We start from the raw sequence: 61,044 nt of genomic DNA, 5'->3' as shown, positions 1-61,044 counted from the left end.
TGTGCATTATCTTTGCTTTGAAATCATTGTTCTACCATCATTGTGGGTAATTCTGGATAAGTATTGTCTTTGATTACATTTTCTGCCATTGTCACTAATAAAACAGATTTTCTATTTGTCTAATACCTAAGCCTTGTGTCCTTTCCTCTCAGTGTTTATAATTTGAACTGTTCTGAATTTGGATTGCATGAATGGGAAGTTTGTGATCTAATCCTAGAGTGCTAAAATTCCCATTACTTGTCATATTTGTACTTCCCTCTCTAACGAGACAGGGTGATTGTGTTTAGTTCCCACAATTTGGAGGTAGCACCTTTGATTTATAATTGTTTTATACCATTATATTACCTAACATCTGAACACATTTCTAGGTGTGCTTTCTTTGAATAACATTTGGCAGCTGAGTAGAGTCATAAATGTAACAGCTTGAAGCCACAATAACATGGGTTCCAACTAGCCCAGCAGAGTTATGGCTTAAGAAGGAGCAGTGGGAGTTAGCAGAGACCCAGGTTTTATTGGCCCATGCCCAGAATGGGTACAATCATAGCGAGGAATTCTGGCTTTAGTACTGGGAGTCAGAGATTACTTAGTCCGTCTCTCCGATACACTATTTATTACATTTGTACCCCGTGCTTTCCCGCTCATCGCAGGCTCAATGCGGCTTACATAGTAACAAGAGAATACAATCTATAGTAACAGAATCAAAAAAGGAGGTATGTGATAGGATAAATGAACAAGGAGTAAATGGGATAGAAGAGGTCAGAGAAAAAGGATAGGGATATGTATTATGTATTTTGTGCCCTCCTAAGGTGTGAATCCATCTCTAATTTGGTTCACTTGCCACGTAAATATGACTTTTATAATGAATCCCACTTCTAAAGGCAATTTTGAGCAAGAAGCAGACAGGTTTGAGAACCAAGGAGTACCTTCTTCAAGGAGGAAGGAACCAGTCAGGGTGGAGGATGTGACCCTTTCAGACAGACAGAGATAGTCAGTCAGATGTGCTAGGGTGAGACAATTACCGGTAACATGTCAATCAGTGTCTTCAAAAGGATACCAGACAGGCAGAATGAAGTTTCAGCCAAGGACAGGAGTTACAAGAGATCCATCTCCAGAGGTGGAGAGTAAGTAAGGCTGCAGGGAGCCTTTTCCCCTCACCTCCCACTGAATCCAAGCATGTAATTGAACCATTATCACTTCAGTAAGGTAAGCTGTCAATTTGCCTTCCTTGTTTCTTTAGAAGAAAATTATGCCTTCTTCATGGTTAGAACATAACATATGTAACATAGTAGATGACGGCAGAAAAAGACCTGCACGGTCCATCCAGTCTGCCCAACAAGATAAACTCATATGTGCTACTTTTTTGTGTATACCTTACCTTGATTTGTATCTGCCATTTTCAGGGCACAGACCGTAGAAGTCTGCCCAGCACTAGCCCCGCCTCCCAACCACCAGCCCCGCCTCCCACCACCGGCTCTGCCACCCAATCTCAGCTAAGCTTCTGAGGATCCATTCCTTCTGAACATAGTATACTGCATTTTTGGAAATGTAGGCTTCAGTATAAAGTTTCTTATCAATTACCTTGAATAACGTAGATTTGGGGCTAGTAAAGAGGTCTGACCAGTGAAGCATCCCAAATAAGAATGTAATGGAATTAAGTGTTTTTGGAGTTAGGATGATCAAATACTTGGAGCTAACACAAAAGAGAAACATTGGCTCTCTCGCCCATTATCAGACACAGGGCCTTTCACTTGTAAAGTGTTACTACTGTCTCATTACCTCTGTCTATCCCCCTCACCCTGTCACTGAGCTGTAATGACAGCCTGACTTAGAGTACTCTGTACTATAGTGCGCTGTTTCTTCAATGATCTGATGAAGAGACAATAACTCTTGAAAGCATGTCACAAATATATTAAGTCCAATTACAAGATCTCACCTACAAGTTGTACTTTGACCCTTATTTCCACATACCTGAGTGGATTAACAGAGTAACCACAATAATTTGCTGGTGATATCCACAAACCTTCTGTTCCGTGGTTTCTCTGTCCCTAGAATCTGTCAGCTCAGTGCTACCATTAAGTCCATGACCATCCCTTGAAAGTCTATTAGTCAAGACTTCAGAGCTCTCTGTCTAAAAGGGAGTTCATCTTTTTCCTACATTGTCAAAATAATAGATATTTAAAGCTCTGTCTGTGCTTTATAATTTACCCACCCCCCACATTTCATAGCAGAAGAGATTGGAAAGGTCTCTTTAGTGCAGCTGAAACACAAGAAACACATGCAGGAAAAGCTGGTTTATTTTTTTATTTTCAGTGTCTCAGAGGAAGTGACTCAGAAAAACATGAGTCCAGCCTGCAGTGATCTGCAGAGGTGATGAAAAGTAGCCTTTGCCAGCACCATCCCCGGGGCAATGGATTTCAAATGAAAAGTTAGAATCAGTGTCACCCGACTCTGTACCACAGCCACTTGCATACCGCAGGGTCGTGTCTCTAGTAGTCTCCAGTTTTTCTTTTAGTTCTGGCACTAAGCCCAGACTCAAAAAAAGGCATGTTTATTTTTTATTTTATTTTTATTTGATTTGATAACATGCCTCAGCAGATATCACCTAACCACTTACCTCTATTCAGGAAATCTAGACTGCCCCAATTTGACATTTCGTCCTTTAGATTATCAATAGAAATCAAACAAAATATGAACATCATATGAACAATACTGGTGCCAGCAGGGTTCCCACGCCTGTTGGTCAACATTTTACAGGACCAGGACACTGTACCAGTGACTTCACAGTGAGAATCCTGAAAGGTAACTTTAAAACCATACAAGAACGTAAGACCTTTGAAGTCAGAATGATTGAATATTTTAACACCCAACAGAAAGGACTTAACAAGGATCTGGGGTTCCTAGCCCATTATAAACCATAAAGCTGTATGTCTCTGTTGATCACCCTCCCCTCACCTATCCACACCCATCCTGTTAGAATATCAATGATATGCTTTGATGTCCCCATGCATACTTCCTACCCACCCCCCTCCTCCCACCCTGTCAGACTGTCATAGTAATGCTTGAATGTTTTCACTTATATACACTGTCAGCTAGCACATTTGCTTATTTCCGATCTGAGGAAGAAGGGCAACCTTTGAAAGCTAATCAAGAAATGTATTAAGTTATGTCCAATAAAAAAGGTATCATCTTATTTTCTTTTCCATGTTTTATTTTGTTTGATTGCTATTGATAACCTTAAGAGTGGACTAACACGGCTACCACAGTCCTTTAGATTGTAAGCTCCTTTGACATTTCGTCCTTTAGATTGTAGGCTCCTTTGAGCAGGGACTGTCCTTCTTTGTTAAAATGTACAGCGCTGCGTAACCCTAGTAGCTCTCTAGAAATGTCAAGTAGTAGTAGTAGGCGAGTTACAATAAAAGAGATACTTTGGTAGACACTTGTAACCCTCCCTCTTGTCCTTTACCTCCCCCTTCTCTCCTATCAATTATTATTGTAGTTTTCCCTACTGCCCTACACAGTCATGTCTGGTTTGTCTATTTGTTCACCCTTGTAAGGCGCCCTTGAAGGTGCTCCAAAGGGCGGGATAGTAAATTAATAAATAAATTTGATAAAAATGCCCATATTTATGCATATTCCCATCAGGACAAAAATCCCAAGCCAACGTGGACTCAAACAGAATCTTACAAAATGCAACTAGTTTATGGCTTGTTCTATTTTTATTCAAAGGTACTGTCTTCAAGAGGTAATTCCCCTCTTGTTTTTTGCTCTTGACACCTATTACAAAGGAATATTCAAAGCCTATGAATATCTTCAAGCCGTGAGGAATCATTGTTTGGAAAGTGAAAATACTACTACTTATTATTTCTAAAGCGCTACTAGATGTACGCAGCGCTGTACACTTGAACATGAAGAGACAGTCCCTGCTCGACAGAGCTTACAATCTAATTAGGACAAACAAGAGATATGGGAATATTAAAGTGAGGATGATAAAATAAGGGTTCTGAACAAGTGAATAAGGGTTAGGAGTTAAAAGCTGCATCAAAAAGGTGGGCTTTTAGCTTAGATTTGAAGACTGCCAGAGATGGAGCTTGACGTACCAGCTCAGGAAGTCTATTGAAGGCATACGGTGCAGCAAGATAAAATGAACGGAGTCTGGAGTAAGCAGTGGAGGAGAAGGGTGCAGATAAGAGAGATTTACCCAGTGAACGGAGTTCCCGGGGAGGAATGTAGGGAGAGATGAGAGTGGAGAGGTACTGAGGAGCTGCAGAGTGAATGCACTTATAGGTTAATAAGAGGAGTTTGAATTGTATGCGGAAACGGATAGGAAGCCAGTGAAGTGACTTGAGGAGAGGGCTAATATGAGCATAACGACCCTGGCGGAATATTAGTCGTGCAGCAGAATTTTGAACAGATTGAAGAGGAGAGAGATGGTTAAGTGGGAGACCTGTGAGAAGCAAGTTGCAATAGTCTAAGCGAGAGGTGATGAGAGTGTGGATGAGGGTTCTGGTAGTGTGCTCAGAAAGGAAAGGGCGAATTTTGCTGATATTATAGAGAAAGAAACAACAGGTTTTAGCAGTCTGCTGAATATGTGCAGAGAACAAGAGGGAGGCTGGCGGAGTATTTTCTGCACATCTCCTCTTCCCTCCGTGATCTTTAGTTGTTCTAACACTATGCATTGCAAATCAGAAAAAACATGATACCTCTCTAAAAAAATGTACCGATAAAGATTCATGTAGCCTATGCGCATGAATGCAATGTCTGTGCTCTATTAATCGCGTTTTTAAAGATCTTGAAGTTTGTCCTATATAGTACAATTTGCATGGACACATTAACAGATATATCACATTTTCAGAAGAACATGTGGTTTCTGCATGGAGTGGATACACCTTACCAGTATGAATATCTGTAAACTGAGTGGAGTCCCACATTACCAGACAAAGTGAACACGACTCACATGCCCTATGATGATCACTCCCTCCCAATACATCTCTGCCTCGATTCCATATTTCAGCTGTACACATGTCATTCAAATTACCACTTCTCTGATAAGTAAACAAAATTCTCATTTTCTGAAAACAAGGATATACCCTAAGCATTGGAATATGTATCTTAACAACTTTCACAAAACTATTGGTGTGGACGTTATAATTTGTGACAAATGTTAAAACTTCTTCCTCCCCAGTCTGATCTATCTTAGAAGATAACAACTGTTCTCTATGGTTATATAATGCCCCTTTATTGGCACACTTTACCAGCATTTTGGGGTAACCCCTATTTACCAATTTCTTAGACAAAATGGTTGCCTGATGTTTAAATTCAGTAGTAGAGGATCAAATTTTATGGTGTCTCAGAAACTGGGCAAACAGGATATTAGATTTACAATGTTCAGGATGCAAACTAATATACCGCCACAGAGTATTACGGTCAGTAAGTTTTACATACACTGCCATACCTAATTTCCCATTTTCAAAAGTGATCCAAATATCCAAAAAGGAAATCCCTGAGTCACTACTTTGATGGTATTATGACAATTGTTCAAATAAATCACAAAAAACTCCAGTTCTTCCCGAGTGCCCCTCCATGACATAAAATGTTGTCAATATAGCGCCACCAACAAATAACAAGTTGGAACCATACAGATGTAATATGTCCATTTTGTTTCAGAAAATGCCATGAATAAATTGGCTATAGTGGGAGAAAATGCTACACCCATAAACACCCCTACTTTTTGAATGGAATACTGACGATTACAAGTAAAATCATTTTGTGTAAGGGCTACTTGAGTCAGAGCTAAAATAAACACTGTAGGTACCAAATGGGGCCGTACTCTATTTTCAAGAAACCTTTCTAGCACTTCCAAAGCTTCATTTTGAGGGATACAAGTATATATGGAACACACGTCCAATGTCACTAGCAGCACAGGACAGTCAATTTTAACTGTTAAGGATTCCAGCAATCTTAAAAAAATGAGAACTGTCCTGAAGATAAGATTTCACATGTTGTAAACAAGTTTTATTAAGACCAATCATAGAGATTCGACCCGTTTTTGGAAAGCAAAAACATCTCTGTATGCTTCCTTGAGGCCTCTGAGATCTTTTTCGTATGCACATGTATAAAAATGTCTGTAGAAGTACTTGAAATCAATGACATATGTGTACAGGATATTAGATGAATTGGAAGAATAATGATTTTTTGATCAGGTTTAAGGAAGCCACAGCAAGTTCAGGTACAACCAGGGCCGCCGAGAGGGGGAAGGCAGGAGGGGCAAAACTCACCAGGCCCGGGCCTCCAAGGGGAGCCCAGTGATGGGGTCTCTCTGTCTCTTTCCTGGAGAAAGAGAGAAATCCAGCACCGGGCCCCTCTTGGAGGCTGGGGAGCACCTGGAGCTTCCTCCAGTGCTGCTCTGCTGAGTGGCTGCTTTTTCTCTCAGGTGTGCATGCGCAAAACTGAGCATGCACGCCTTAGAGGAAAAGCAGCAGCAGGGGCGGGCAATCAGCGCTGCAGGAAGACGTCTTCTGCTGGTGGGGCCTCAGGAACCCCACCAGCCAAGGTATTTTCTGTTGTGGAAGCGATGGGGGCAGCAGCGGCAGCGATGGGGGGGGGGGGGGCAGCAGCGGATGACGATTGTGGGGGGGGGGGGGGGGGGCCGCAGCAGCAGCCCTGCCCTGGGCCCAGTTCAGTCTCTCGGTGGCCCTGGGTACAACAGACCTGGAAGCCCAGCCCATCAGCCGCCAGCCCAAGAAGCCTTCAGCAGGAGGGGTAAGATCTGAGGGGATTGGGTGAAGGAGAACTTGCAAGGAAAGGAGAGGAGGAACCTAGGCCACACAACCACACCCATACACTGACTTGACCAAGCAGCAGGGACAAGCTTACAGCTACTACTTTAGCAAGCAAAACCTACAGGGTCTGAATAGTGGGTGAAGGACTAAGTCACAGTTCTGAATACTTGAGTCAGAGACTTCTGATACTAGAGCACTCTTAGGTTGAGAGGTTACGTGACAATATTATTGGTGTTTGTTTATATTTGCTTTGAAAAGTGTTCAGACTCTGTGTGATTGTGCAACTGAATATATATATGTAGATTGGTGTATATAGTTAAATACATTTTTTTAAAATTTATTAATCAGCCCTGTTTACTGCAGTTTTCTGTTTTTGGATTTTTCCTGGCGGCGGAGAGGGTAATCCTATCTGCTAACACTTTTCTTCCCCAGATGGAGGCACCGAGTGCCAACCGAGTAAGGGCCTGATGGAGACTGCCTTCAGGAGGCTCCAGCCACGTTGGACCCCAGACCCAGAAATACCCAGATAGTGGGGCGTTACAACCAAATTTAGCAAAACACATAACTTAACAGTCAAATAGATCCACAAACGGTTTGAGGGAACAGGTAGTACAGCGAGCTGTCACAAGGGGCAGGAGCGAGGGGGCTGTGGTCCTACCCTGAACAACCCAGCTGGACCACCAGGGATGTAGGTAGGAATGGGGGGTGGAGGTTTGTGGGCTTACTTTCACTGTTGGGGGACAGCGGGTCTTGATGAGGGCTGGGGAAGGGAAGGAGGGAAAGATGGGAAACTGGCGGGGGGAGTGAGACGAGACTCAGGGGCTTAGAAACACAAAAAACACACTCCTTTTCCATTAGAAAACACATAGAAAATACCTTGCACAGGTGGCAAAGTTGCTTCCTGAGTCTTCAAAACTGTATGCAAGAATTTATTAAATAAATCTCTAACCTGTGTTAGTGCAATCTGGGGAAAATTCAAAAGTCTCAGATTTAAACCCATTTGCATATTCTCCAAGTTCTCAACTTTCCTTATTATCACTGATTTATCTTGCATCAACAAAGCTTGCAAGGGTTTTAAGCAGGCCACCGAGATGGGGGAGCGAACTTCCCCAGGACCCTGCCTCCAAGGGGGTCCCATCCAGTGCTGGCATGGCTCTCCTGCTCCTATACACTGCAGATCAGAGTTATTGTGCTATCACATTAATTCTGCTCTGCCAGCCGCAGGTTCTTCTTCCTGCCACATCCCGCCTCCTGTGAGAAGCACTTCCTGTTTGGACGTGGCAGGAAGAAGGCCCTGTGCAGCAGAGCGAAGCAGGAGAAGAGACAAGTAAGCAGGCCCGGAGGGAGGTGTGCGAGGGCCTGCAGGGGAAAGGGGGGATGTGCAGGCCTAGTGGATGTTTGCTCTAGGCACAGATTTGTCTCTCGGAGGCCCTGATTTTACGTCTAACAGTTTTATCCATTAAATCAGTCTTAACAGTGCAAGCAGACACTTCAGACTCCAAATCCTGCAATTTTGTTGAAGAAGTTATTGAAATTTTCATGATAGAGGAACAAACCTGAAGCAAACTCTCAATGGCCTCCCAGTGTGTGTCCAGAGTCACTGTTGCTGGTTTCACCTGTGGCTTCAGCAGAGGCACATCAGTCGGAAATGCAGGCGAAAACTCTGCCACTGGTAAAACTACTCCAGTTCTCAACTCCACTGAGGCCACTGGGATTCCAGACATCTTCTCCCTCGAAAGCGGCAAAGAAGATCTCATATCTGCCATTACAGATGGACCAAATCCTCTGGAGCCCTCACAACGCCTCTTCCCTTTGTGTCCTCCTCTCCTCGCAGGAAAAAGAACTGGTCTGGACTTCCGTTTATCAGGGGATCGGCAGGTCCTCCTGGGCTCAGTGAAACTTTGATGTCCAAGCTGGGGCTCTTCTCTGCTCCGGTAGCAGATTTGCCCTGTAATGGAGGGGGGACCACGAAAGCTGTAATCGCGGTCTGTCACATAACTGCAGGAACCAAATGAGGTAGAGGGACTCCTCGCTGTTTCCCCCTATGCTTTGGCACTGAATAAAAAAGTAAGCTCTGAAGCAATAATAAAAGCAACTTCCCAACACAGGAGCTCCTGAAGCTGCGTCTTACTACGATGTCATCTTGGATCTCCCTCAAAGACAGTGTATTTAAAGGAACATATTCCATTTGATTTCAGCATTTAAACCTTGCAGTATTACGGACTGCTGTCTAAAGATATACTCCTGTTCCTTCCTTTCCAAGAATTTGGATGAATTTCCCCCATGTGGACAATGGCCATGTTCCATAACAAAAAATATTACATTTATTTACCTTGTATAGTATGTGACTTTGATCTCTAATACATTATTATTATTATTAACATTTGTATAGCGCTACCAGATGCACGCAGCGCTGAACACCTGACACAGAGAGACAGTCCCTGCTCAATAGAGCTTACAATCTAAAAAATCAATGGAGCTCTCTCTCTCCCACATCAAAAAGCTGAAAGGTGTTTCATAATGCATTTCCTTACTAATTTGATGGTCATACACAGTTTAAAGCATGACAAGAATTGCATTTACATATCATCATATTGGTCACATCAAAATATGGGTTCATTGATAACATTTTTTTCCTCTGGCAAAGATCTCGGGAACTTCTGTTTTTGAGTTGGGTTAACCACCAAAATGATCTTTTTTGCATCAACATTTAGCCCTAAGAGGTCAGCATTTTGTTAAACACTGATTACCATTGGCAAAATTAATTAAAAGTGAACTGGATGCCAGAGCTTATGTGGGATCCGGCCGATGACCTGTATAAGTCAGTTATGTGGGCAGAGGTGCCTCAGACTCTCCAATTTTCCCTTCTCTCTCCCAAAGCAACAGCTCAGCCCAGGCAGATCCCCAAACCCCCATCCTTGTAACCCCCCCCCCCCCCCCCGACCTACCTTTGCGCTCTAAATCAGGAGCAACCCATTCACTCTTGCCTGGCACAGCTGCCTCGTCAAAATGGCTGCCATGACCTCTAGTGGCAGCCTTGCAGCTAGAGGTTGCAGCAGCCTTTTTAGTGAGGCAGCTACACCAGGCAAGAGCAAGGGACTCTTTTCTTCACAGCACAGTTGCCTTGTAAAAATGACTTCCACAACCTGTATTATGTACAGCAACTTTGCACTGTTTGTTTAAGCTATGTTGATTGCATACATTGTATTAAAAAATTTGAAACTGAAATAAAATGCTCCCCCTAGCATTTTACCAAAGGGAAATCGTGCCAAACAAATCTCATTGAATTCTTTGACTGGGTGACCGGACAATTGAATCAAGGACATGCTATAGACATAATCTACTTAGATTTCAGCAAAGCTTTTGACACGGTTCCCCACAGGAGGCTCTTAAATAAACTAGACGGGCTGAAGATAGGACCCAAAGTGGTGAACTGGATTAGGAACTGGTTGACGGACAGACGCCAGAGGGTGGTGGTTAATGGAATTCGATCAAATGAGGGAAAGGTGAGTAGTAGAGTGCCTCAGGGATCGGTGCTGGGACCGATTCTGTTCAATATATTTGTGAGTGACATTGCCGAAGGGTTAGAAGGTAAAGTTTGCCTTTTTGCGGATTATACTAAAATTTGTAACAGAGTGGACATCCAGGACGGAGTGGAAAACATGAAAAAGGATCTGCGGAAGCTAGAAGAATGGTCTAAGGTTTGGCAATTAAAATTCAATGCGAAGAAATGCAAAGTGATGCACTTAGGGAGTAGAAATCCACGGGAGACGTATGTGTTAGGTGGTGAGAGTCTGATAGGTACGGACGGAGAGAGGGATCTTAGGGTGATAGTATCTGAGGATCTGAAGGCGACGAAACAGTGTGACAAGGCGGTGGCCGTAGCTAGAAGGTTGCTAGGCTGTATTAAGAGAGGTGTGACCAGCAGAAGAAGTTTTAATGCCCCTGTATAAGTTGTTGGTGAGGCCCCACCTGGAGTATTGTGTTCAGTTTTGGAGGCCATATCTTGCTAAGGATGTAAAAAGAATAGAAGCGGTGCAAAGAAAAGCTACGAAAATGGTATGGGATTTGTGTTACAAGACGTATGAGAGACTTGCTGACCTGAACATGTATACCCTGGAGGAAAGGAGAAACAGGGGTGATATGATACAGACGTTCAAATATTTGAAAGGTATAAATCCGCAAACAAACCTTTTCTGGAGATGGGAAGGAGGTAGAACGAGAGGACATGGAATGAGATTGAAGGGGGGCAGACTCAGGAAAGAGAGAGTGGTGGACAATTGGAATGCCCTCCCGCGGGAGGTGGTGGAGATGAAAACGGTAACGGAATTCAAACATGCATGGGATAAACATAAAGGAATCCTGTTCGGAAGGAAGGAATCCTCAGAAGCCTAGCCGAGATTGAGTGGCAGTGCCGGTAGGGGGAGGCGGGGCTGGTGGTTGGGAGGCAGGGCTAGTGCTGGGCAGACTTATCCGGTCTGTGCCCTGACAATGGCAGATACTAATCAAGGTAAAGTATAAACAAAAAGTAAGACATATGAGTTTATCTTGGGCAGACTGGATGGACCGTGCAGGTCTTTTTCTGCCGTCATCTACTATGTTACTAGCTATTGCCAGAGTCACCAGATGCTTCTACTGTTTATATAACTAAAATCAAAGAGGGCAGGGATTACCTGGACCCCAGCGTAATTGCCTTGACTTGCCCCTGCCTAAGGATAGCTCAATCCCCACAATATTAGAAACGTTCTCCCACCTTGAGAGGTATTTGCTTGCTGTGGAGAGCTGGGCTCTGTCCCTGCCCCAGACCCCATGTTACATACAGGAAAATCTATTGGGAGAGGGCACCAGTGTTGCCACCCAAGTTTTGAGGGAAAAACACAGCCTGCTGCCTCCCCCCTCCCCACCCCCAAAAAAAGCAGTAGACAAAACACAGAAAAATGTAATCTTATAATGTGACAGACTTGTGCGCACAGTGCTCAACACCTGAGGCCCTGAAAAGGTTACAGGTCTTAAATATACAATGCTATGTTTTTGTAATATGTTAAAATGAAATTCTAACAAAAGTAGCACATTTTTAATTTTGTTAACATTTCATTTAACATATAGCCAATTAAGTTATGCACAGTTATAGAACATGCTTCTGTTTCTGCATGTTATTTAAGGCTCCATCATGTGAATTGTGTAATTCTTTGACTTCTCTAGCCAAAATGCCAGTCCATTAAAAAAAAAAAAAAAGATACTCTGTAGGACCCTTCAAGTAAGGGAATAACAACCTGCCAACAATTCTTATCCTTTACAATAACAAATTATCAGCTTCTTACTTAACTTACATAACATGCAAACTATGCTAAAACATTCCCCAAAACAAAAGAAAAACAAGCAGTTGTGGAAAACCAGTAAATTCCCTATCAAAGCAGGCAGGAACATAGGTAAAAAAACAAAACAAAAAAACACTGGAAGTTACTGCTGCCCTCCTTGCATCTCCCAGAACCCCTTATCTTACTCTGTCATTGGGAAAGATTCCGAAAGAGGGCCTTGGAATGGAAAGCAGAAAGGAGGAGGGCACAGGGCAGACTGCCCTGGAGGGAGTCTTCAGATTGCAAAGTGCAAAAACATGTGACAAAGATTCTGTCTCAGAAAGACACTGCCTTATTTTCAAACTCCCTGGCAGTTAGGATATGAAACAGAAAGGAAAATCTCACTCTCATTTCCTGTAAGAATCATGGCTGTTGCAAACCCTGCTGAGAGGCTGAGAGAGGAAGCTTCTTGCTCCATCTGTTTGGATTATTTTACAGACCCGGTGATTGTAGACTGTGGACACAACTTCTGTCGCTCCTGTATTACTCAGAGCTGGGAAGGGAAAGACACAGACTTTCCCTGTCCCCAGTGCAGGGAAACGTCTCAGCAGACGAGCCTCAAGCCAAACAGGCAGCTGGCAAATATCACAGAAATGGTAAAACAGCTTTCTCAGTGCCCAGTGAGACCAACAAAGGAGAATCGATGCGAAAAGCATGAAAAGAAACTGAAGCTGTTCTGTGAAGAGGATCAGAAAATTATCTGCCTCATTTGTAGAGAGTCCAGGAATCACAAATCTCACACTGTGATCCCCATAGAGGAGGCTGTGCAGGAATACAAGGTGTGTGTCAGTATCTTTATTATCAGTCACAGTGTGTTCTAAGGACATGGTTCTCATGCTATGATGGAAGCAGTGCAGGATTGGAAGGTGTGCATATAGTGACTAGTATATGAGTGTGTTACCTCCTTAGAAGGCAGAGTATAAATAGCACATGTATAGCTTTTCAAAGAGATTAGCTGCTTTATTTTGAAAACTGAGTGGCAAAGTTTAACCCCTTTGAAAATTGAGTAGGGCTGGGTACCTAAATTTAGGCATATAGGGCTTGATATTTAAAAACTTTATGCTACTTACTTTGAGAATTATGCTCATAAACTGGCCTAGTTGAAAATTGTCTAGGGTTGAGTGCACAAATTGTACTCAACATTTCACTGAACTCTTAAATTTAGGATAAAAAGTAGGTGGTAAGAGGGGTGGATTTAGGGTGGGGGAAAAAGTTATGAGCTTAACACTGATTTTCAGCACTAGGTTCATAAATCTAGACAAGCAAATGCCAGTCCCTAAATTTATGAGCATAATTTATAAGCTCCTATTTTAGGATGAACTTTTAGCTGAAAAGTTATGCTCCTAAGTCTGGCTGAAAATAGGGAACTAATTTAGGAGACTAACTTAGGAGCTCAGCATTTTCTGAATACCAGGCCAATAGTTTCTGAAGTCCCCTAAATTTAGAAGTATGGAAAGTGGGCAGGAAAGCTGTTTACAGCCTGATGTTGAATGGCAGTAACACAATGACCATCTGGGAAACTGGAACCTCCATGGATTTGGGGCCTTTATACAAATAGTATTGAATCAAAAATCAAACTGAACAGCGCGATAATAACTGTATAAGATGGGGCAGGATTTGGCACAGAGCAAGGGAGACTTAGCAATTATGGGGCCCTCATGGCCAGGCCTTATTCCAATGAATTCTCATTCTAGTGACCTCTGCTCTGCTGATATAACTGTGATTGAGGTTGGCTGGATCCTGGCTGGGAAGGTGAGTGATTGTCTCCTGGGGTCCTGGTTGACTCATGCTTGGAAGAATTTATATTATGCAGGGCCCACTCACATAATGCGTGTGAGAAAGTGAAGCTGAAAAGTCAGTAAAATGGTGCTATCCTTCTGAGCAGTGGCAAACCAAAGGGGGAAGAGGCAGTGGCGTAGCTAGGGTAGTTGACACCCGGGGCCGGTCATTTTTTTAACCCCCCCCCCCAAATCCAGTACTAGGCATACCGAGAATACAAAACACTCAGGACCTATAGAGCAATTCTACCATACCATTAACAGTAATTTGTACGAGTCACACAAGGAAAAGGAAAGCATCTTAAACACTACAGTGAGCACTAGAACATCAATTCTCCTATTGTAAAACGAAAACAGACAGATTAGTACAGATCATCAATCCTGCACAGTCAATGCTAACCGAAAGCCATGTCTTTTTCACAAACACAGATACATCCTAATCAACTATAGAATAAGTAATCATAAACTTTCTATTTAGACAAAAATTAAACTGAACCCCCAAGATGCCAGACTCTGCATACAATGCAACACCACAGAAACAGAAAATGTCCCCTAGTACTGTGCAAAATATAAAGACAGCAGATGTAAATTTGAAAAAACTAACAAATACCAATCACCACTTTACAAATTAACAAATAGAAATAAAACAAATACAGAAAATAAAATAATACCATTTTATTGGACTAATACATTTGGCTTCCAGAGGCCAAAATCTCCTTCCTCAGGTCAATACAGTATAGTACTGTTACAGTATCCTATCCTGACCTGAGGAAGGGGGTTTTCTTCTCTGAAAGTTAAGTCGAAATGTATTAAAATTAGTCCAATAAAAATATTACCTTATTTACACGTTCAATTTATAAATATTTAACACAGCTACAATACTATATCCTAAAGCAAAAAAATAAAAATATATATTTTATTTACAGTTTGTTGTCTCTGGTTTCTGCTTTCCTCATCTTCTTTTCACTGTCTTCCTTCCATCCAGCATCTGTCTTCGCTCTCTGCCATCCAGTGTTTGCCCTCTCTAATGTGCCTTCCATTCACTGTCTGCCCTCTCTCTCTGCCCCTTCCATCCACTGTCTGCCCTCTCTCTCTGCCCCTTCCATCCACCGTCTGCCCCAGTCTGCCATCTCCCTCCCATCCACATCTGCCCTCTATCTCTGCCCCTTCCATCCACCATTTGCCCCAGTCTGCCCTCTTTCTCTCTCCCCCTTCCACCCACCATCTGCCCTTTCTCTCTGCCCCTTCAATCCGTCTGCCCTCCCTCTCCCGTCCATCCAGGGTCTGCCCTCCCTCACACTCCCCACTTCCATCCAGGGTTTGTCCCCTCTCTCTCTGCCCGCTCTTTTCAGCCCCCTTCATCCACCACATGCCTTGCATCCCCCTTTTTCAGCCCCAGACCCATTCTCCCACCTGCCCCAGGCATGGATCCATTTTCCCTCCTGCCCCCTTGTCAGACCCCAGTTACAGCTTCAGAGCCCTTCTCCCCTCTGAGCACTCCCCTCCCCAGTCCCCTTCTCCCCTCTAAGCTCCGCCACCCTCCCCAATCCCCTTCTCCCCTGTGCACCCCTCTAGGCTCACTCACCCTCCCCAATCCCCTGCTCCCCTCTGAGCCTCCCCCGAGCCGGTCCCGTCCTGTGCCCCCTCTGTTGAGAGCCGACAGCTCTCGTCTCCTGCCGCTACCCTGCTTTTTTTTTTTAATCCATTGCACCGACGCAGGCAGCGCTTCCCGTCTGCCCTGCGAAGGAGAAAATCGCATCGCTGGCGTCGGGCCTTCCCTCGTTGTGTCCCGAGGGCGGGACACAATGAGGGAAGACCCAACGCCAGCGACGCGATTTTCTCCTTCACAGGGCAGACGGGAAGCGCTGCCTGCGTCGCTGTAATGGATTAAAAAAAAAGCAAGGTAGCGGCCGACGGAGCACCCCCCCACCCGCCGACACCCGGGGCGGACCGCCCCGCCCTTGCTATGCCACTGGGAAGAGGAGAAAGGAAATATAAGGGTTGACTGCTGGTGCGGTGGGAGGAGTATATAGAGCATTAGTGCTGAGGAGCAGGGTTACCAAGGGGGAGGAGGAGGGAGAAGCAGATGGAGAGGGAAATGGAGATGAAAAGAAAAAAGAAGCTTGAACTTTTGGTCAGCCGCCTGTTGCGAGACTGAAACAGGTGTGTGACCCCTAGGAGCGCGGGCCCTGTGCGGCTGCCCCGTTGTCTCAGCTTAAGGCCTGCCCTGCGGAAAATTGTCTGAATAGTGGTGATATTCAGCTGTTTCTGGATAACTTACATGTTTAGTTTAGACTTGCCAAATAGTAGGCCTGAAGTAATGCATAATGCTGACATGGTGACGACAATATCAGGATATTCTACGCTATCTATACAGATAGTGGGCGCTGAATATCCCGCAGGGGTCTGTGTTAGAACCGCTGCTTTTTAACATATTTATAAATGACCTAGAGATGGGAGTAACTAGTGAGGTAATTAAATTCGTAGATGATACAAAATTATTCAGGGTCGTCAAGTCGCGGGAGGAGTGTGAAAGATTACAGGAGGACCTCGTGAGACTGGGGGATTGGGCGTGCAAGTGGCAGATGAAGTTCAATGTTGACAAGTGCAAAGTGATGCATGTGGGTAAGAGGAACCCGAATTACAGCTATGTCATGCAAGGTTCCGCGTTAGGAGTTACGGACCTAGAAAGGGATCTGGGAGTAATCGTGGATAAGATGTTTAAAAAAACATCTGCCCAGTGTGCTGTGGCGGCTAAGAAAGCGCACAGAATGTTGAGTATTATTAGGAAAGGGATGGAAAACAAAGACAAGGATATAATGCTGTTGTATTGCTCCATGGTGCGACCGCACCTCGAGTATTGTGTCCAATTCTGGTCGCCACATCTCAAAAAAGATATAAAGGAATTAGCAAAGGTGTAGAGAAGGGCGATGAAAATGATAAAGGGAATGGAATGACTTCCCTGTGAGGAAAGGCTGAGAATGTTAGGGCTCTTCAGCTTGGAGACAAGGCGACTGAGGGGTGTTATGGTAGAAGTCTACAAGATAATGAGCGGATTAGAGTGGGCAGATGTGAAGCGTTTGTTTACACTTTCAAACAATAGAACCAGGGGACACAAGATGAAGCTAGAATATGGTAGATTTAAAACAGGAGAAAGTTTTTCTTTACTCAGGGTGTAGTTAGACTCTGGAACTTGTTGCCGGAGAATGTAGTGACAGCAGCTGGCCTTACGGAATTTAAAGGGGGCTTAGACAGATTCCTGAGGGAAAAGTCCATTGAACATTATTAATTTTTTTTTTTTGGGGGGGGGGGGGGGGGTTGCTGGGTTTTTGAAGCCTGGATTGGCCGCTTTCGGAGACATGATGCTGGGCTTGATGGGCCCTTGGTCTTTCTCAGTATGGCGGTGCTTATGCTTACTTATGAGTACATTATGCGTCAGCAGCAGTGTTCAACTTAAGTTGTTCTGTAAAGAAACAAAAAATTTCTCCCCCCCCCCCCCCCCCAATGTTCATCTAGTGGTGGTCAGTGATTCTAAAGGCGCTGAAAGCTGCAAACTGAATGTGACCTAGATATTCAGTACTGGGCCTAATTTGAGCCAGGGCATTGAATATTCTGGCACCCCGCTGCTCCTGGAAGTTATCCAGTGATATTTAGTGCCAGGACTCAGGTCTCTGGGCAAGTTAGTTCAGACCTGCCAAGCTTCCTGCTTTCGTGTGTTATCTCCTGAACTCCCATTGAGGAACGAAGAAACTCCTGCTTAGCAGCCTTCCATTGCAAGATGCATTAATAAGATGTCATCTCTTGCTGCTGTGGGACCAGTCTCATAAGAGCTCCAAAATCTCATGCTCTTATTGTGAGACTGGACCGGCAGCAGCAGGAGATGACATTTTATTAAGGTGTCTCCCAGGGCCGCCGAGAGACTGCCCCCCCCCCCCCCCCCCGAGGTCACCACTCCCCCCCCCCCCCCCCCGCCACTGGGCTGGGTTCCCTGCATTGAAATCACAGCGCCTCTCACCTCCATGTGAAAGCACTGCAGGCAGCAGGGCAGCAGATCACTTCTCTTTGGCCCTCCTTCCCTCCTTGTTTCCCGCCCTCGCGGAAGTTACGTCAGACGAGGGCCGGACACAGGGAGGGAAGGAGGCCCGAAGGGAGGCGATGCTGCCTGCAGCGTTTTCACACAGAGGTGAGAGGCGCTGTGATTTCAATGCAGGGGGCTCGACCCGGTGCAGACAGAGGGCGGGTGGGACTGTGACACCGGGCTTCCCTTGGAGTCCCAGGGGATTTTGTCACCCCTTCCCCCCCTCTCGGTGGCTATGGCATCTCCTACTGCCCAAAGGGAAGGCAGCTTGTTGGTGCCACAGCTGAGGTCTATCAAGGGATTAGGTTGCTTAAATCCACTTTTGGGTATTCCTGGCTCTTGGAAATTGGAACCTCCGTTTTACTATTTCTTGTGATTTTGCCAGGCACTTGGCCACTGTTGGAAGCAGGATACTGGGCTAGATGGACTTTCGGTGCCATTGACTGAATTTGGTCTGAAATTTCTGCTTTTCTTACCAACTTATATCTTATGTATTTATTTGGATTTTGTTCACACCTTTTTCAGTAGTAGCTCAAGGTGAGTTACATTCAAGTATACTGAGTATTTCCCTGTTCCTGGAAGGCTCACAATCTAAGTTTGTACCTGAGGCAATGGAGGGTTAAGTGACTTGCCCAAGATCACAAGGAGCAGCAGTGGGATTTGAATGGGCCACCTCTGGATGTCAAGACTGGTGCCATAGCCCCGTATAAGAGGCTTGGGGAGGCTAAGCCTCCCCAGCCCAGTTGGGACCTTCGCTGCCTGCCTCCCGCCCCCCCCTCCGAAATTTAAAACTTGATATCTGCTCGTGGTTAAGGGAAGGCGGCGTCGGCAGCAACTCAGCACGTCAGCACCAGTGAAACGCGTGCTGGCTCAGCACGCCTTCAGCTTCCCTTCGTTTTGTCTCTCAAGCGCTGGTCCCGCCCTCTAGGGTGGGACCAGCGCTTGAGAGACAGAATGAAGGGAAGCTGAAGGCGCGCCGAGCCAGCGTTTCACTGGTGCTGACGTGCTGTGTCTCTGCCGACGCAGCCTTCCCTTAACCCCGAGCAGGTATCAAGTTTTAAATTTCGGAGGGGGGGCGGGAACTGGATCTGGTGCTCGGTGGGAGGGAGGGAAGGAGGAAGGCCTGATGCGGGGTGGGTGGGAAGGATGAAGGCCTGATGCTGCTGGGTGGGAGGAAGGAAGGCAGGCAGGCAGGCCTGATGCTAGGTGGGGTGCCTGGCGCTTGATGCTGGGTGGGAGGGAGGGGTACCTGCCTGCCTGATGCTAGGTGGGTGGGAGGAAGGGGTGCTTGATGCTGGGTGACAATTATGGGTTTAAGCTCCGCCCCCACCCCCTTTAGCCTCCCCAAATAGTTGGGCCACCGACTGCCTATGACTGGTGCTCTAACTACTAGGCCACTCCTCCACTCTATCTTGAAAGCTTCTCTGGGTTGGTTTTTTTTTTTTTGAGCATTGATGCTTAAAAGTTTTATGCCGTACCACTGTGTGAATCCATATGGTTGTTACATGCCACACTGTTGTGAGAATGAGGATGGAGACAGCTGCTAAGGTCATCCTTTTCTCCAATCAGAATATGTCACTTATATCGATGTTACTTTGAAGAATTCTCATATCTTGTGTGTGTCTCCAGCCTATTTGGGGTAATTTAGTGGCAGTATTGCTGATGCCCTTTGTATGATACAGGATCTAAAATTGATATGGTCATATTTCACAGGAGAAGTATGAAATTGAACTGGAGCCTTTGAGGAAGAAGCTGAAGACGATTCTGGAATTTAAATCCAGTGAAGAGAAGAAAGCTGAGGACCTGGTGGTAGGTGACGTGTCTTCCTCTGAGTTGCTTTCTACTGGGTCATAAATAGTTTGAGTAAGGTTAATCAGTCCAGGAATTCAGGGCTCGTTTTGTTTATGCAGATGTTAGGTTTCATCATTTGCACTACATACATACTTGAAGCAGTGATATAAATCCCACCCAGGCAGCTCCTGCAGTATGTGGTGAGGGAAAGGGCCCAGTCAAGAAGGGGCTAAATGACTGGGAACCATAGGAGCAGAGGCAGAGCGTGGCTGATATTGCACTTCTCTCTAAGTGTTGCTGTGTCGCCTCCCAACCTTCCTCAGTTACTCTATCAGGCTAGCAGTGGAAAAGCATGTGGCTTTCATCAGGAAGTTTGGCCCTGTGATAGCAGGAGATGGTGAGCTTATGATCATCTCCTGCTGCTGAGTCTGACGGGATAACTGAGAAGATTGGGAGATGGTGTGGCAACACCACTGGAGGTAAGTTTAGTGTTCTGTCTGCTCATCTACTGCCAGCCTCAATAGAAGCTTTATCTAGCTTGGGAGAAGGGGAGAAAAAGGAAGGGAAGGAATGAAGAGAGGGAGGGACCAAAAGGAAATAGGAATCCTGTTCCCTGTCTTCTCCCAGATCAGAGAAGAACAACCCCTGGTGCTCTTAGAGGTGGACTTAAGCCACTGCCTTGAAATATCTGTTAAAAGAGAAAACGCCAGTGTCATACAGCAAATTTAAGATTATCCAAATAATACAATGTACAATTAAAGATATGAAAAATTCATACAGATTTTAGAAAGAATGTAGAAATTGGAATTGAGGTTCTACTAGTATTTTAGAACAGGATCTGTTGTCATAGAACTTCTTGTAAAATTCTTGAAGAAAATGGATGCACCAGTTACGTGTGTCAGGAATGTCCATTATAGAACCATTAAGCGTCTAAAATATCAGTGGAATCAGCACAGCAGCATAAACGTTCAGATGCCGTCACATAAATGTGTATTCTGAAATATCAAATACAGATTTATGCGGTGGAAAATAAATTTGCCATGTATTTTTCTAAATTGTCCCAGAGTCCAATATATTTTGCCAATTATCATTTGGTTGAGGGGGGTAAGGGGTTTTTCAGTAGACCTTTCCTAATCCCTCCAGTGGAGTGCAATTTTCTGAAAACCTAGACAGCCCAGGTAGCAGGTGCGAATCCCTAGGTCAATCATTTTAGACACAGACGTGCATTCCCGTTCTGAAATGCAGAACACGTGTTTATTTTTATGCAATATAAACTTCTAAATTCCAGTTTATGCCTCTGTAAAACATGAGTAATGCTTCTAAAATAAGCACCACAGTAGCTGCTACATCAGCAGGAGTAAGAATGATGGATGTGTGGTAGAGTCAGGTTCTTCTGTCATGGGTTAAAAGTATCCTTGAAGAGAAGAGAAATAGTGAGTGATAGACTTAGGATCTCTTTCCCTTCCCTAGACACTGGCAGGAATTAGTACTGCAGATAGGCAGACTGAAAGTAAATAAGTAAATGAATAAATAAACAAGGAGAGTCAAGGGACAACCATCTCCAGTGCACTCAGGTAGGTTCCAATCCCATGTGTAAGGTATGGGCCAGAGTTAAACCTGTACATTGGGAGTTGAGAACAACGACGCAATTCCATGACCTGGAGATCACTGTCCAGCCAGGTCTGTGTTAAGTATAATGTTCTTCTGTGTGTTGATTGGTTGAGCAGGGGGCAGCCCAGATTGGTTGAGGTATTTCTTCCTAATCTCTGGCTGTGCCCCCTGCTATTGTTGCCAGGGTTGCGGTCTTCCCGCAACACTGGGCGGGTTTTCTGCGAGCAGCTGCGGAAAATTTTCGGCGAGGTGCGGGTTTGGCCTTTTTTCCGGGGCTTCTATTGGTCCAATTTGGTCCAATACAAGCTTTTCCAGGGCTTCTATTGGTCCAATTTGGTCCAATAGAAGCTTTCCCAGGGCTTCTATTGGTCCGATGTGGTCCAATAGAAGCTTTTCAGGGGCGTGGTTGGCATCAGGGGCGGGGTTGACGTGGGGGCGGGGTTGGTGACGTGGGAGGCGGGGTTTGACTTTGGGTGGGTTCAGGGCTGATTTTGGGCTGGGAAAATGTTTCCCTTCTGGCAACCTTGCCCCCTGCTGGTTCATTATCTGGTTGTCTTCTGTGCATGGTTTGCTGTGCTGTGCTGTCTGTCTCATGTGCTCCTGAAGCTTTGCACCGATCCTTGTCCGTTTGTTCCTCTTTCCTGGTTACCTTTGATCTTGTGATTCCTAACCTTGCTTGCCTTGTTTTCATCTACTCGGTACACTTTAAGGACACTGATATTTCTTCTTTATGCTTTTGATCTTTTCAATGTAGAATGAGACAAAGATAAAGAGAGAGAAAATCCCGTCTGAGTTCGAGGAGCTGCAGCAGTTTCTGAATGAGGAGCTGCAGATCCTTCTCTCAAGGATGGAAGAGGAAGAAAAGGAGATTCTGAAGAAAATCAGGGATAATGTGACCCAACTGGATGATCAAAGCTCCTCCCTCAAGGAACTGATCTCGGAGATAGAGAAGAAGTGTGAGCAGTCAGTGACTGAGTTACTGAAGGTGAGACTCCAGTATGGAGCTGGGCCCCCAATGCATCTGATATTTAATACCTGGAAGAGAATCTTTGCTGTCAGCAAATGAATGAACTAGCTCCTATTGTTTCTCCTGTCAGTCTCACATACTGACACCCCTGCTCCTTCTGCTCTCCCTCTTTCAACAATCTTTTCAACAATCTCTTTTCTCCTTCTTTCATAGACTCCTTTCTGTATCTGTCCCAGTACAGCTGCTTCTCCCTCTTTCTTGCTCTTATCTTCCACTTCAGTGGTGTAGCTACGTGGGGCAAGGGGGGCCTGGGCCCCCCGTAGATTTGGCCCTGGACCCCCCTGCCGACGACCCTCTCAACTCCCGCCGTCGTCATCGCCTGCTTTTGTTGGTGGGGGACCCCAACGCCCGCCAGCCGAAACCTATGGAACTTAGCCTCCCAAAGTGCTTTGAAAATATGCCTCATAAGCACCTTATTTTCATTTGTAGTGAATAATCAGTAGAATATAAATGTAATAATCATTCTCTTCCATATCATCAAGCTGATCAATCCATAGACTGGTGGGTTGTGTCCATCTACCAGCAGGTGGAGATAGAGAGCAAACTTTTGCCTCCCTATATGTGGTCATGTGCTGCCGGAAACTCCTCAGTATGTTCTCTATCTCAGCAGGTGGTGGTCACACACAGCAGCAGCTCTGGCTAGGCCTCCAAGCCTAATCCTTAGGTTTTGTTGAGGCCTGGGGTTGAGGGCTCTTTTGAGCAAGTGCAAACCTGGTGGTGCCAGGTCCCTCCTTTTCTCCCCCCTCCCGCTGGCTCCGTTTAAAAAAAAAAAAAAAAAAAAAAATTTTAAACGTCTTTAAAGGCGTTTAATTCGACGTTTCTTTAAACGTTCATTGCAGCTACTCACTGGGACACCAGTTCGTTACAGCTCGGAGCGGCAAGCAGGTAATTTTACCTTTTTATAGCGGGCAGGGGGTTCCCCGATTCTTCTCCTCGTGGCAATGGCGTCGGAGGGCGAGGGCGCAAAGGGTCGCTCCCCGGATCGCTGGAGCGCTTCTAGAGGGGATGCGGGGGTTTTACAACCTGATTCGCCCTTGATGGGTGATAGTTTAGTGACCGATGAATGTCCCGGTCGTTCCTCCGGCGTGGCGGTTTTTTCCCGCCATAAACGCCCATCCCCCGCTCCTCGCCTCCGCCATCTTGGCCGGCCACGCGGCTCGGACGGCTTCTTCGTGGGCCGCCCTTGAGGTTGGAGACATTAATGCCATGAACGCCCTTAATTTGGGCGACGGCACAAAAGCGGCTAAAGTTAAGCGCCGTTCTTCCCGCGCGGCTCCTTCACGGAGTTTCGCGCCGGACACCATTTTGGATGCGCAGCATGTCTCTCCCCCGCTATTGCGAGCGCCGGTTGAGAGTGCGTCTAGGGCTGTTGCCCAGGCTGCGGAAGTGCACAGTCTGGGGGGTTTCTCCCCCGAGTTTGTTTTGCTGCTGCATCAGGCTTTCCTCATGCAAAACGCTGCCCCTGCTCCCTCTTCTGATAAAGAGGTTGAGGTTCCCAGAGGTAAACGCCCTCGGGTTGATTTCCAGGCCTTGGAGGACTTTTGTCTCCTCCGATGTAGATGAGGGCAGCGTGTCTGAGGTCTCCCAACGATCCTTTGCGGATTCCTTGGAGGAGATAGATCCCCGCTCGGATGGAGCGGATGACCCCTCTGCAGCGCGGCTTTTTAGCCCAGAGGATTTGCCCAACCTGTTGTTACAGGCCATGGACACTTTGAAGATTTCCTCTCCGGAGGACGTCTCTCCCTCAGCCCCTGTTGGCTCTGCCATTATGCTGGGGACGAAGCGCCCGCCTAGAACCTTCCACGTGCATGATGCCATGCACACCTTAATTGCGGCTCAATGGGATGTCCCGGAAACGAGCCTTAAAGTGGCTAGGGCTATGTCCCGCCTCTATCCTTTGGCTGTGAGTGAACGTGAGGCCTATCTGTGGCCTACCGTGGATTCTTTAATCACTGCGGTGACTAAGAAAACGGCGTTGCCGGTGGAAGGTGGCACGGTCCTAAAGGACGCCCAAGACAGAAGATTGGAGGCGGCCTTAAGGTCGTCCTTTGAGGCAGCTGCTTTAAGTTTGCAGGCCTCAGTTTGCGGCTCCTATGTGGCCAGGGCGTGCCGGACTATGGTGCAGCGGGCTTCCCCCTCGGATCATTCCTTGAGGGCTGATTGGCCGGCCCTGGAATCGGGCTTAGCCTATTTGGCAGACTTGCTGTATGATGTCTGGAGAGCCTCAGCTAAAGGCATGGCTCAGACAGTCTCTGCGCGGCGGTGGCTTTGGCTGAAACATTGGTCTGCTGACCACGCCTCTAAATCCCGCCTGGCTAGATTGCCTTTTAAAGGCAAGCTGCTCTTTGGGGTCGAGCTGGACAAAATCGTGACCGATCTCGGCACGTCTAAGGGCAAGAAATTACCAGAGGTCAGGGCTCGGGTTAGTACTCGTCCCGGTACCTCCAGAGGATGGTTGCAGGAAGCCCGTCGGTACCGCCCGGGCAAGTCGGGTTCCTCTGCCCCCTCTTCCTTCAAGAGGAATTTCTCCCCCAAGCAGCATTCCTTTCGCAGAGACCGCCGTCCCGGAGGTGTTCCCTCCGGTCCTCCCCCAGGGTCTCGTACCCAATGACGGGGCCTTGGTCCACGCCCCAGTGCAGATTGGAGGACGGCTGTCCTCGTTTCTGGGCGAGTGGACCACTATAACTTCAGACGCGTGGGTGCTGGAAGTCATCAGAGACGGCTACAAGCTAGAGTTCTGCCAACCCTTAAGAGACGGGTTTGTACTCTCTCCCTGCAAGTCTCCGGTCAAGCTGTGGTAGTGCAGCAGACCTTGGACAACCTGATCCGCCTGGGTGCGGTCGTTCCGGTGCCAAAAAATCAGATTGGCAAGGGACGTTACTCCATTTACTTTGTGGTTCCAAAGAAAGGAGGTTCTGTCCGGCCTATCCTCGACCTCAAAGGGGTCAATTGGGCCTGGAAAGTGAGGCACTTTCGCATGGAGACTCTCCGCTCTGTTATAGCGGCAGTGAAGGCAGGAGGGTTCTTGGCTTCCTTGGACATCAAGGAAGCGTACCTGCATATTCCCATCTGGCCTCCTCTCCAACGCTTTCTGCGTTTTACAGTCCTGAGACGACTCTTCCAGTTCAGAGCCCTCCCTTTCGGGTTGGCTACTGCTCCGCGGACCTTTTCCAAAGTATTGGGGGTCATAGCGGCCTTCCTGCTAAAGGAAGGAGTACAAGTCCATCCTTATCTGGACGACTGGTTGATCCGAGCCCCCTCTTATGCAGAGTGCGGCAAAGCTATAGACCGGGTAGTTGCTCTTTTGAGCTCCCTGGGATGGATCATCAACTGGAAGAAGAGCCAGCTGCGGCCGACTCAGTCCCTGGAGTATCTGGGAGTTCGATTCGACACCCAAGTGGGCAGAGTGTTCCTGCCAGACAATCGGATTGACAAGCTTCAGGCTCAGGTGGACTAGTTCCTAGTAGCCTCTCCTATTCGGGCTTGGGACTACGTGCAGCTGTTGGGCTCTATGACGGCCACGATGGAAGTAGTGCCCTGGGCCAGGGCTCATATGAGACCACTCCAGCTATCTCTGCTGCTGCGCTGGACTCCGATGTCGGAGGATTATGCTGTGCGCCTTCCCGTGGACCCAGCAGTGCGCAAGGCGCTGAGCTGGTGGACGCAGACAGACAAGTTGTCTGCAGGATTGCCTCTGGTGACCCCGGAGTGGATTGTCGTCACGACAGATGCCTCTTTGATGGGCTGGGGAGCCCACTGCTTGGGAAGGACAGCGCAGGGGCTCTAGTCTCCTGCACAGGCAAGTGGTCTATCAACCTCCTGGAACTCAGAGCCATTCGGTTGGTGTTATTGGAGTTCATCCCGGTACTGGTGTTGAAGCCTGTACGGGTCCTGTCGGACAATGCCACGGCTGTGGCCTATATCAACCGCCAGGGAGGTACCCAGAGCGCCCCTCTAGCCAAGGAGGCTATGAGTCTTTGCCAGTGGGCGGAAGTGAACCTGGAGCAGCTTTCAGCGGCACACATTGCCGGAGTCATGAATGTCAAGGCGGACTTTCTCAGTCGCCATACCTTGGAGCCCGGAGAGTGGCAACTATCTGCTCAGGCGTTCTTGGACATCACGAAGCGCTGGGGCCAGCCGAGCCTAGATCTGATGGCGTCATCGGCCAATTGCCAAGTGCCGCGCTTTTTCAGCAGAGGACGGGACCCTCGATCCCTGGGAGTAGATGCTCTTCTCCAACAGTGGCCGACACAAGAGCTCCTCTATGTGTTCCCGCCCTGGCCCATGTTGGGCAGGGTGCTAGACCGGGTGGCAAAGCATCCCGGCAGGGTAATCCTGGTGGGTCCGGATTGGCCCAGACGTCCCTGGTATGCGGACTTGTTCAGGCTCTCAGTCGACGATCCTCTGCGGCTGTCAGTGGAGCAGGGCCTGTTACATCAGGGTCCCGTGGTGATGGAGGATTCCTCTCCCTTTGGTCTTACGGCCTGGCTATTGAGCGGCAGCGTCTGAGGAAGAAGGGCTTCTCAGACAAGGTCATCGCCACTATGCTGAGAGCGAGGAAGCGCTCTACTTCTACTGCTTACGCCAGGGTTTGGCGTATCTTTGCAGCATGGTGTGAAGCAGGCTCACTTTCTCCCTTTACTGCTCCAATTTCTTCAGTGTTGGCGTTCCTGCAAGAAGGTCTGGAGAAAGACCTGTCGCTCAGTTCCCTTAAAGTCCAGGTAGCGGCTCTGGCTTGCTTCAGGGGCCGCCTGAAGGGTGCTTCCCTGGCTTCGCAGCCAGATGTGGTGCGCTTTCTCAAGGGAGTTAATCACCTGCGCCCTCCTCTGCACTCAGTGGTGCCTGCGTGGAATCTCAACCTGGTGCTAAGAGCATTGCAGAAGCCGCCTTTGGAACCCTTGTCGAGGGCATCTCTGAAAGACCTGACGTTGAAAGCAGTCTTTTTGGTGGCTATCTCTTCAGCCAGAAGAGTTTCCGAGCTCCAGGCGCTCTCATGTCGAGAGCCTTTTCTGCAGTTCACTGAGGCAGGAGTGACTATTCGCACAGTGCCTTCCTTCCTGCCCGAGATTGGTTCTCGCTTCCATGTGAATCAGCAGCTCTGTCTCCCTTCCTTTCGTAGGGAGGACTACCCAGAGGAGTACTCCGCTCTTGAATATCTGGATGTGAGACGAGTCATCATCAGATACTTGGAAGTGACCAATGATTTCCGGAAATCGGATCATCTGTTTGTCCTGTTTGCAGGTCCTCGTAAGGGTCTGCAGGCTGCTAAGCCTACAGTGGCAAGATGGGACAAGGAAGCCATTGCAGCGGCTTATGTGGCCGCGGGGAAGGTGCCGCCTATCCAGCTGAAGGCTCACTCCACGAGAGCTCAGGCGGCCTCGATGGCAGAGGCCGGATCCGTCTCCTTGGAAGAGATATGCAAGGCGGCAACGTGGGCTTCGGCTCATACATTCTCCAAGCATTACCGTTTGACTGTGGCTGCACGGGCGGAGGCCCGGTTTGGAGCTTCAGTGTTGAGGTCAGGGATTTCTATGTCCCGCCCTGGGTGAGTACTGCTTCGGTACATCCCACCAGTCTATGGATTGATCAGCTTGATGATATGGAAGGTAAAATTATGTATAATCATACCTGATAATTTTCTTTCCATTAATCATAGCTGATCAATCCATAGCCCCTCCCAGATATCTGTACTGTTTTTATTCTGGTTGCATTTCAGGTTCAAGTTTAGTCTTCAGTTACTTCAGAAAGACTTCGTGTTCAAGTTTTTTCACTTGGATTCTTCAAGAGTTGAGACGAGTTTGTGTTACAGTGAGCTGCTGCATTCCTCTCCCCCCCGTTCTACGGGGCTGGATTGAGACATAAATTCTGCCGGCACTCCCTCCCGCTTCGTGCGGCTGTAGGGCAGCTTTGTACCCCTCCCGCTTCGGCGGTGTTAGGGTCAGTCAGCTCCTCCCGCGGTTGCGGTTGCAGGATAAGCCAGATCCCCCCGCATCGGCGGGTGTGGTGTCCCTCCCCCGCTCCGCGGGGATGAGCTGGACGGATTCCCCTCCCCCACTTGTGTGGGGATGAGCTGGGTTAATTCCCCTCCCCCGTTTCGGCGGTGGTGAGCTGGGCAGAGTGTCCCTTCGTGGGTGTAATTCTCTAAGTGCTGAGTCCTGCGGATGGAGCTTTGATATCGACATACTGAGGAGTTTCCGGCAGCACATGACCACATATAGGGAGGCAAAAGTTTGCTCTCTATCTCCACCTGCTGGTAGATGGACACAACCCACCAGTCTATGGATTGATCAGCTATGATTAATGGAAAGAAAATTATCAGGTATGATTATACATAATTTTACCTTTTCCCCTCTAGGATGCGAAGGCCACCCTGAGCAGGTACAGCTCTGTTCTGAGTTCTCTCATTGTATAAGAAATAGCAGCCCTGTAATGTCACTGTGGGACTTTCACCTCTCCAGTGACTGATTTTATTATTTATTTATATCATTTATACCCCACAATTTCCCACCACTGGCAGGCTCAATGATGGGTGATGGGACAAAGATGTGTCGGGTGTAACACACTCCTTGTGCCAGGGTAATCATGCTTTCTTCTATTCACTTCACCCTGTAATCCCCATGCTCCATTATATTAGAAGTATAAAAAGTTGTGGGATATAGACATAAAAGAATCTAAATTATTACTAGCACTAAATTAATTCAGCAGGCTTTGAGATTTGTTCTCTTTTCTTTTTCTCTGAGTAAGTTCTGTTTGTACACCTGCGAAGTAACAGCAGTATCTTTCCCTCCTTACACCTGTCTCTGTCTCATCTCTGTCCCCTGGGACTCTGAGAACTGGGGGTGAATGTCTCCTAGAATAATTCCAGTCACATTCTGATCCTCAGGTGTCAGACAGTGAAGTTTCCAAGACCAGAGGCTGCTTGTACTGAAATGAAACTCTATTTCCATCTGATGTACCCTAGGCAGTATTTTATTGTGAAGAAAATGCTCAGAAGACACCAAGGTAATGAATCATTTCTAGGGCTGTAATTGATTAGCAAAGAAATAAATACAGTACTGATACGTGATCTGTCTCTATTGATAAAGAAATTACTTCTGGTTTTGGTTTTGTCATTTTATTAATTTAATTTTGTTCTATTTTCTTTCAGGAAACCTTTCTGCCAAATTGGGTAAGATGTTATCTGTTACATTTTTTCACATTTAAAAATCCTTTATAAGATGAATCTCTATCCTGGGGTGGTTACAAATATACAACAGATAATTGCATTTTATGTGGTTCTCTGCTGTGAGTGTGTTGTAACATGGGTGTAAGGTAACCCTAAAGAAAGGATGTACAATAGTTTTTCCCATGGAGATGCTTTATATTCTGAAAATGTGTCTATGACCTTCCTCCTCCTGGTACTTTCCAAATCCTTCTGTTTCTATCCATTGTACTTTGTTCCTTCTTTCCCACACAGTCAACCTCTGCTTGGTCCTTCCCATCAGGTCAACTCAACATCCATTCCATCCTTCCCCGCTGTACCAGTTTAGTTTCCTATACCTCTTTTCCCCCTATTGCTAGCTCAGTCTCTGGTCACTGTCCCCCCCCCCCCCCCCCAAGTCAGTTTGACCCCCTGATAGTGAGAGGAGTGTGGTGCCTCTTAACTGTGCTGACCTGCCTCTTTAGCACCAAAAATTCCATTCCTGCAGGATGAACCACATAGTGTTAGCATATCTCATAAGAGGAGTGAGATATCTGTGGATGCCATGGACTTCACACACCAGAAATGAAACTATATTGGGTGGGTTTGGGTGTTTAAAAGTGGATGCTATCTTACCACTCATCTCAGGGAATGAGAGAATAACAAATTCCTGAGAGAGAGAGGTACCAGGGAATGAACTGGAAACAGAAGAGGAACTGTGATAGAGCTTCCTGAGGTCAGGGGAACAGACCGAGGAGCAGGGATAATGCAGGCTGGGGTCAAAAGTGGAGTAGGGATGCTGTGAATGAGGACGAGGGAGCAGAGATTGAACTAGCTGGGGGAAAGGAAGGTGCGGGTATTTAGCCAGTAAAAGGGGGTGGATTGAGTCAGTACTTGAAAGGAAGGGGTGGGGATAGAAGTGGCTGTGGGACAGTGAGTGGGAAGGCATGAAGCTCCCTGGGGGAGAGAAGGAGTAGAAACTGAACCAGCTGAGAGGAAAATGGATGGACTAGCTAGTACATTTTCTACCTGATCCAAATGAACACTGAAACGATAATCCAGTCCATGTTTTTCTTCATTGCATCTCTGGACTTAATGAGGGTAATTTTATAACAGGGTGTCTAGGTTAAGGCAGCCTAAACAATGCGTATTTAAGCCTATTCTTTAAAGATCAGTAAGCATCTAGTTGTCTTTATAAAACAGTAGTGTAATTAGCAGTGATTGTACCTTAAAAGGAGGTGCAGACATTTACATCTTCCCTATAGCACATAAAGGGGTCCATTTACTAAGCTGCGGGGAAAAAAGGCCCTGCAGTAGTGGCGGGAGCCGTTTTACCCTTGCACTAGGGCCTTTTTTACTGCAGTGGGTAGCAAGCTCCCCCCCCCCCCCCCCCCCAAAAAAAAAGCCATGCGGTGATGAGCACTTACCACCACCTGTTGAAGTGGCGGTAAGGGCTCCCGCAGTAACCCAGTTACCGCTGGGTTAGCGCCACGCTAGCCAAAAAAAAAAAAAGAATTCTAGGGAGCATCAGAAATGGCGTGCGCTCAACCCGGAACTACCGCTGGCGGCAGTTCAGTTTTAGTGTGCGGTAAGCCTGCGTTGGGCACTGCTTTGTAAAAAGGCCCAAAAGTATGTAAGTATGGAGGTGAACTAAAGTAATTAAGGTGTGACCTGTGAACTTCACCTGTACTCCGCCTAGACCTCGCCCCTGGCTGTGTGTACCAGGAATTATGTGCATTCCTGCTGAAGTGCATAGCTTTCACAAAAGTACAAAAATGGAAATATGTGTAACCAACAAGGCTCCTCAAAAGTGAATATACAGAAAATAGGAGCCAGGCCTACTGTGACATTAAATAACTTCAGTATTATTTTAAAAAATGGGGAGAAAGGTGCATGGAAACATCAGATGCTAATCAGTGGTTATGCTATTGGATCTCCTATTTCAAAACCTTGAGCCTACTGCATGTCATCAATCATTTGTATCCATAGGGGCCCTTTTAGAAAGACGTGTTAGGCGCTATGTGCATGCAGCACACGCCTAAACGAGACTACTGCCAGGCTACCGCGTTCCCCTGGCAGTAATTTTAGATTTGGCTCATGCCCATACCACCTGGATGATTTATTTCCTCCCACACGCGTCATTTCCGGTGCTAATAGACTGTTGGCTTGCGCCAACCAGTCACTGTGCGTGAGCCCTTACCGCTAGATCAGTGGGAGGCGTTAAGGGCTCAGGCCGGTTTTGGACACGTGCTGGCTTCAGTTTTACCGCAGGCCCTTTTCCCATCCCATTAAAAAAAAAAAAAGCCCTTTTCTGCAGACGTGGTAAAAATGTTCCCGGTTCGCGCCCAATGCAGGTGCCTACACTACCGCAGACCACTTTTTACCGCGGCTTAGTAAAAGGACCCCATAGTCTCCAAACCCCCCTGTGTCTTTAACATTAACTTCTTTATTATTTATTCACTTTTACAAATTGTAATATCAAAAATCACCAATTCCTTAGCGCAGGCAGCAGATGAATCCATCAACTGGTGGGTTGTGTCCGTCTACCAGCAGGTGGAGATAGAGATCACTGACTTCAGTGAGTGGTATTGGACTACCAGCCCCTCTGCAAGCTAGTATATCTATATCTCCTTACCAGCTCCTGGATTTTCTGCTTTGGGACTCTTCCTGGGCTGCTGTTTGCTAGCCAGTTGAGGTGGGGGCGGTTGACACTGGTGTCATCCTTGGCGGCATACCTCTTTTGGGGGTCCCTGCCTCACCCCTTGTCCCACGTCTGTCTCTCTTTCTGCTTTGCTTTGCTTTCCTATGTAACCTTCCTCACCTTAAAAAAAAAAAAAGATTTGACGAGAAGCAGCAGCAGGACCTGTGTTTCAAATACATATTAGAGAGACAGATGTTTTCAGTGGGCTGAACAGAGTGGGAACTCCGACTCTCCGACTGAGCTGTCCCGTCAGTGTTCGTTGGAGGGAGGTTCTCTTGCAGCGCGGGGTGAGTGCTTTGATTTTGTTTCTCCTCGGCTTCGTGCGAAGACTCGTTATGGCCGCTGAAGTTGTCAAGCGCTGCTCCCGCTGTGGTAAAAAGAGATCCGCAGCAGGGCTTTGTGTAGCGGGTTGCTCCAAGTCTGGGCCGGCTGATACTGCGGCCATAGAAGAACCGTCAGTTTCCCGCGCTGAGAGCGCGGCTCCGCACGCCATTTTGTCTCTCCCCGCCGACGCGGCTCCCGCCAGTCAGCTGATGGCGGTTTCGGAGCCATTGCTAGCGGCTGAATCAGAGACTCTTTGTGCAGCCCCAGCACATGTTCAGGATTCGTTTCTGGGGGCTCTGGGGATCCATTTTTGCCAGAATTTGTTCTGTTGCTGCATCAGGCTTTCCTGTTAAAGAAAGCTGCCTCTCAGCCTGTTCCTCAGGCTTCTGTGCTCCCTGTTGTTTCCTCGGAGGCAGGGCTGGAGCATTTATTATCTGCTCAGGATTCTCTCCCTTCTAAGAGGAGAAGAACTGCTTCTTTTTCTGAGGCAGTTTCTTTAGGACCTGGGTCCTCTTTGCCTTCTTTGGCTGCTCGGTCAGAGGGTTCTCTTCGTCCTTCTAGAACAGAAGATTTTGAGGAGGGGGAGTTAAAACAGGAAGAACATGATGACCCCACTGCGGTGCGGGTTTTTCATAGGGATGAGCTAGCCTCGCTGATTTCTAATGCGTTGGTGGCTTTGGACATTGTTGATCCAGAGTCTACGTCCTCCTGTGCGGTCAATCTTAAGATGACCAGTACCCGTAAGCCTTCTAAGGCGTTTCCTGTTCATGAGGCTATTCAGGAGCTCATTTCTGCACAATGGGCTGATCCTGAGGGCAGTTTTAAGGTGGCCAAAGCTATGTCTCGCCTTTATCCCGTGGTTTCGGATCAGGCAGACAAGTATGTTCTTCCGACTGTGGATGCCTTAGTAACCGCAGTCAAAAAAGACTACTCTTCCAGTTGAAGGAGGGGTGGCGTTGAAGGATACACAGGACCGTCGCCTAGAGGCTTCTTTAAAACATGCTTTTGAGGTGTCGGCGTTGGCGCTTCAGGCATCTATTTGTAGTTCATATTCTCCGAGGACAAGCAGGCTGCTTGTTCTCACGACTGGGTGACGTCCGCGGCAGCCCCCACCAACCGGAAAGAAGCTTCGCGGGACGGTCGGCACGCAGGGCACGCCCACCGCGCATGCGCGGCCGTCTTCCCGCCCGTGCGCGACCGCTCCCGCCAGTTCCTTTTTTTCCGCGACTGGAGAGAGTTGTGCTTTTGCCACTCTCTCTGTTTTCAGCCGCCGGATTTTTCGACCGCGTTTACGCGGATCGTTGCTTCGCTCCGGATTACCGTCCGGTTTTTTCCCTTTTCTTGTTTGTTATAAAAAAAAAACAAAAAAAAAACAACAATCTGCGCGTGTGGAGCACGCGCTCCCCTTTTCCCTCGCTTCTAGCGGGGACGCACGTTGCGGCCTAGTGGTCGCTCGGTCGTTTATTTTTTCGTGGTGTGATTTTAGCCACCATTGACGACTTTGACTTCGCCGACGCGATTTTTCCGTCGATGTCCTCGAAGGTCCCGAGTGGATTTAAAAAGTGTGGTCGCTGCGGCCGGCCGATCTCGCAGACCGACACCCACGCTTGGTGCCTCCAGTGCCTCGGGCCGGAGCACAATCTCAAGTCGTGTGCTTTGTGTCTCGGTCTCCGGAAACGGACTCAGGTTGCGAGGCAAGTTCTGCGGGACCGTCTTTTTGGAACTTGCGCCGGCCCCTCGACGTCGACCTCGACGGCATCGGTATCGAAGGCCGGTTCTTCGGTACCGGTATCGATGCCCGAGACATCGGCACCGATGGCAGCGACCCCAGGAGAACAGGTCCCGCCGGTCCGCCGGTGAGAGTGGGGTTGAGAGGCCGCGCGGGCAGTCGGCCCCGGTCACTCCCTCAGCTCGTGAGCCACGGGACCGAACCCTGTCTGACCCGGTACCTCGAGACCGAGGGGGATCGACCTCCTCCTCCTCCATGCCCTCCGGCGCCGGTGACGTGCATCGAAAAAAGGACAAGAAGCGTCGTCACCGGGCGCCCTCGGTGCATCCCGATGAGGAGTCGACGCCGAAGCGTCATCGTCGAGAGGAGAGGTCCCCGTCGGTTGTGGAGGTACCGACGCGTCGGGGTTCCGGCACCTCGGTGCCGTCTCCTGGCTCCCAGCAGCTTCCGGCACCGACACCCTTACCGGCCCCACCGCCTTTCCCGGCAGCGGGCCTGGACGAGTGCCTCAGAGCCATCCTTCCGGGGATCCTGGAAGGGCTGATGAGCCAGGCTGTGCCGGCGCCGGGGGTGCTTGCGCCCTCGGCGCCGATGACTGTGGCGCCGGCGAGCTCTAGCCCGGCGCCGGGGCTGTCGACACCGCCGCCGCTTGCGGTGCCGGTCTCAACTGCCACGCAGGTGGAGTCGACGTCGATGGAGGGAGCTCCGTCCCCGCCGGCGCGGGAGTCCACCGCTCGACGACACCGAGACCTCGGGGCCTCGACGTCGAGCCGGGCCCGGTACAGGACTCAGCTACATGAGCTAATGTCCGATACCGAGGATGAGGACTCGTGGGGGGAAGAGGAGGACCCTAGATATTTCTCCTCAGAGGAGTCTACGGGCCTTCCCTCGGACCCCACGCCTTCCCCGGAGAGGAAGCTCTCACCTCCTGAGAGTCTCTCCTTTGCCTCCTTTGTGCGGGATATGTCTATCAGCATTCCCTTCCCCGTGGTCTCTGTGGAAGAGCCGAGGGCCGAGATGCTCGAGGTCCTCGACTATCCATCACCACCTAGAGAGTCCTCCACGGTGCCGCTGCACAATGTCCTGAAGGAGACGCTGCTCCGGAACTGGGTGCGACCATTAACTAACCCCACCATTCCCAAGAAAGCAGAGTCCCAGTACAGGATCCACTCTGACCCAGAGCTCATGCGGCCCCAATTGCCCCATGACTCAGCGGTCATGGATTCTGCTCTCAAGAGGGCACGGAGTTCGAGGGATACCGCCTCGGCGCCCCCGGGGCGGGAGTCTCGCACTCTGGACTCGTTTGGGAGGAAGGCCTACCAATCCTCCATGCTCGTGACCCGCATCCAGTCATACCTGCTCTATATGAGCATTCACATGCGGACCTATGTGCAACAACTGGCGGACCTGGTCGAGAAGCTCCCGCCGGAGCAGTCCAGGCCTTATCAGGAGGTGGTCAGGCAGCTGAAGGCGTGCAGAAAGTTCCTGTCCAGGGGTATTTTTGACACCTGTGACGTGGCATCTCGTGCTGCGGCCCAAGGTATAGTGATGCGCAGGCTCTCATGGCTGCGTGCCTCTGACCTGGACAACCGCACCCAGCAGAGACTGGCTGACGTCCCTTGCCGGGGGGATAACATTTTTGGTGAGAAGGTCGAGCAGATGGTGGACCAACTGCATCAGCGGGAAACCGCTCTCGACAAGCTCTCCCACCGGGCGCCTTCAGCATCCACCTCAGCAGGTGGACGTTTTTCCCGGGCCCGGCAGGCTGCACCCTATTCTTTTGCAAAGCGTAGGTACAACCAGCCGGCCCGAAGGCCTCGTCAGGCACAGGGACAGCCCCAGCGCGCTCGTTCCCGTCAACAGCATGCGCCTAAGCAGCCCCCTGCACCTCCACAGCAAAAGCCAGGGACGGGCTTTTGACTGGATCCACGGGAACATAGCCGCCCTCAAAGTGTCCGTACCGGACGATCTGCCGGTCGGGGGGAGGTTAAAATTTTTTCACCAAAGGTGGCCTCTCATAACCTCCGACCAGTGGGTTCTCCAAATAGTGCGGTGCGGATACGCCCTGAATTTGGCCTCCCTGCCTCCAAATTGTCCTCCGGGAGCTCAATCCTTCAGCTCCCATCACAAGCAGGTACTTGCAGAGGAACTCTCCGCCCTTCTCAGCGCCAATGCAGTCGAGCCCGTACCACCCGGGCAGGAAGGGCAGGGATTCTATTCCAGGTACTTCCTTGTGGAAAAGAAAACAGGGGGGATGCGTCTCATCCTAGACCTGAGAGGCCTGAACAAATTCCTGGTCAAAGAAAAGTTCAGGATGCTTTCCTTGGGCACCCTTCTGCCAATGATTCAGAAAAACGATTGGCTATGTTCCCTGGATTTAAAGGATGCATATACTCACATCCCGATACTGCCAGCTCACAGACAGTATCTCAGATTCCGCCTGGGCGCACGGCACTTTCAGTATTGTGTGCTGCCCTTTGGGCTCGCCTCCGCCCCACGAGTGTTTACGAAGTGCCTCGTGGTGGTGGCGGCGTACCTACGCAGGCTGGGAGTGCACGTGTTCCCATATCTCGACGATTGGCTGGTCAAGAACACCTCGGAGGCAGGAGCCCTCCGGTCCATGCAGTGCACTATTCAACTTCTGGAGCTGCTGGGGTTTGTGATAAATTACCCAAAGTCCCATCTCCAGCCATCCCAGTCTCTGGAATTCATAGGAGCGCTGCTGAATACCCAGACGGCTCAGGCCTACCTTCCCGAAGCGCGGGCCACCAATCTCCTGGCCCTGGCTTTGCAGACCAGAGCGTCTCAGCAGGTCACAGCTCGGCAGATGTTGAGACTTCTGGGTCATATGGCCTCCACATGACTCCCATGGCTCGTCTTCACATGAGATCCGCTCAATGGACCCTAGCTTCCCAGTGGTTCCAAGCCACCGGGAATCTAGAAGATGTCATCCGCCTCTCCACCAGTTGCCGCACTTCACTGCTCTGGTGGACCATCCGGACCAATTTGACCCTGGGACGTCCATTCCAAATTCCGCAGCCTTCGAAAGTGCTGACGACGGATGCATCTTGCCTGGGGTGGGGAGCCCATGTCGATGGGCTTCACACCCAGGGTCTGTGGTCCCTCCAGGAAAAGGATCTACAGATCAACCTCCTGGAGCTCCGAGCGATCTGGAACGCACTGAAGGCTTTCAGAGATCGGCTGTCCTACCAAATTATCCAAATTCGGACAGACAATCAGGTTGCAATGTATTACGTCAACAAGCAGGGGGGCACCGGATCTCGCCCCCTGTGTCAGGAAGCCGTCGGGATGTGGCGTTGGGCGTGCCGGTTCGGCATGCTCCTCCAAGCCACATACCTGGCAGGCGTAAACAACAGTCTGGCCGACAGATTGAGCAGAGTCATGCAACCGCACGAGTGGTCGCTCCATTCCAGAGTGGTACGCAAGATCTTCCGAGAGTGGGGCACCCCCTCGGTGGATCTTTTCGCCTCTCAGACCAACCACAAGCTGCCTCTGTTCTGTTCCAGACTTCAGACACACGGCAGGCTAGCGTCAGATGCCTTTCTCCTTCATTGGGGGACCGGCCTCATGTATGCTTATCCTCCCATACCTTTGGTGGGGAAGACCTTACTGAAGCTCAAGCAAGACCGCGGCACCATGATTCTGATAGCGCCCTTTTGGCCCCGTCAGATCTGGTTCCCTCTTCTTCTGGAGTTGTCCTCAGAAGAACCGTGGAGATTGGAGTGTTTTCCGACTCTCATTTCGCAGAACGACGGAGCGTTGCTGCACCCCAACCTTCAATCCCTGGCTCTCACGGCCTGGATGTTGAGGGCGTAGACTTCGCTGCGTTGGGTCTGTCTGAGGGTGTCTCCCGGGTCTTGCTTGCCTCTAGGAAGGATTCCACTAAAAAGAGTTACTTTTTCAAGTGGAGGAGGTTTGTCGTTTGGTGTGAGAGCAAGGCCCTAGAACCTCGCTCTTGCCCTGCACAGAACCTGCTTGAATACCTTCTGCACTTATCAGAGTCTGGCCTCAAGACCAACTCAGTAAGGAATCACCTTAGTGCGATTAGTGCTTACCATTATCGTGTGGAAGGTAAAGCCATCTCTGGAGAGCCTTTAGTCGTTCGATTCATGAGAGGCTTGCTTTTGTCAAAGCCCCCTATCAAGCCTCCTACTGTGTCATGGGATCTCAACGTCGTCCTCACCCAGCTGATGAAACCTCCTTTTGAGCCACTGAATACCTGCCATCTGAAGTACTTGACCTGGAAGGTCATTTTCTTGGTGGCAGTTACTTCAGCTCGTAGGGTCAGTGAGCTTCAAGCCCTAGTAGCTCATGCTCCATATACCAAATTTCATCACAACAGAGTAGTGCTCCGCACCCACCCAAAGTTCCTGCCGAAGGTGGTGTCAGAGTTCCATCTTAACCAGTCAATTGTCTTGCCAACATTCTTCCCCAGGCCGCATACCCGCCCTGCTGAACGTCAGTTGCACACATTGGACTGCAAGAGAGCATTGGCCTTCTATCTGGAGCGGACACAGCCCAACAGACAGTCCGCCCAATTGTTTATTTCTTTCGACCCTAACAGGCTAGGGGTCGCTGTCGGGAAACGCACCATCTCCAATTGGCTAGCAGATTGCATTTCCTTCACTTACGCCCAGGCTGGGCTGACTCTTGAGGGTCATGTCACGGCTCATAGTGTCAGAGCCATGGCAGCGTCGGTGGCCCACTTGAAGTCAGCCACTATTGAAGAGATCTGCAAGGCTGCGACGTGGTCATCTGTCCACACATTCACATCTCATTACTGCCTCCAGCAGGATACCCGACGCGACAGTCGGTTCGGGCAGTCGGTGCTGCAGAATCTGTTTGGGGTGTAAATCCAACTCCACCCTCCAGGACCCGAATTTATTCTGGTCAGGCTGCACTCTCAGTTAGTTGTTCTTCGTAGGTCAATTTCTGTTGTACCCTCGCCGTTGCGAGGTTCAATTGACCTGGGTTATTGTTTTGAGTGAGCCTGAGAGCTAGGGATACCCCAGTCGTGAGAACAAGCAGCCTGCTTGTCCTCGGAGAAAGGGTATGATACATACCTGTAGCAGTTGTTCTCCGAGGACAGCAGGCTGATTGTTCTCACCTACCCTCCCTCCTCCCCTTTGGAGTTGTGTGTTTCATCTTTTTGCTAGTCATTCAACTGGCGGGAGCGGTCGCGCACGGGCGGGAAGACGGCCGCGCATGCGCGGTGGGCGTGCCCTGCGTGCCGACCGTCCCGCGAAGCTTCTTTCCGGTTGGTGGGGGCTGCCGTGGACGTCACCCAGTCGTGAGAACAATCAGCCTGCTGTCCTCGGAGAACAACTGCTACAGGTATGTATCATACCCTTTCAGCAAGGGTATGTCTTAGTTGGCTTCATCAGGCGCAAGAGCAAGATCTGGAGGAAGGTTCTCGTTTAGAATCTGTTTCGGCCTCTTTGGAATCTGGATTGGCTTATCTAGCTGACTCCCTTTATGATTTGGTTCGTTCTTCAGCTAAGCTCATGGCTCTGACGGTGTCTTCTTGCCGCCTGTTATGGCTGCGCCATTGGTCGGCAGATTTGGCCTCTAAGCAGAGACTTACTCGGCTTCCTTTCAGAGGTAGGCTTCTCTTTGGAGAAGATTTAGAGAAGATTGTCAAGGATTTGGGTGACTCGAAGGGTCAACGTCTCCCTGAAGATAGAACTCGGTCTGCTGCGAGACCCTCGTCTAATTCTTCTTCTGCTCGATCTCGGTTCAGAGAGGTTCGCCGTTATCGTCCTGGTCGGCCGGCTCCTAACTTTCAGCGGAGCCGCTTTCAGCAGCGTTCTTCCTTTCGCAATGATAAACGCTCTGCAGCCTCCTCTTCGTGTCCAGGGCCTGCAGGACATCCTTCACAGTGATGGGGCGCGGGTTCACTCTTCCGTTCCAAAGATTGGAGGTCTGCTGACCTTGTTCTTCGAAGAGTGGGCCAACATTACGTCAGACAGTTGGGTTCTAGATATTATCAGAGACGGTTACAAGCTAGAGTTTTCTTCGCCCCTTCGGCAATGTTTTCTTGGAATCCTGTTGTGTATCTTCTGCCAAATGGGTGGCTCAGCAAGAGACTATCTGTTCCCTGTTGGATCTCGGGGCGATTGTTCCTGTTCCACCTTCCGAGATTCGGACGGGTCGTTATTCCATTTATTTCGTGGTACCTCGAAAGGGAGGTTCCTTTTGGCCCATTCTCGATCACCGCAAGGTCAATCAGTGCTTGAGGGTGCGTCATTTTCGCATGGAAACGTTGCGGTCCGTGGTATTAGCAGTTCAGCCAGGAGAGTTTTTCACGGCTTTAGACCTCAAGGAGGCCTATCTTCACTTTCCTATTTGGCAGCCACATCAAAGGTTTCTCTGCTTTGCCGTACTCGGACATCATTTCCAGTTCAGGGCGCTTCCCTTTGACCTTGCTACAGCACCTCGGACTTTCTCCAAGGTCATGGTGGTGGTGGTGGCAGCATTTTTAAGAAAGGAAGGGATCAGGGTTCATCCCTACTTGGACGACTGGCTGATTCGGGCCAATTCGGCTCAGGAAAGCCACAGGGCTACCGACAGAGTCATTTGTCTGTTGCGGTCGTTGGGGCTGGGTAATCAATCTGCCCAAAAGTCAGTTGGTTCCTTATCAACAGCTGGAATACCTAGGTGTTTGCTTCGACATGGCGTTGGGACGTGTTTTCCTTCCGGAGGAACGTGTTCTCAAGCTTCGTTCTCAGATAGCCGGTCTCCTCCGGTTGTCCAGTCCTCGAGTGTGGGATTATGTTCAACTTCTCGGTTCTATGGCAGCGACCTTGGAGGTAGTTCCTTGGGCCAGACCTCACATGAGACCACTTCAGTCTTCCCTTCTGTGCAGGTGGTCCCCAGTGTGTCAGGATTATCAGCGCAGGCTCCCTTGGCTTTCCAGGGCGAAGCACAGCTTGACGTGGTGGTGCCACAGTCCTCACTTACGGAAGGGTATTTCTCTGGCAATTCCTCAGTGGATTGTAGTGGTCACGGATGCCAGCCTGTTGGGTTGGGGAGCTCTTTTTTTGCAACGGTGTGCCCAGGGGACATGGTCATCGACTGAGGCCGGTTGGCCAATCAATCGTCTGGAACTCAGAGCAGTTTTCTGTGCCCTCCTGCAGTTTCAGTCCCTAGTGGAGGGGAACCAGGTCTGAGTTTTGTCGGACAACACGACGGCAGTAGCCTACATCAATCGTGAGGGCGGCACCAGGAGTTCAACTCTGGCGACAGAAGCGGCACAACTTCTTCAATGGGCGGAAGCTCATCTGGAGTGCCTGTCGGCGGCTCACATTGTGAGGAGCAGCAATCTTCAGGCAGATTTTCTCAGCCGACACGTCCTGGATCCGACGGAATGGGAGTTGGCAGACGAAGTGTTTCAGTTGATATGTCGGACTTGGGGGACGCCGATGATAGATCTCATGGCGACCCAGAGCAATGCCAAGGTAGCTCGGTTTTTCAGCAGAAGGAAGGAGCCCAGTTCTGCAGGGCTGGACGCTCTTCTTCAACAGTGGCCGGTCAGCGATCTTCTATATGTGTTTCCTCCCTGGCCATTAATCGGGCGAGTTCTTCTGCGGATTGCTGTGCACCCAGGTCGGGTCGTGCTGGTGGCTCCAGATTGGCCTCGGCGTCCTTGGTATGCGGATCTAGTTCGTCTGCTGGAGGAACCGCCTTTGAAGCTTCCGGTCCTACCCGGCCTTCTTCATCAGGGGCCAGTAAACATGGAGGATCCCTACCACTTTGGTCTTACGGCATGGCTATTGAGAGAGAGGTCACGTTTGAGAAAAAAGGGCTATTCTGATGTAGTTATAGCCACTCTTTTGCAGGCTCGTAAGAGAACCACTTGCATGGCGTACGCCCGTGTTTGGCGCACCTTTGTGGCATGGTGTAACGAGCGTGCGTGGTCTCCTTTTCAGGCTTCGGTGCCTCAGCTTTTGGCTTTTTTGCAAGACGGATTACAGAAAGGTCTAGCCTATAACTCGCTCCAGGTGCAGTTAGCAGCCCTGGCGTGTTTTCGGGGTAGAGTGTCAGGCTCCCCTTTGGTGGCGCATCCAGACGTGGTTCGTTTTTTGTGGGGGGCTCTTCATCTGCGCCCTCCCTTACGTCAACCCTGTCCGGCTTGGAACCTTAATCTGGTTCTGAAGGCGATGCAGAACTCTCCCTTTGAGCCTTTGCATAAGGTTTCTGAGAAAGACCTCACCTTAAAGACAGTATTTTTAATAGCTATTACTTCAGCGAGGAGAATTTCCGAGCTTCAAGCCCTCTCTTGTCGAGATCCTTTTCTGCAGTTCTCGGAAGCGGGAGTTACGTTGCGCACGGTGCCTTCCTTTTTGCCGAAGGTTATCTCAGTTTTTCATCTCAATCAGCCTCTTTTTCTGCCTTCCTTTTGGGAGGAGGACTTCCCAGGGACGTTTCATAAACTTCATTTGTTGGATGTGCATCGCGTCCTCCTACGTTACTTGGAGATGTCTAATGACTTTAGACGTACAGACCATTTGTTTGTTCTTCTTTCTGGTTCTCGTCGTGGCTTAGCAGCTTCTAAACCGACTATTGCTAGATGGCTTAAAGAGGCTATTTCCTCAGTGTACTTGTTAGCTGGTCGGGTTGCGCCTACGCCTTTGCGGGCACACTCCACTAGAGCGCAGGCGACTTCATGGGCGGAGTCGTCGGTTTTGTCTTTACAAGAGATCTCTCGGGTGGCTACTTGGTCTTCTGCTCACTCTATTTCCAAGCATTATAGAGTGGATGTGGCAGCCAGATCCAATGCTGCTTTTGGATCAGCAGTTTTGACTAGGGGGGCGACGGGTTCCCTCCCTGTTTAGATACTGCTTTGATACATCCCACCAGTTGATGGATTCATCTGCTGCCTGCGTTAAGGAAGGTAAAATTATGTCTTTCCTGATAATTTTCTTTCCTTTAGCTGCAGCAGATGAATCCAGCATCCCTCCCTGATTTACCGTCGTGATTTTTGATCTGTTCACTAGGGGAAGTTGTTGTTGTTTCTCTCTGTTCCACATGTTTCTTTGTTTTCTAGTTGTTATAGAGGTTCTACTTTTGGAGACAATTTTCTCTTCAATTTGTTATGAAGGGTTCTGATGTTGTTTCTCTTTGGGTGAGGAAGGTTTTCTGGTTGTTTGGAGCTACTGTTGCTTTGTGATGAGACATATACTAGCTTGCAGAGGGGCTGGTAGTCCAATACCACTCACTGAAGTCGGTGATCTCTATCTCCACCTGCTGGTAGATGGACACAACCCACCAGTTGATGGATTCATCTGCTGCAGCTAAAGGAAAGAAAATTATCAGGTAAGACATAATTTTACCATCTATAAGAAATATCATAAGCATTAGCTGAAATGTATCAAAAACTACGCGACTATTTAGCTGCGTTAGCAGGCTCAGCGCTGACTGAGAAGACTTGTGCACTCGATGCTCACATAAATTTCGCTTGCAGAAAATCTATGTACTAGGCATGGCTCCTATTTTCTATATAAAGTGCATAGTTTTTACCAGTCAGAATTTTATGAAGTAGTTTTCATGTGAAAATCAGGTTATTAATTCCCGTCATTCCTCCCCTCCCCCAGGCCTAATGAGCCAAAGCTAAACTGGATAAACCTATAAAGATTAATTAGTGCAGTCCTGATCCTCTGTCACTGGGAGCAGGACAGCAGCATTTTGTGGCAGAACATGTCTCCTAGTTTGGTTTCAGTTTGACGTTCATCCCTTATGAGGCTTGTGAGGTCCTGTAAAACTATGGGGCATTGAGCTTCAGATTGAAGTTGGCAGAGGAGGGGGCATTTGCAGAAAAGAAATGCTGCTCCCCTGATGCTAAGAGAAAGGGATCATGCTGGGGGAGGGGGGAGGTTTGGGTAGGGGTCTCCCTTTACCAGTACAGAGGGCACTGGAACCCCTCCCACATAGCACTAAGCAGGACTGGATGATTTTCAACCAAGGAGGTTAGATAAGACAGGAGGCGGGGTGAGCCTATGTAGCCCATTATATGGGCTGAAGCCAGTAGGCAGAGCTTGCTGGCAGTAGGTGGAGGTTGCTGACATACTGGTTCACCCAAAACAATAGGAAATGCTACTGAAAACAATAGCAAAAAGATTATTAGAAAAAAAGGGACTGCCTATACGTGGTCAATCTGTAAAAAGTCAAAAGCTGTTCCAGTTGGATAGGCAGTTCCTTACAAGGTGGAGGACAAAAGATTTTTTATTAACTTATTTGACGGATTTTAATTTATTTGAAAGCTTCCCATATGAAGATATGAATATCATGAAATAAAACTGAATATCACTAAAACAGCTTCAAAAATTATTGTAGCTGGTGGAAACAGCACAAAGGCTGTATTTTGTGCTCATGTTTTTTACGCTGTTCTATACAATACAGTAATGCATGGCCAAATTTCAGTGAGAGTATCCTGATGGGTTCATCTTAACTGTTGTTGTAATCTGCCTTGGGAAGCCTAAAGATTGGAAGTAAAATTAAACTCTTTCATTGGAATACATGGAATCCACATCTTCAACTCATCTCTTTTGTACAAATGGATTATTCTGTTTTGAGCATGTTTCAGGGACAAGTGGTTTTAATAAGTCAAAATAATAAAAATAAATATTTTCTTTCATGCAGATCTCTGTTTAAACATAATTAAACGCCCCAAATGCAGTCTGTTGGTTTTCATATATTTTGTCCTTGTGATGACGTGGAGGGGCATAATCGAACGCCCATCTCCATGAGCGTCTATCTCTGAGAACGGGTACGTGAAGGGGCGGGACAGACCATATTTTCAAAAAAAAAAAAATGGGCATCCATCTTTTTTTTTGATAATATGGTTTGTGCCGGGCAAATACATTGGATTTGTGCGGATTTGAGCTGGGCGGTTTCGTTTTTCAGCGATAATGGAAACCGAAGGCACCCAGCTCAAAAACTAACAAATCCAAGGCATTTGGTTGTGGGAGGGGCCAGGATTCGTAATGCCCTGGTCCCCCTCACATGCCAGGACACCAACCGGGCACCCTAGGGGGCACTTGTAACAAGTAAAAAAAAAAAGTTAAATACCTCCCAAGTCCATAGCTCCCTTCCCTTGGGTGCTGAGCCCCCCAAATCCCAAAACCCACTGCCCACAACTCTACACCATTACCACAGCACTTATGGCTGAAGGGGGCACCTAGATGTGGGTACAGTGGGTTTTGGGGGCAGTTTGTAGCGCTCCCATTTACCACCACAAGTGTAACAGGTGGGGGGGGGATGGGCCTGGGTACACCTGGGTGAAGTCCACTGCACCCACTAACAACTGCTCCAGGGACCTGCATACTGCTGTGATGGAGCTGGGTATGGCATTTGAGGCTGGCATACAGGCTGGAAAAAAAAGTTGTTAAAGTTTTTTTTTTTTGGTGGGAGGGGGTTAGTGACCACTGGGGGAGTCAGGGGTAGTGATTCCTGATTCCCTCCGGTGGTCATCTGGTCATTTAGGGCACTTTTTTTGGGACTTGTTCGTGGAAAAAAAAAAGGGTCCAAAAAAAGTGACCCAAATTTGCAGTAAAAACGCCTTTCTTTTTTCGATTATCGGCCGCCCATCTCTCCTCTGCCGATAAACACGCCCCAGTACCGTCTTCGACACGCCGACGTCAACTTTGTTCGTTCCCGCGACAGAGTGCAGTTGAAGACGCCCAAAATTGGCTTTCGATTATACCGATTTGGGCACCTTTGCGAGATGGGCATCCATCTCCCGATTTGGGTCGAAATATGGGCGCCCATCACTTTCGAAAATAAGGCTGATACTGTGCCAAAACTGGAAATACACCAAGGCAGAATATTAATAGAATTCAGTAACATCCAAAATTTAATAACATTGAAACATGACGGCAGATAAAGGCCAAATGGCCCATCCAGTCTGCCCATCATCTGTAAGCCCAAAGTCTTCCTTTTCCTAAGGTATTCCATGTGCTTGTCCCACACTTTCTTAAATTCTGACACAGTCCTTGCCTCCACAACCTCCACCGGGAGGCTATTCCATGCTTCCACCACCCTTACCATGAAATAATACTTTCTTAGATTCCTTAACTTCATCGTGTGCCCCCTCGTTCCAGAATATTTCTTCCAGCATATACATGTTGAGGTTCATAAGCCTGTCCCTATATGTTTTGTGTTCAAGACTGCTTAACAATTTTGTAGCTGTCCTCTGGACCGACTCCATCCTGTTTATATCTTTCTGTAGGTGCGGTCTCCAGAACTGCACACAGTACTCTAAATGGGGCCTCACCAGAGACTTATACAAGGGCACTATCACCTCTTTTTTCCTGCTGGTCATCCCTCTCTTGGATCCAAGCATCCTTCTGGCTTTGACTGTCGCTTTTGCTACCTGTTTGGAAGCTTTAAGGTCATCAGACACAGTCACCTCCAAGTCCCTCTCTTCCTTCATACACAGAAGCACTTCACCCCTATATTGTACCGTTCCTTTGGATTCTTGTGACCCAAGTGCATGACCCTGCATTTTTTAGCATTAAATCTTAGTTTCCAAATATCGGACCATTCCTCCAGCTTCACTAGGTCCTTCCTTATGTCATTCACACCCTCTTTGGTGTCCACCCTGTTGCAAAGTTTGGTATCATCCGCAAAGAGACAAACCTTACCAGATAGCCGTTCCGCAATATGGCTCACAAAGATGTTAAAAAGAGCTGGCCCGAGGACCGATCCCTGCGGTAATCCACTGATAAACATTCCTTTCTTCAGAGCAAGCTCCATTTCCCTTTCCCTTCCTTCCTTCCATTCAACCAATTTTTAACCCAATCAGTTACTCTAGGTCCTATACCGAGGGCACTCAATTTATTTTTCAGTCGTCTGTGCGGAACCATGTCAAAGGCTTTGCTGAAATCTAAGTATACCACATCTAGCGCCCTTCCCATGTCCAACTGTTTGGTCACACAGTCGAAGAAATCAATTAAATTTGTCTGACATGACCTGCCTCTAGTGAAGCCATGCTGGCTCAGGCCCTATATTCCATTCAATTCAAGAAACCTCACAATCCTCTGCTTTAGAAGTGTTTCCATTAGTTTACTCACCACTGAGGTCAGACTGTCTGGTCTGTATTTCCCAATCTCCTCCTTACTTCCACTCTTGTGCAAAGGGACCACATCCGCCCTTCTCCTCTGGGACCACTCCAGTCTCTAAGAAAGTATTGAGGAGGTCAGTCAGCGGAGCCACCAGAACATCTCCAAGTTGTGTTTGCATTTGGGTAATAACTGAGAAAATGCTGTTAAAAATGTATATTAGAAGGCATGAAATCGACTTGTTTAACTTCTGCTGTATAGTACTAAATAGTAGTAATAAACAATATTAAGTACATTTTTATAATATACCACTGGATTCCACAAAACAAAAGGAGCAAGTTCCCAAAAACCATCTTTCTATTTTGATCTAGGCACAGGAAAAATAATATTTTAAATGCTCCAGGGTTTCAACCTAATTCATGTTTAACTAGTAAAAAAGGCCCGTTTTTGACACAAATGAAACGGGCGCTAGCAAGGTTTTCCTCGGAATGTGTATGTTTGGGAGAGTGTATGTGAGAGTGACTGTTTGAGAGTCAGTGAAAGTGTGAGTGTGTGTGTGTGAGAGAGAGAGTGAGTCTGGGTGTGAGTGTGTTTGTGAGAGAGTGTGTGCAAGTGTGTATGTGAGACAGTGTGAGAGAGAGTGTGTGGGTGAGAGAGAGAGTGTGTGTGAGACACAGATTCTCTGTGAGAGTGAGTGTATGAGACCAAGCGAGTGTGTGAGTGACTGTGTGGCACATAGAGAGTGAATGTGATACAGTGTGAGACAGAGTGTGTGAGAGTGAGAGTCAGAAAGACATTGTATATGAGAGAGAGTGTGAGCCCTGCCCTCCCAATCCATGCCCATCTGTCCCCTGCCCCCTCCATTCATCCTTTTCCAGCAATTCCCCTCTCTCCCTGAGCCCTGCCCTCCCAATCCATGCCCATCCATGCTCCTCTGTCACCTGTCCCCTCCATTCATCCCTATCCAGCAATTCCCCTCTCTCCCTGAGGCCTGCCCTGCAATCCATATCCATCCATGCCCATCTGTCCCCTCCATTCATCCCTATCCAGCAATTCCCCTCTCCCTGAGCCCTGCCCTCCCAATCCATGCCCATCCATGCTCCTCTGTCCCCTGCCCCCTCCATTCATCCCTTTCCAGCAATTCCCCTCTCTCCCTAAGCCCTGCCCTCCCAATCCATGCTTCTCTGTCCCCTGCCGCCTCTATTCATCCTTTTCCAGCAAGTCCCCTCTCTCCCTTCCATGACCCCCCTCGCATCCATGCTCCTCTCTCTCCCATGTCCCAGCCTGGCCCGCCCTCTTCCCCCCCCCATCGCATCCATGCCCCCCCCCTTTCGCATCCATGCTGTCGTTTCTCCCCTGCCCTCCCGCTCCCATTGTTGAACTTTACTGGCCACCCTCTTCTCTCCCCCCAACATCCCTTTTTTTTTTTCTTTTTTTTAAATTTACCTCCGTGGCGGTTCCGGCAGCGAAGCGTCAGGGAAGGAGGTGGCGCTCCCGACGTCTAGCCTTTCCTTCGCTGTGTTCCGCCTTCTTCTGACGTCATCCTTTACGTCAGAAGTAGGCGGAACACAGCGAAGGGAAGGCTAGAGACGTCGGGAGCGCCGCCTCCTTCCCTGACGCTGCGCTGCCGGATTTGTTTGGTTTTTTTTTCCGCCCTCGACGTCATGACGTTTGACGCGAGGGCGGGGCAGAGACGGCTGGCTGGCTTGAAGGCTTCACACCATGAATCCACGAACCCTTCAGCCTGGGAGTGACGTCAGATGGCTTCAGAACGTTGTCCTCAGAACGTTGAGGGTGCGTTTTATTATATTAGATGTGGGATACAAACATCATAAATAAGTAATTAAATACATAGAAACTCTGAATGTTGAGCACCTGATTCTCATAACATGATGTCTGTTTTAGTGGTCCTTTACAAGGAGAAAAAAATATCTGCATGAATATGATATATGCTAGGGTGTCCCTATAACTAGCCCCTCCAAATGACACACTGATTACAATTTATAATAAATTACCACTCTACCTATGAAAAGTTATTTGGTTATTATACTTCCTCTGTGTACATCTGTATACTGCACAAGCTGGCATGCTTGAAAATATAAGTGAGATTAAATAAAAATGCCACCAGCAGTAAGGAATGATAAGGTGGATGCAGCAGCTCATAGGTTTGGGGTTTTTTGAGTGTATAAGGATGACGACTGCGCAGGGGAGGAGAAACTGATTAACCTAAAAGTGGCTTCAGCTTTTTGATGTCATCCCGGCTCATGTTTTTATCCAACCTCTTTGTGTTCAACAATGTACTCAGTGTTGCCAGGTGGGCGGTTTTACCGCCCAATTGGGCGGTTTTCCACGACCCGCCGCGGGAAATTTTTGCCCGCGGCAGGTTGCGGTTTTTTGGGCGGCTTTTTGGGTTTCTGTGCGGTTTTTTGGGCGGCTTTTTGCCTTTTTCTGCCGCGGGGGGCGGGGTTAGTGACGTTTTTTGGGCGGGGTTAGTGACGTTTTGGGCGGGCCGATGACGTGGGAGGCGGGGCCGATGACGTGGGAGGCGGGGCCGGTGACGTGGGGGGCGGGGCCGGTGACGGCGGGGGCGGGGGTAATGACGCGGGGGTGGGGGTGTCAGGGGCGGGGTTTGTGTTTGGGCGGGTTTTGGGCTGGTTTTTGGGCTGGATTGGGCTAGAAAAAAATTTTCCACCTGGCAACCCTGAATGTACTGATAATGTGCACAGAGGTATAGGAGCATAGAGGTGAGTGGAGTCTAAGTGAACCAATTAGAATATTTATTACAGTTGTGATGTGTTCATGACAGCTAATAGCAGAGTTCAGTCAGTGAATACCTGAGTGAATGAGAAACTGTCTAATGAGGGTTAGGGGTGGATATGTTCTTGCTATTAATATTAATGTGTCTCCTCCTTTCAGTGAATGTGACTCTGGATCCTGAAACTGCTTATCCTTATCTCATCCTGTCTGAGGATCTGAAAAGTGTCAAAGACGGAGACACAAGACAGAACCTGCTGGACAATCCCCAGAGATTTGATACTTTTCCCTGTGTCCTGGGGTGTGAGAGCTTCACCTCAGGGAGACATTACTGGGAGGTGGAGGTGGGAGACGACGAGACTGACTGGGATTTGGGGGTTTGTGAAGATTCTGTGAGCAGGAAGGGGGAGATCTCACAAACTCCTGAGAATGGATACTGGACAGTGGTACTGAGGGAGGGAGATCAATACTGGGCCTGCACCTCCTTCTGGACCCTACTCCCCCTGAGTGTGAGACCACAGGCAGTGGGGATTTTCCTGGACTATGAGGCAGGAAAGGTCTCATTTTACAATGCAGATAATAAATCTCATCTCTTCACCTTCACCCACACCTTCACTGAGAAACTCTGGCCGTATTTCAGTCCTCCTTTCAATAAAGAAGGTAAAAATAGCGGAGCTCTGAGAATCCGCCCAGTGCCAGACTGGGAATGAGAGAGTCAGACTCAGGGGTCTGATGTATAATCTGGGAGTTGATTTTTCAGAGTAGGAGGAGGGTCTCAGTGACACAGTGAACGGGACAGATGGGATTAGAGCCTTTGAATGTGGGGAGGGGGTCTCAGTGACAGAAGTGGGATCAGGACCTGTGAAACTAAAAAGGTGTCTCAGCAGTTCCCTGAGAGTAACTAGACTGACAGTTTCCCAGCTCTTCTATGAGATTCCTGTGTTTTGTTCCCTCCCTCCTGTCACAGGCTCAGTTGAAGAGCTGCTGCTGGCTCATAAGAGGACCTGGTTCTGCTTCTGTCACTCTCCTTCTGACTCACCTCTCTCACAGGCTGCTGCTGGTTAAGGGACAAATCTGGGTGAGAGAGAGCATGTGGAGAAAAGGTAAGACCTAAACCATAGTGAAGAGGGAGACAGAGGATAAAGGAATGAAAGAGAATTACACAGGGAGAGACAGATCTAGAGACAGGTCAGAGAATCCCAGACAAAGGCACCAGGAGCCAGAGATACCGGAGAGTAATAGGGAACCATTGAGAGTGGGGAGAGGCAGAAGCACATGCAGACTACAGTTAATGAAGCCAAGAAGAATGAGGGGAAAGTCATGAAGAACTAATACGGACAGGGGTAGAGCCAAAGAGAGTAGGGGTGTGGATGGTTCCTGTTCATTTCACTTGTCACCCTCATTCTATAGAGGGCACCAGACGTTTGGCACGTAACTTCTGCGCTACAGCAGCAGTTACTGTATGTGCCAAAATGGTCAGGGGGGGAGGGGGGAACAGTGAAACGGCAGGTACACACTTAAGTGCAGTTAGCTACTGTTCTGTAACTTGGCGCCTCAGCGATCTAGCGCATATCTTCAAGGGGGGTGTTCACATGGGAAGGGCGCACAATACCACATTTAGATACGTGCATTTAAGTTTGCTACTGACATGGTGTAAGAGTGCGCACCTGAATGCCGGCACATAACCACTGACTTACTCTGGTATTCTAAGACAGATTTGCTGCACTAATGTGCTTAGCGCTCAGATCTTTGGCGCCTTTTTGCACCCTTTATAGAATTGAGCTCCTTTAGTGCACAGGAACTTTGCTGTCAATGTAGGCAGGAAGGAAGGGAAACTGAAACTCTTTAACGCCTGCTCCAGGTATGAGGTGCAATTTTGAAAGTTGCGTCATTTGTATGCCTGAGATTTACCCTCCAACACCGAGGTTCAGTTCACCCACATCGTTTCTGTTAACTGCATGAAGAGGAGGGTTTGCTGTGGACATATTTTGATGAGGGTCTAAAAAGTCAACAGAACAAAGCAAGAGGAAAACTCCATTAAAATATAGGACAGAAACACAGCACAATCTTTCCAACCACCCCCATAACCCCCCCCCCCCTATTGTGCCAAACCTGCTATCTGATTGCAAAAAAAAAAAAACAGACATGCCAGATATTGGAAAAATTAAAAGCTAAAGAAAAGGTGTGTTTTCAGACCTCTTTTAAGATTAGAATAAGATAATTCAGATCTTAGGAAGCAGGTTCCAAAATCTGAAGGTGTTTTGTACCTGTGGCAAACTTCAAAGTCAGCTCTCTGTTAGTTTCTCTATGTATTTGTTTCACCATGCCTATGATTTTATAAACCTTTATTGTATCCCCTCTGTCGTCTCCTTTCCTATCTGAAGAACCCCAGGTTCAGCAGTTTCTTCATAAGGGAGTCGTTTCATCCCCTTTAATCATTTTTATTGCTCTTCTCTGTCTTTTTTTGAGATGATGTTACCATTCACTCCTACTGGCAGAAAAATAACTTCTGCATCAGGAAGTGAATATGTTTCTAGATATAAACATAGAAATATTAATAAAGTATATACTAATATATTGTGTGTCTTGCTTTAGTCTCTTCTCCCGTCCTATGAATTTGCATAACATGCTCAGACCAGCCTGGGAAATGTGTACCCCAGATCCTTTCAACCTCCCTTTCCTCATCCTCCTGTTTCTGAGACCCTCCCTCCTCCCCAATGTCTTATCTTTCCACCACCATTCATCCCCCTATACTTCCAGAGTCAGGTCAGGCACTAGGGCTTAATTGGTCTCACTTTTCCTGGTTCCTTCCTTTCAATTCTGTCCCTAGGAGTTCGTGTTGCAGAAGTGAGCAAGTTGAGAACATGGTGATAGGGTGAGAGTGCACACTCACCGTTCCAATAGCTGCTCCCTGTATGTTTCATTTTGAAGTGTTGGCACCTATGTTTACAGGGACAGACAAGCTGTAGCAATAGAACTGAGGTGCTTTGCACTGGTAAATATTCCTGAAAAATGTGGCTAGGTCTGACATTTTTCTCTTCTATAGAGGTTTGGTGCCACCTGCTGGCAAGTTTATAGATTATTGGTATCTTTTTTGCATGACAACATAACATAACATAATAGATGATGGCAGAAAAAGACCTGCACGGTCCATCCAAAAAACAGAATGTCCACCATATAAATATATGTGCTTTGTAATTAACATGCAAATGAGCTGCTCGTTGCTTTTGCAACCCGGCTCATTTGCATGCGATATGGGGAAGCCAGTCGGCCAGCTAAGCGTGGCCACTCTGCTCATGGATGAATGAGGGGGCGAGAGGGGACATCCTGGATGGAAGGGGAGGGATGGGGCAGGCACTGGGTGAGGGGACAAGGGAGGGGGCAGACATTAGATGGAAGAGGAATAGGGCAGGCAGACACTGGGTGGAAGGGGAAGAGAGCAGGCAGATGCTGGATTGATGAGGGAGCAGAGACTGGTAAGGCTTATTCCTACTGTAAGTGGAGGGTCTGAAAGGGGCAGTTAAGCTTTTAGTAGCAGCCCTACCTGTTTCCTTGTCACAATTGTCATCCAAAAAATATTCTGCTGACTGCACCATTTGATCTAGCTTGTAACTGCGGGTTCCTTTGTATTTTTGGATGACAAATTTGCCAAGACTGCAAACTCACATTCACCCAGGAAATAGGATACGAATGATTCCTTTAATAAGATACCAGCAGAATAATCAGCTCACATAGCTTCTGGTTTCAGATGGATAGTATTCATGGCAGTCTCTAAACTCCTGTGCATGAGGAGGGGACAATGAAGAGTCTGGCCTGCAGAGATTGTGACTGTATCTCCACAGTGCACAGAGATGGAATACCAAAGCAAAAAGACAAAGAAAAAAAAAGCTCAAAGAATTTCCTCTAAAAAATACCAATATATAATGTAGTTATACTCCTGCTCTGCTGAACCAAGTGGGGCAGGACCTGACCAGAATGACCAATCAAATACGTACACGTGGACAGAGCCCGGGTTAAATAGCATACACCTCCACAGAAAAAAAGAAATGTTTCTGTTCCTCAGTTACTAACTGAAAAGAGAAGGTGATGGTCTCTGGCTGTGGCAGAAGGATTCAGAGACACAACAATGTAAACATGGGCATGTCAGATAAGAAAAACATGTAAAGCCGTAAGATAAAGCCTTGGATTCCTAGGGGAGAGGCCTCAGAAAGCCCAATTTACAGCTATGAGAGCCCAATTTCTACTGACAAAAGCAGGTTTGTACCATTCTGCATCAGACCCTTTGCAGGCCTGCTTAACTGGCAGGTCAGGCAGGATTGACAGTAAAGCACTGTTTGTTTATACAACCCTAGCCAGAAAAACTGGGCCAGTATATGCTCCCAGGTTTTCCCCTCCCCCAAGTGACCCCCTAACAAGTAACTGAGCTAATTTCATGATTTGCCTGTGATAAGATTGAGGAACTAACAGCTGTGCCACCTTTTCTTTCTAAGGGTCCCCTTTGCCATCCTATATAGCAAGTTGTTTTTTAATATAAAATAAGGGGGAGTTGCCTTAGAGGGATCCTTATTGTCTACTGGTTTTCCCACCTACTGTTAGTACCTTGGCTCTTGCCTCTAAGGGACTCATCCTCTAACTGAGCCCTCTTGGAATTCCCCAGGTTGTCCTCTCCGCTCCCTTCAGGTAGGCTGTCTAAGGTGTCTGGGGTATGCTGTATATCTTCCCCTGTAACCGGGTCCCTATCAACTACAACTCCTAAATTCAGAGGGGGCACAGCTTTTCTAAGCAACCCTGTTGGCAGGATTTGGGCAATTTTGGTTTCTCTATATAGAAATTCAGACCAAACAAAGGGAAGATTTTAGGGAAGGACTTCTCTCGGCCAGCATACGATGGCCTTAAACCTTGGGAAATCCTGGCCCAGGACAACTGGTTAGGGAAGCCAGGGTAAGACCCCCACTGAGCTGTCTTACTGGGGTTTTGATTGAGACTTGAGCAGTTGGATAATGTCTCTGGTCCCCATGTATCAATTGTAAAGTTCCCTACTAAATGTGACTCTTCTTAAACTTTGAAAATTCAATCATCTCAATCTTCAAGCGCTCAATAGTAGATGATTACAGAAAATAAACTTAGATATTTATCAAAGGAGGGAAAAGCCTCAAGGGACAGCTCCTGTAAAGTGTGGCACTACAGCCTTCCGTACTAAGGAACACACCTGTCTCATCATAGGCACAAAACCTCCGTCTGCCACTAACTGTACATTCTCATTTTTATTTTAACTTATTTTTAATGGCGTAACTTATCTATGTACGCTGTTTAGTGATATCCAGAACGCCACGGCCGACTATGGCCAGAGTTTCGATCATAGTAACATAGTAGATGACGGCAGAAAAAGACCTGCATGGTCCATCCAGTCTGCCCAACAAGATAACTCATATTTGCTGCTTTTTGTGTATACCCTACTTTGATTTGTACCTGTGCTCTTCAGGGCACAGACCGTATAAGTCTGCCCCGCACTATCCCCACCTCCCAACCACCAGCCCCACCTCCCAACCACTGGCTCTGGCACAGACCGTACAAGTCTGTCCAGCACTATCCCCGCCTCCCAACCACCAGCCCCGCCTCCCGATCTTGACTAAGCTGAGGATCCATTCCTTCGGCACAGGATTCCTTTATACTTATCCCACGCATGTTTGAATTCCGTTACCGTTTTCATTTCCACCACCTCCCGCGGGAGGGCATTCCAAGCATCCACTACTCTCTCCGTGAAAAAATACTTCCTGACATTTTTCTTGAGTCTGCCCCCCTTCAATCTCATTTCATGTCCTCTTGTTCTACCACCTTCCCATCTCCGGAAAAGGTTTGTTTGCGGATTAATACCTTTCAAATATTTGAACGTCTGTATCATATCACCCCTGTTTCTCCTTTCCTCCAGAGTATACATGTTTAGTTCAGCAAGTCTCTCCTCATACGTCTTGTAACGCAAATCCCATACCATTCTCGTAGCTTTTCTTTGCACCGCTTCAATTCTTTTTACATCCTTAACAAGATACGGCCTCCAAAACTGAACACAATACTCCAGGTGGGGCCTCACCAACGACTTATACAGGGGCATCAACACCCCCTTTCTTCTGCTGGTCACACCTCTCTTTATACAGCCTAACAACCTTCTAGCTACGGCCACCGCCTTGTCACACTGTTTCTTCGCCTTCAAATCCTCAGATACTATCACCCCAAGATCCCTCTCTCCATCCATACCTATCAGACTCTCCCCACCTAACACATACGTCTCCCGTGGATTTCTACTTCCTAAGTGCATCACTTTGCATTTCTTCCTCAGGGTCCGTGGTGGGTAGTTTTGTAGGATACAAGACAACAGTGTCAAGCATCGATAATTAGCCTGTCACTACAGGATACACTTTCAAAGATCTAAACAGTCATTCTCACTTCACTCTCCTGGTATCCGGTCATACAGCGTACTTCCTCTCATGTTTCCTCCACTAAGACTTCTCTATTTATGTGCTGACGTCAGACGCCAAACTTCTCAAGAGGCTACCCGCACTGCCTTCTTAATTAAGATTATTCTTTTATCTGACTCTGGGTATATCCAATCATGATTTTTAATATTCTTTTTCAAATTTTTTAATTTGTAAGAATTTTTAGAAAAAATGACTCCATTCTAATTTTGAATTTAAACCTCTCGGTTGTAGGGTGCGTAGGCGGAAAATCCATCTCTGTTCCAATTGAGGTAGGAGGCGTCTTTGATCCCCTCCTCTTTCGTTGACGTAACTACTGCAGAACAACACATCTCAAAGATTTGAAACTATGTTGCTGAGTGTCACAATGAACAGCCAATGGTGCACCCGTTTTCTTTTTTTGTTTGTTTTCTTTAACATAGTAACATAGTAGATGACGGCAGAAAAAGACCTGCACGGTCCATCTAGTCTGCCCACAATAAACTCATGTGTATACCTTACCTTGATTTGTACCTGTCTTTTTCAGGGAACAGACCATATAAGTCTGTGCAGCAGTATTTCCTGCCTCCCAACCACCAGTCCCGCCTCCCATCACCGGCTCCGGCACAGACCCCGTATAAGTCTGCCCTCCCCCATCCTAGCCTCTCAACCACCAACCCCTCTTCCCCCCGCCACCCAATTTCAGCTAAGCTTCTGTGGATCCATTCCTTCTGCACAGGATTCCTTTATGCCTGTCCCACGCATGCTTGAATTCCGTTACCGTTTTCATCTCCACCACCTCCCGCGGGAGGGCATTCCAAGCGTTCACCACCCTCTCCGTGAAGAAATACTTCCTGACATCTTTCCTGAGTCTGCCCCCCTTCAATCTCATTTCATGTCCTCTCGTTCTACCGCCTTCCCCTCTCCGGAAAAGATTCGTTTGCGGATTAATACCTTTAAGTTTTCTTTAAGTTTTTCTTTATTTATGAAAATAACTCTGCAACATTCATTTTCTCAAAAGAGCACAACTTGCTCACATTTGCCCACGCAGGACCTCATACAGCCTAAGCTATTACATCTGGAACTAACTCATACCTTATATCAACTACTACAAAACTCATAAGATCAAATTAGTCCCAGGAACAGTATCCCCTACCTAACCATATCATGTACCACCAACATACAACATCCCCTTCCCCATTCCTCTAACCATCTCAAACCCCAGCTCAACTTGAGAACACCCCCGAACTCTTTGGGGCACTCACTCTCTCTTCCCCCCCCCCCCCCCCATAACACTCCACAAACCTAAATACTTGCCACTTGCTGCTGTAATCGAGCCCAACCACCTTATGTCTCAGTGTCTCCTCCCTACGATAAGCTGTTAATCTCTCCATACATATTAACGGGCCCAATTTACATTTCCAGTCCCCCAATTTTGCAGGGTCTGCTCTCTTCCAATGCTGTGCTATTAGGCATTTGGCTGCTGCCAACCCCCACCACAACCATTTTTGCTCCTCCCATGAATCTCTCTTATTATTATATAACCCCAAAAGGCATACCAAAGATGATCCCACACTTTTACTAATGCATTCATAACCTCTTGCCAAAAAAACACCACCCTGGGACATGTCCATCATATATGCAGAAAAGTACCCCTTTGTGAATTACACCTCCAACAAAGGTCCGATGTACCCGGATACATCTGCTTCAATCTCTCCGGTGTGTAGTACCATCTGGATAAGACTTTATATGCATTCTCCTGCACCAAAACACACACCGAAGCTTTGCATACTTCTCCACAAATAACTTCCCACTCTTGATCTAATAAATGGCAATTTAAATCTTCCTCCCAAGCCTCCTGAAAACCATACGGTCTATGATCATGTCCTCTAAAAAATTTATATATCACTGATATAGGTGTGGGAACCTTTCTCAACAAAAGCCACAAATTTTCCAAACTTTCCCGCTCCTGAGGACTCTCCCCCCTCCAGCCCATTGTGCTGAATTTGTATATAAGGAAATCTGTCACCCTCAGACAAATTGTACGTGGAGCACAGGGTCTCAAAGCTCTTCATCCTCCCCCCCCTGCAGCACAGCCCAAAAGTTCCTAATACCCACTTGCTCCCACCTCACAAAACTAGCATTTACCCTCCCTGCCCCAAATTTTTGCTCCCATTGCAAATGTGCCAGTGTCGACACCCCCCAAACCGCCCCCAGTTCCTCCTTACTCTCCCCCATACTTCCCCCAAATGCCTCACATACGGATTCTGTATCCCTGCCAAGATCCCCCCCCCCACTCTTTCAGTAGTCCATAAATATGAACTCAACGATCTATGTGGGCTATATGATTGCTCCAATAGGCTAGCAGGTTTATTTATCCCCCTCTCCCAATCCATAATCATCCTCAATTGAGCAGCAATATAATACCACTCAATATTAGGCACTGCTCTACCCCCCCCTCTCAGGGGATCCCCATAGCACCCTTCGGGCTAGTCAGGGATGCCTGCCCCCCCCCCCCCCCCCATATAAATTGGGTCACCAAACCCTGCAATTGTTTAAATACCTGTTTTGGAACCACCACTGGGAGCGCCTGGAACAAAAATAACAATCTAGGAAGCACATTCATTTTCACCACTGCCATATGCCCCCACCACAACAGCCACAATCCCTTCCACAGAGACAACTCCCCCCCCCTAATTTTATCTATGATCTTCCCATAATTAAGACTATATACCCCACTCAGGTCCCTGGGGATCTGAATCCCCAAATACCGAATTTGCTGTTTGGCCCACTTAAAAGCAAACAAAGCCCTCAATCTACTTTTTTCCCCCTGTTTCAAAAGAAATCCCCCAAATCTCACTTTTATCCATATTAATCCTAAGGCCAGAACATCTTTCAAAGTTCCTAAATATCTCCAACACCCCCGGTAATGTTTGCTCCGACTCTACCACGTAGAGTAACACATCATCCGCAAACAATGCAATACGGTGTTCCAACCCCCCTACCTTAATACCCCGAAAATCCGGATCCTGATGTATCATTATTGCCAACGGTTCAATGTACAACACGAAAAGAAGTGGTGACAATGGGCAACCCTGCCTAGGCCCTCTACCAATGGGGGAAAAAGACGTATATCCCCTATTAATCTTAACACATGCTGTAGGAGCTGTATACAATGCATCCAACCAAGCCCCCAAAATTATCTCCCAAACCCATGCGCTTAATCACTGCTCGCAGACATCCCCAACTCACCCGCTCAAAAGCCTTTTCTGCGTCTAACGCCACCAAGACTGCACTAGACTGAGATCTTTGTGCTTCCCATATTAAATGCAAAGTACACCTTGTATTATCTCTTACCTGCCTCCTCGGGATAAACCCAGACTGGTCTACATGAATCAGTTTTGGCAATACCCTAGCCAACCTGTTCGCCAAAACCTTAGCTATTATTTTGGCATCTACATTCAGAAGTGAAATTGGCCTATAAGTGCCACACACCATAGGATCCTTCCCAGGCTTAGGTATAACCGTTATCCCTGCCTCAGACATTGATCTCGGAAGCCCATTCCCCTCCAACACTCCATTTCCCATCCTCACCAAAAGACCACCCAACTCCTCTACAAAACATTTATAGAACCTTGCCGAATAGCCATCTAACCCTGGTGCTTTACCATTAGGTAGCCTTTTTATCACCCCCTGTATCTCTCCTAATCTAATGGGCTCCCCCAGCTGAGCTCTATCAAACTCCTCCAAGCATGTTAAGGGAATTCGATCCAAGAATTGAGTTATCTCTAACACCTTTGGTTCCTCAGCAGCACTATATAACTCTTGATAATACCTCACAAAACAATTTCCAATGTCAGTCATTATAATGCCAGCTTCCCCTCTCATCCTTTAACCTCTGAATAATGGCGTGCTCTCTCCGTGCCTGTAAATAACGGGCCAACATTGCGCTTGATTTATTGGCAAACTCAAAATGTTGTTGCTTAAGCTTAGCTCTCATGAAATCCACTTCTATCATCTGCAATTGCGCTATTTCCCCCCTCACTTGCTTGAGTTCTGCCCATACCTGCGGTGTGGGGTTTCTCTTATGCCTCTGCTCTAAATGTAATAACTGCTTCTTCAAAGCCAGCGCCTGCTGCCCTCTTTCGCTTTTCTTCGGCGCCCCCCACTTGACCAAGACCCCCCTCACCACTACCTTCAATGCATTCCAAAGAACCCCATCTTTTACTTCCCCATTGTAATTAAAGTGTTGATACTCTTGTATAGTGCGCTGTACCTCTTCCCTCACTTTCTCATCCCCAAGCAATGACTCATTGAGTCTCCAAAATCCTTGTCGCCTACCATGTCCCAACCCATTTAATTTAATCCACACTGGCGCATGATCCAAAACACTAATAGTCTCTATCT

The 61,044-nt window shown here is 47.9% G+C and overlaps 1 protein-coding gene across 1 annotated transcript; it reads left to right on the top strand.

The window, feature by feature from the left end:
• Positions 1 to 12,444: 12,444 nt before the first annotated feature.
• On the top strand, positions 12,445 to 52,763 carry LOC115466330 (E3 ubiquitin-protein ligase TRIM39-like). Its single transcript, XM_030197506.1, has 7 exons — positions 12,445 to 12,915; positions 19,706 to 19,801; positions 22,149 to 22,379; positions 28,777 to 28,799; positions 29,305 to 29,423; positions 29,569 to 29,589; positions 50,351 to 52,763. Exons 1-7 carry the CDS (start codon positions 12,502 to 12,504, stop codon positions 50,896 to 50,898), a joined length of 1,452 nt encoding a protein of 483 aa, XP_030053366.1. The 5' UTR covers positions 12,445 to 12,501; the 3' UTR covers positions 50,899 to 52,763.
• Positions 52,764 to 61,044: the final 8,281 nt, after the last annotated feature.

The sequence above is a fragment of the Microcaecilia unicolor genome, chromosome 3, assembly GCF_901765095.1.
Source record: "Microcaecilia unicolor chromosome 3, aMicUni1.1, whole genome shotgun sequence".
Lineage (NCBI taxonomy): Eukaryota > Metazoa > Chordata > Amphibia > Gymnophiona > Siphonopidae > Microcaecilia > Microcaecilia unicolor.
This window is presented reverse-complemented; position numbering and strand designations above follow the sequence as displayed.

Coding starts and splice junctions, on each gene's coding strand:
- LOC115466330 (XM_030197506.1), top strand. CDS start 12,502: ATGGCTGTTGCAAACCCTGCTGAGAGGCTGAGAGAGGAAGCTTCTTGC. Junction 22,380..28,776: donor CAGTGACTGAGTTACTGAAG/GTGAGACTCCAG, acceptor TTTCCCCTCTAG/GATGCGAAGGCCACCCTGAG. Junction 29,590..50,350: donor AAACCTTTCTGCCAAATTGG/GTAAGATGTTAT, acceptor TCCTCCTTTCAG/TGAATGTGACTCTGGATCCT.